The sequence below is a fragment of the Prorops nasuta genome, unplaced genomic scaffold (assembly GCF_024137725.1).
Source record: "Prorops nasuta isolate Cenicafe-Biocafe unplaced genomic scaffold, Cenicafe_Pnas_1.2 PNAS00032, whole genome shotgun sequence".
In the NCBI taxonomy this organism is placed as follows: Eukaryota; Metazoa; Arthropoda; class Insecta; order Hymenoptera; family Bethylidae; genus Prorops; species Prorops nasuta.
Genome location: NW_027116829.1, coordinates 63,436 through 120,390, shown reverse-complemented (window position 1 = coordinate 120,390; position 56,955 = coordinate 63,436). Strand labels below are relative to the sequence as shown.

Genomic DNA, 56,955 nt, shown 5'->3' with positions numbered 1-56,955 from the left:
CTCTCTCTCTCTCTCTCTCTCTCTCTCTCTCTCTCTTGAGATTAGGAGAGCCAAGCTCTCTTGCCCAACAATTGACCAAACAACTATTCTTGCCTCGTAAAACTCTCCATAAACGCCTATATAAATACCTGTTTGTCAGTTTCAGCTATTCATTAATTGTGGAAAATTGCAATAGTTTGTATGGTTCAACATCGATTACTGTTAACGCGTCTCTTTTATTGTGTGTACATTATTCCAATACACTACTTGGTTATTCAAACTGCAGAGTTTTGCTGCTGACTGGATCAATTTTACACATTTTTTCTATTTATACTTGCTCCATAGATTATATACCCAACAGATATATATATATATATATATATATATATATATATATATATATATATAAGAAACGATTATGCTTTGTTTGACGTTAATCTTATATTTAAACTCGTGGATTATGGAAGCATTACACGAGCTGCCATTTTTAAAAGAAAGGATTTCCTTCCGAAACCTGTTATGTAGGAAAAAAAAAATAAGACAAGAGAGACTATGGTGTAGGAGCAGTCCTTTGTTTCACCGTCCAATCATAATTGTAGTATTTCTCAAGTACGTGACAATGATCGATCAGCCAAAATATTCTTCCGCTTTTCCTGCATGATGGATCGTGACTCGTGTGCAGGTCGCATGCAATAAAACGATCGCACACCTCGGACGAGAATTATGATAATCTAACCATAAATTGCCACACGCGAAAGGAAAATATGGCCGAAATTATCGTTATCGAGCAGGAAGAGCAGAATCGTTTATGGCTCAATCATCGTCAACTTATGATAATATTTCACCAATCATCTTATAAATATTCCATCACATAAATTCAACATTTTCTTATAATTATCTTCGTACGTGCTATTAACAAATATCGATAATTAGAGTTTCTTTAATTGCATGCAAGTATCTGCGATGCAATCGATCGATACAACATACAACGATAAAATTGATTATACTTGATTGTGTGCAAGAAATGATTGAGAGATCTGTGCATGCATGCGGTTGTGCTCGAAGAGAAAATGCTTGCAGGACTCTGATTAGCTTTAGCCAAAGTTTCTAGGAGGAGCCGAGTCTTCGTAAATTGGGCCTGATGTAACATGCAACGATGGATCGGTATAATTTTATACGATATTGGCAACACTTGGTTAAGTATAAATACGTAGATTATATACAGTAGAGAGGGAGAGACAGAGACGTCTTGTTTCTTCTCGCTCCAACTGCAGCTAAAAATAAAATTATTATCCATTTATAATTCACATGTTTGTACGCGTATACACGCATGATAAAGGATTAAAACTTTGTATCAAGTGAAATTATTATCTTGCACTGCAGTTTTTCAGTTTGGCCCACGACGTTACTACTCTCTCGTTTTAATTCTTCTCTATACTCGCTATCATATACCTACTATTACTTTAAAATCTCGAAGCTCTTATCGAGTACCTATATGTATAAACTCTGAAGCATCAGTTGGATGAGATATCTCGAGGAAGAACTTTTTTTCTACAGTCTTCAAAGGCTTTTTTTTTCACGATGCTGTAAACACACGACGAGCTCGATCCCCACAGTCCTCACGTGGCTAATCGACGCGGGTCTGCAATATTAATGGGCAGATAATAAAGTAAAGAAGCCTATTGAAAAGCACAATATTGGCCAGTTTCTTGACGTCAGTTTGAACCTTCCAGATCGAAATTTCCATATAACACATATTAGGTCATTCTCGATAAACAAGCTCGGAAATAGATCTAGTTCAAAGCTCATGTTTTTTTTTGTCTTTTTTCTCTCACATCCAGCTTACACGCTTATACATTGCACAAACAAATTAGGAAAACAACCATGAGCCTAATTAGAAGGGTTTTAATCAGCATTAATCCATTGGGAATACAAATTTTACATGGAATCGTTATTATCAATGTTTTCTATATAGTTACACCTTTCTTTCTAATATTTACAAATATAATTCTCTCCATCTCTCTACTTATAAGAATACTTTTTGCTCTTTATAGATAATAGAGCACTATTTTTATTCCTTCTTTCCATCATCTCCACGTATCGGTGGCTTTCGTTGAAATCTTAATTTTTTAAAAAGGTATTAATATAGGTTATCTATAACATTCCTTTTAATTACAATTATTTCAATCAAATTTGAATTTTAATTATTCCAAATGTCGTTTCCCTTCAAACTTTTTTCATCTCTGTATTTCATCATTTAACTATCGTGTGTATATTTTTGATCGTATGTAGTAAGCGTAAGTAGAAGACTCCTCTTGAGCGGTACTCCTCGAGAAAAAAATTCACGAATAATCTCAATTTAATTATTTGATGCAGATGCAGATAATTTGACAGGATTTAGCATTAAATTGTACGCGCACGCACACACGCACACACTCTCTCTCTCTCTCTCTCTCTCTGTGAACATTTCTTTCGGGAATTGGCCGTTTTGTGTGCACCCCCTCTTTAGTCATTTATTCAATGAGAATTGATTTCTTAAGAACGTTGTTTTCAGGCTTTTTAACTCTTACCATTTGTGCAGAAAATGCACTACAATTTTGCTCTAAAACTATACAAGTATCTTTTTGTTTGAGATATAATTCAAGGCTGCATGAAGGATAAATTTATTTAATTTAAATATAAATCACGCCTTAAATCTTATATATATATATATATATATATATATATATATATATTCCAAAGGGGATTATTTACTTGACATAAAGGCCTTTGATTTAAATATATTAAATTTGGGATTATTAAAAGTTTGATTTATTCGAGTGAAATAATTATTCCTTCCTCGATCGGTGGAGAATTAGAACCTTTCCTGCACTATTGTATATTAATTTTAAGAGTGGCCGGGCTATAATCGCTCTTCGCGTCTCTTCTCGATTTTCGAAGGCCCAAGAGGCACAAGTTCTCTTATATTTATTTCTTTTGCAATATTATTCAATGATGTCATGCTCGGTGTACCGTGGCACCTGTCACACGCCCGTCTATGCACCGTACGCGAAATCTGACAAATTATAGGGATAATCTGTCACTCTTCGTTCTCTCTCTTTCTCTCTCTCTCTCTCTTTAATTATCTTTTCCTTATACTTACATATACTCCTTCCTCGCGTTTTATCACCTATAACATGAATCCTGCAAAAATGAGACATTGAAAGAAATTTTGGAAAACTCTTCAACCTTACAAAAATCACCAATCACACAAAACGCCTTAAAAGATGTAGATGAGAAAATATTTATTTATTTATTAAATAAATGTGATGACAAATGTGAAAAATTAGCAAAGAATATATGTCTTATTAAGGCACGTATATCAAGAAATGTCGAAAAAGAGTATTGCAAGGAAAAATGTATTATTAAAGTTCTATTCTGACAAATATAATAATAAAAGTTTCTCTCTCGCGAATTTTCCTCTGGATATTTTGCATGTACATACATATATAAATTAAGTATGGATGATTATATTGAAAAGGCGTATTCGCTACACATATAAGGAAAAAAAATCTGTTTCTCTTCTAGCAGTCAAATGTTTCGAATTGGTGAAATATCTGCATGTGTGTATACATATAGCACGCGTGTAAAATGGAGAATAATTATTATTGAGAGGTGTATAGAGAAGGTATATAGTGACAGAGCGGTAGAAGGAAAAAATTGAGTAAAAAGTTGAGGCTTAATCGCAAGGCGCGCGCAGCGTCGAACGGCCGTAAATATATATGAGTACGTGTGATCTTGCAAATGATATATTTTTTGTTTCGGGCCAGAAAATCTCCACTGCAGCTTCGAAGACCAATACAAGGAGCGATCGAGTGCATCGCTCGTCTACGGTCATGAAACGCGCGCGAGAAGGAAAAAACTACCGAGTCCCTCCAATAATGCAAATCAAACAAGAGCTAGGGCTGTGACAAAAGCTCGGCAAAATCCATCCGTGTGTCCGAGGCTATATATGTAAAAATCACGCGAGTAATTCGTTGGAATTTCATTGAAATTCCAACAAGTTGTGACGTGGTTGCGGTGCATCCTGCATCTCGTTGATGTGCAAAAACCAGTAGAGTTTACATTCTCGTTAACTTTATCCTCAAATCGTTTAAACGATGCTTAAAAACGTGTTAATGAATACTAAGACTGTGTATATTATTGCAGCTACTAATAATGTTAATGCGATATAAACGAACGATTAGATTTTTCTCTCCAATAATCGTGCTTTTATTAAATTAACATTTACAAATATTATTCCTTCTTCGCGCGACTACATGTATACCTATTATCTATATGCTAATTACGTGCAGAAATGTATTAGCTTTTTCCACCTACGCTTTTCTCTTGCATTTGTCAATCTGACGTTATCAATGTAATTCATCCTACGCGCGATTGCGTTATCTTATATATATATATATAGGTATCAAAGAAACGCACGCGATCAGGCATGAAAGAAACATGGCAGAAAATTATGATTACCGAAAACTTGTTATAACCAAGTTATACTATACATATATCGTTCCATTGATAGGATAACTGTAATACAAACGACCACCGTGCACACATTCGATTGTCCGACTAGAGTAGTGCGAAGCAAATGATTCATACAAAAGACAAACGATTACTTCATGCTTACATTTGAAGAAAATATCTGTCAACACATTCATACAGAATGATCACGTTTTACAATGTATGAGAAAATCTCTTGGAGAATTATTTTACATTGAAAAATAATAATATTCTACATGGCAGAGGGTAAAAACTAAGAAAACATTTTTACAAGATGAACGATACTAAAATTATATACAAAATTTCCAACGTTATTCGAGAGTATTTTGCAAATGTCGTAAGATATCGATTTTCGTTAACAGCCTCCAGTCGAATTAATATTGAATTTCTCGAGTGCATTCCAATATATTTATATGTATATGTAAAGCTTTGAGAATAATTTGTATTCTGTAAATTGTAACTATATATAGCGTGCCTCGCGCGTGTTATACTATATACGTTTTACGTGGTGATCAATGGACTTTGAACTATTTATGAGTTGAGTTTTAATGCTAACATTGGCAATTTTAATTCGATTAACGTATGTGTGCAGCATGGTTTTAAGGAAGCTTGGACAAAAATACGTGTGTGTAATAAGGTTCGTTTACATGGGCTGGCTGAAATAACAGCGTAAGGTGTCAGGGTCACATGGACGCGCGCGCCGCTTCGAGTGTCAATAATATAAAAATATGTACATATAATAAGCAAAGAGAGTTTACGCCGTCGCGCGCGTCGATCTAATTCTCAGCTCACGCTTCACAGGGGAAGGGAGTCGAATTTTGATCCGCGCGTGTGGCGTGGCGCCAGCCGGTAGTAAGTAGTCCTGCGGCATGTATAGAGGATAAAGAAAGCCGGGGTCGTCGCGTACGGCAATTAGCGCGTTGCGCAGGCTACGCTACGCCATATTCAGGACGGAATGACATGGCCAAGGTCAGCCGCCCCTACCCTACCTACACCCTAGTATGTACATACGTATAAACCAAGAAAATTCACAACTGCCACTGCCTTTGTCCATGCTCCCCCTTCCTTCCAACTCCGCGATATCTCTCGGCGCCCACCGTGCTACGAAAACGCAACATTCTGATTCGTGTACGTCTCCCCCGCCCTATTATATATACTATATATACACCACACTTGGCATTATTTTTATTATAAAAGAGACAATGGAAATTATTCCACGCGAAACTGTGTGACTTTATTTTATAAAGCTGCTGCATATAGAGATAGTGTATAGAGATGAGATGTAAAGTTTCAAATAAGTAACTTAAAATTGGAAGAAATAGCCCGGAGGAAGACGAGGAATTCGCAATGTTTTACTTGAAACACTTGCTTAACTATGTGGTTCTGCATAGCGCTTTTCTTGTCAGGCGCTAGAGTAGGCCAGCCGGTGCCTACAAGCATGTACACGTTTACAAACAATCTTCGCTGCAGTAGTTTAAATGTTAAAAAAAGAAAAGATATATCGAATGGTTAATTTCTTCTCCCCGGTGTAAAATATATGGTTTGTGCGAAGGGATCGATTGACGTTGATCGCGAGAGAGCAGCAGCTGCGCTGTGCGTGGGGCTTGCGGAAGTAAGGTGCAGGGAGGCAGGAGGGAGAGGGAGAGTTTTACCTTTTTTCTTCGCGTGTCTCTCTTCTTTAGACTGCAGTTTATAATGGAGATGAGAAAATGTTATTTGGCGACGCCATGCAAGTGATTGTATCATTATGCGAGAATCGTACGCGCGCTTCACCGAGCACTATACTCGATCGAGGCAAGCGCCCCATTAGCTATTTATATGACTTTTGTATTCTTCTGCGGCTGCATGTGTATATACATAGATATAGAGTGATGGGTGGTCCGTAATTGAGGGGGATGCTTGGCAAAACAAAATTCTGTCAGGTACGCGCTACGCGCATGAGAATTAGCGTACGAGCTCTGTCCGATGAAGTATGTGCTCCCAACTCCCAAGCAACTTACCGGCCAAATGTGTTTTGCCAGTGCAAGAGCCTGCGAGAAGGTCATCATTGGCTACTTATAAATAGCCATGCCATGCGCAGCTGCCGTGCTTGTAAACTACCTCCACCCCCTAACACGTTCTACTACACTTATGCATACGAGGAATATCTTCCCGTATATATGTTATTCTCTTGCAGGTTAATTTTTAGAGAATCGACAAATATTAATCATTTTTCCTTCAACGCACTCGTTTTATTATCACTCGAACCTGTCATCTCAAGTATTTATTGGAATGTGGAAGGTCAGTATATTGCGGAAGAAATAACAAAGTGCATCATCGTGAAATATTGACATTGCATATATGGTCTTCATTAATTTGCATGCGATCGTGTTGCTGAATTGTATATATACATTAGAGGACAAATTCAATCTCTTTTCTTTAGTCGAGCATCGTCACCTTTAAATTATTATCTTATTGTATTCCTTCCAACTTTTAGACGATTATGCAGGTCAAAATGTGTTGCGCGCGTTGGCACGCCTATATAATTCCTATAATATACATGCATGTATTAGCTATATTGAATTTATTTTTAACCAAATTAATTCCTTTTTTCTCGCTCGAGCTTCTCACTTTATATTCCATCGTGAACGAGCACTCTCCCACCCCACCCCCCCCCCCCCTCATTTTATATAGATTATGCCTTTTTGAATTAAATTGCGCAGCAAACATTTTGGAAAAGTATTCGTGACTGAAATCTATGAATTTGTCAACGTCTCTCTCGTGCGCATTATTGCGTTACATTAGTACCACGCAGAAGGCTATATACTAGACTTATCAACATAATAGGCATTGCATGGCTTCGATATGTTTGAAGAATGTTTAATCCTCCTATATAGGAAACAGGTGTGTGGCTGGCACAGTCACCCTGAATAAAAACATATAGCTGCTCACCTCTACCGAATTCGTGATTGCATGCTCAAAGAGGGGGAAGCTGCATCAATTTTTCCATTCTGGAGCTTCTACTTTCTTTAAAGCAATCGCGCGAGAGCCATGCAAACATTCTTTTTTCCCTCATTTCTTACGAGAGAGATTGATCTTTCTTAAGGATCATTGACCTTTCAGAGGTATATAAGAAACACCGGTTTAATCAACATAACAGGAACATCTTCAAATAGAATATGAATTTCGTTACAACTATTTTTAAACTCTACCTTTTCAATTAAATGGAACAAAGTTGTTCTTCTCCCCATTACTATTTATATATACATGTGTAACAGATGCAGAAAAATTGTTCGTTCATACGTAACCTGTGTCTGATAAACAGTGTAGAGCTACATGATTTTGCAGGTACGCGTCAGGTTTCGATATAATAGCGCGAACCATGTAATGATGATGTATATTTTGGTATCGCACACGTGAATAAAATTTTCGTACAAAACTAAAGAATTCATAGTTTTCTTCCACCTTCCCTGCCAGACTTGCATTATATAGAAATGACGTGAGAATCAATGTTATGCGTAGAGCCCTGTAAAACCTTGATAAATAAGTTTTCGCATAGTTTTCAGTCGAAAGAGAGAATGACGCGTAAAAGGGACTGATATGCATTTGGTTTCACGTAAGGGAGAGAGAGAGAGAGAGAGAGAGAGAGAGAGAGAGAGAGAGAGAGCAGAAATATATAAATAAAAGATTGACTAGAGCTGATATATACGCCAATGAGTGGTCTGCGGAACCTTGGAGGCTTCCGTCTCCACTTGATAGTCCTTGATTTAGGAAAAAAAAATCAAGTCACTGACGCATCTCGCGTTGTAACGGAGGCTACAATTTATTTTGCATATCCTAAAATTGGTCTATGTCATAGACTCTTCCGATTTATGCTTAAAATAATCTCAATATACATGGGTAAGAGATTATGTCGTGCGCGCGAGCATGCATGGACGGCACGCGGAGTGACCGTTAGAAAAGATTCATGGGCATAGTAAAAGGTTTTCAATGAGGGAATTCTTATATAATTTTAATATCTACACTGTACACGGAAAGTTTGCGCGCTTCAATGCTATTTTATATCACACAAAATACGCGACTGTATGTGTGTCGTTTAAAATATCAATTTTTTTGTGCTTATATATAGATACCTTTGGCACAAAGTAATTGTAGTGTAAATGAGAAATTAAATGGTCAGTTGTGTGTGCATGGGACAGGTATACATATATCTATGTATGTGAAAGAGAGAGAGAGAGAGAGAGAATCGCCACAACTCATTCTTCTGAATCATTATAAATAATTCATTGGGGTAAGTTTATGACGGAAAGAGAGAAAAAATGCCGAGCGTGATGAGTCCTTCGACCACAAGTACTGATATTTTACAATCTTGGTCAATAGGCTAATAAGATAAACGTGATCAGCACTTTTTAATATGACAATTTATATTAAAACAACTGTGTCACCTACGCATGATATTTTAAAGGATATTTCCTCGCAAATAAATTAATATATATATATATATATATATATATATATGCTAATTCTCAAACTTCCGGATAGCTTTGAATAATTTATGTCCCGATAGTTGTGAAATACACATGCATACATCTCTCTCTCTCTCTCTCTCTCTCAATAATATATTCTTATAGTCTTACGAAAATCTGTGAAAAAAATTCTTATCGATATTATAGAGAGATGGTATATAAATTAGAATATGTGTGTATGTGTGTGTGATTTGTCTAAATTATAAAATAAAGGATGACGTAGGTGTAGTAATTTCTGTAAGATTTTACGAGATGCGCAATGACATAGCTTTCCTTGATAGCTATATAATAAGCCGATTAAAACTTAAGATGAGGCCGACTCAAATGGGACGTAGCATTAATGATATACCCATGGAACTTTCCAGTATGAGTGTAAATAGATTCTCCCACGCGTGCTTCGCGAGTAACAACATGAATTAATTCACTTTTTGAGTGGAAGATGCAAATTACAATTGGATCTAGTTTTTACGTCAATGATTGTGCACGCGTATGTATATACATATGTAAGATACTGGACGAATCTGAGCCAACGCGGCTCCAATAACACTGAAAACTTTCCACAGTCGCAAAAAACAGACAGCCTTCGAACTTTCTTGGGAACCAGAAATTAACTTGAACCTCCTATGTATAAATACATATACCGTTTGTTCACGGTTCAACATTGAGGCAAAAAATGGTACCTATATCTATATGAAATATATCGATCCCAATCTAAGCGAAGAGAAATAATATATCTTGGAGGATTTTTCAATTTGGTAGCCTATTATATTTAAATTTACAGAGGAATAAATATTGCAAATCTCTCTGGCGTTCCAACTAAATAGAAATAATGATGTAATATTATCACTCGCGGTCTAACAGCTTATTGGTTCAATTTTTATTTCCAATGAAACAATCGACACACCGATCATTCCTCCACCTTAATCGCGTTCGATCCAAAAGATTTTCCTAGTGCATGCATGGATATACGTATAGTGCATATAATTATTAATGGGCGCGCCGCGACTTTTAACAATATTTGTTCATAAACGAAAAGCATTGTTTAACAAATAACAATGAAAGCTGTTCCATAAAAAGTAGAGTAATTTGTGTGTCTCTCGTTCATGCTCGACCAAAGTGGCCCACTTGTTGCAACCGGAAATGCAATTTGGCCGCTCGGCCACTTGGACACTATTGCACCAAGTTTCCAAATATTATTCTCTCGGTTATTCTCACACCCCCCCCCTTCCCCCTCACTGCAGCCTCTCAATCTTTCGTCTCTTTTCAGTATAACAAATTACGGTCCCTGTCTGGCTGGCTGGCATTCCTTGGCTCGTTTATCACTGAAATCGAAGAATCGAGAGGATCGTTAAATCTGAAACCGGTTGAGGGCACTTGGTAGAGTTTTTGCTCATAGCCACCACATTCGTCCTAGCAATATCAGCTCTCGGGTACCTTCGGATAAAAGCCAAAGTCGATCGAGTCACCGATGACAAATCAAGAGAATCAGAGCCTGGACAATTTCTCTAATCCGCGAACATCACGAAATTTCTATTTTTTCAAGGAAACACGATTATTATTCGTTTTCAACATTTTAACTTCTCGCACACATTAAGCTCAATCGACTCTTCGTCTTATATAAATATATATCTATGCATCTCTCTATATTTAGCGCGTCAACTTTTTTTTTTCTTCCTTCAATCTTATACCAAAGTTCAGTTACCCCGACTGTAATATTTATTCTAGAAGCTCTAACTTCTCTTATATACATTCTAGTATTGACACACATCATCAGTCATTGTTACAATGTGCCGTAACTCTCATTTCATTCATCGATTCTAAATTATAATCGCTCAACTTTTTTCATCTACAATGCGTCAACTTAATCCCCCCTTAATCTTCAGCAAACTCCTGCATTTACATGCCGAATAATGTTTAATCCTGAAAAACTTGTTCCACTTTAATTCTCTGGGTCATCATTGGCCATCGTACTATCATGCTACATTATTTTATTAGTTAACTCTAAAAAATCCTAGCTTTATGAAGAATAAACTGCCCGCGCGATCGTCAATTTTACAGTCCTTGACATTTTTAAATTTGCAAAATTCTCAAAAAATGTCCTTATACGAGAGGAGATGTAAATTGTGACAATAAAATTGGCTGATAAAACGTAATCGCTGAGAGAAAATGAAAAAATATCGCCATTAGTATATATAGGCAGTAAAAATCAACAATCTCGTTAACTTGGCAACAAATATTCCACTACAACTCTTATGTAAGGTGCAATGCGTTGTTCACAATAACGCGTTGATAGATTTATCCATTTATTATTCCATTTTTATTTTAGATGTAATGGATACATTTCCCACCATTATTAGAGTAATTAACACGCTGCAATCACACTGCAGGATGGATATATATATATATATATATATATATATATATGTATATAGGGAATCCCCGGGAGAAGAGATTTGGCACGGCGAATTATAGTATAGTAATTTCTACGAGCTCCTAGCAATTGAGATTAAAAAGTAGGGAATTATAAATACAAAAGAGGAGAAAATTACTTAAAATAAGTACAATCAAAATAGTGTTTATTCGAGCCGAGCAACAATATTAAATTATGCATGCATTTATTGGCAAAATCTCGATATTAATGTACATTCGAGATATTTTTGCAAATAATTGTATTCGCATATATTGCAATTCATTTATAAACTACATTTATACATATATATATATATATATATATATATATATACATACATATAGTATTACAGGGACTCGAGGCATTTTTCCATGAGTTTTGTATATTGGCATAAACAAAATCTGTAGGCCGTTCGATAAGAAAGTCTAGGTGTAGCAGTTGACTCACTATTATTAGCGCAGAACGTCGCGTTTAAATTTATACAATCGCCGACAAAAGCACGTGCCAACAATATTTATAAGAATGAAACACGTACGTGCTTGAAATACCAAACGTGTTCGATTCAAAGCTGCGTGAAGTGACGAAAAATATTCAATTGTATGAAATTCATCATTCGTATATAGATCTGATTTTTGACACGAGCGAAATTCAGTGCTTGAGAAGATAAGGTGTACGTGTAGGTACGGTATAGTCTCAAGGAGAGACCGTTCGAAGCAATACGTTATTTCCAAACTCTGCATGCAGATATAAATTTTAACACACTCAACGAATAAACATTAGAAACACAATTTACACTCTCTAGGTATATATATACTATCGCTAAAAATTATATCAATAAATAATTATTATATATAATAACTAAGAGAGATTATTGGTAGAGAAAAATGTGCAGCACATCTCAGTGGGCGAATAGTTGGCGAAATAAAAAAGTTACTATATAGATATATTTAAGTGGACGAAAGTAGTAAATACTGCTCAGACTCGACCCGATGAAATGGGTGAGTCGAAAGGAGAAGTGCAAGCTTTTTTACATATAGTCATGCAATTATATAGGTACCTCGTTGATTTTTGCCATTTTGCAAGGGCACAAAGTTTTTTGTTTCACAAACCTCCTTAAATATCGATGATAATTGTGCGAGAGTATAGGGGTACCGAGTTGCAAGAATTATATTCCACTTTTCTTGGCGCACACACATGCACAAGATACTGCACCTATTATATACATACATACGCGAGTGAAAATAAATATACATGAAATACACAATGTGCGATCCTTGGACCCTCTGGAATGATCACGAGGAGGCTCAAGTAGGGGGTAGAGCAATTTTCTTACCCTATCTGTCATGTAACTTTTTTCTCAAGTTACTGTAACTTATTGGAGGAAATGGTTCATTAAAATATTCCTCAATAGATGATTCAATTAACTGATAAACTACTTGCTTCAGAACCTTATTGTATAATTGTTGTATATTTGTTTGTTTATTTAAAAGAAATGTTCTATTAATATGAGAAAAGATTTAAGGAATGTCATGATGCAGATATACATGGAGTAATCGAAGCAACGAAGAGTCTATTGTTTGTTTGAGTAAACTTTGAGTTGTAGTCGCGTGCACGAACACATGCATCTGTTGCGCAAATGGGGAGGCGAAAAATAATAATTAGGAAGTGCATAGGGGGTGGATGAGTCGTATATATATATATATATATATGTTGCAGGGCTTGCAAGCGTTCCACCGATTAGTATACATATAGTGCACGAGAGTAAGTTTCGAGTGTGAAAATGAATAGGAATTGCATGGTGTGCGCGCGCGCGACCCTTGGACACTCCAGAATGATCTAGAGAGAGAGAGGGAGAGAGAGAGAGAGAGAGGGAGAGACTCGAGTGGCGCGTCGGAGGAAGGAACGGATGGAACCAAAAACGCGCGCGTTGATTGATATACACACAGACACACGCACACTACGACGGTGGCCGGCACTCGGAGGGATCGAGACACGCATCGTGCACGCTCACGCGCACGTGGTTTATAGGTTTGCTTGACAGCGCGTCGCGACGCGCCTTCCTCTTGCATCGCTCGAAGAGGGTGGGGGCTTCTTTCAGCGTTCCGCCACCGCCACTACGCGATTCTTTTGCTGGTTGGTCTTTGAGGGGGGAGGGTCAGATGCAAGGAATCGCACAGACAGGTGTCGTGTCTCGCGTCTCACGGGCTTAAGACGATATAAGAAACCGTGTCTGGCTCCTGGACACCTCAGTGATAGAGCTGCAAGGTGTTCGAGACAGTTCGAGTACAGCGGTGCTGCCTATATAATATACCTAGGCTTCGACGCGAACATTTTTTTACGTCTTCTCTCCTCCCTTCTCGCGAACGCTTAGTTTTCTCCAACTCTTTTCCACACACACATATACTCCTACAGAGAGGAATTTTTCTTCTACCGCAGCATTAACAGTGAGTTGGCCAGTTTGGTCGTTCGTTCAGTGCAAAATATATATCGGTTCGCATTTTAATCATTCATTTAGTTTTAGCTCTCTTTCCATATGCTTATATTCTATTTATATTATTTCCATCTTATTCCCAGAGCGACCTGAATAAGGATTTGGATAAAAACTTTGATTGGTCCTGCAGTTGCCCGTTGTTACAAACACCTATTGGTTCCATTGATTATATTTTTCCAAGAAATTTCTTTGGTGACTCTATATAGTGGAAATCTGTGCTCTTCTGTGATTTTTTCTTCTCGTTGCATATATATTCTTGTAATTGATCTCTTATTCTGCGGTAATTTAATACCGATGAGATTAGAATTTTCGTTTGGAGCAAATTTTACTTTCTTTATTGAAGAAAATGTCCAAATGATACGTGTAAAATCTTGTGCGAGTGTGGATTGTGCTAAATTAATAGGCAGGTTATACATAAACAATTATCGTGGCTTTGAGAGAGCTAATCACAATCGGTCGGGCATTTCGATGGAAAGACAAGGCGCGAGTCTGAAAAAGAACACAACATCTCTCTCTCTCTCTCTCTCTCTCTCTCCCTCAGTTTCTCTCTTTGCCAATAAAATCTGATAAATCATGTACAATTTAATTTAACGCGAAACTCTCTAAATAGTTTATAATCTTACTATTATTTACCATATATTCTTTTTCTCTCAATTATTGTACAGGCTGCCGAGCTTCTATCGATATAGCTGCAGATACTCTAGCCTGAGATATATCTTGTCTTTGCATGCATGTCAGTCGTTGTGTATATTATTATATTCCCATGTTTTAAACAGGTTCTCTTTGATTGTTAAAAAGCTGAAGATAATTCATCGTAACGAGTACTGTAAAAGCTTAAAGAGCAAACCACACAATTGAATTATTATGATAAAATATAAGCAGTCTTGGCCTTTGGGGTAAGACCGATTTTACGCAAAACCGTTAGTTGACTCGGCAGAATCGCATCGTTCGATCTACCTAGAATATAACAGTTTTCTGAAATCTCAATTATAATCTAGCTCTCTCATATACATGTATATATGAAATCTGTCGAGTGGCATGTTGAAGCACTTGATGCGAATAAAAGTATCAAATATTAGCTTATAAAAAAGAAAAGTAATTATAACAATAAGAGTCTCTCTCGATTGGGTGGTATAATAAAACTTGATGGCGTGCAGTTATTATTAGCAATCATTTGTTCAACACAGGCGAATATACATAATGTGCATGTATAGTTAAATGAAAGATTTGTTTGGTGCCAACTGCCAAGTTGCACGCGCGATTAGCGTCAATTTTTAATCTTTCTTGGACAATTATTATTCCGTAGATCAGATTTTATTTGATCGAGCACTGCATGACTCGGAGCAGAGGAATTCTCGGAATAGGAATTCGAACTTGCATCATACTGCAAACATACTAATTTCCTCCATGTTGTTTTTTCCACTTGTATTAATCATAAATTATCGCAGGACAATTAATTGTTACAATGACTTGTCACAGCGGATAGCTAATTAACAGTATAGGCCAGATTTATCGTGCATTAGGATTGATTCAGAGTGACAAATATATTCTATGGCATTTAGCTTTGATTCAGCTGCAAGGATATATTGTTAAGAAATTCGAGTGTGTGTGTGTGTAAAGAGATAAGGGGGGTGGGTGAAGAGAGGCAGCCATAGGCATGCATAGCGCATTCAGCAAAGGATAGTTATTTGAAATAAGTGGAGTAACTAGTTGTGGGGGTCTGAGGAGCAAACTGGATTACAAGAGGCAATGACTACGCGTGGCTGCATGCGCAGACGGTATATAGGGACTGCATTTTTTGCGGTGTAAACAAGTTTTCAGTGAGTTGCAGTGTTTGGTGAAGTTACTTTTCCTTTCAGCGCCAACGTGCAATTGCAAAATCCCTTTTAGCCGCCTCGAGATTCTCTCTCTCTCTCTCTCTCTCTCTCTCGAACGAATTATAAATCGTGCTCCTTTTTTCGTTAAACGTGTCGGCTGCTGCTGCAGCGCGAGGAGGCCGAAGCTTCCATCAACCGCATATAGCAATTGCTTGCGCAGACAATCGTAAGGAACAATAAGATTGTTTAGTTTATTGGCTATCGGGCCGTTATTGCTCGCCTTGGATTTTCCCCATAATTTTGCAACGTCTTTCGCCAATTTTTTCTCGGCGCACTGCGCAGCGATTGCTCGCGACCAATCTAAAACGCCCGGGCCTCGTGCTTCAATATTTTTTCTTTTGCAATGTCTCTTTCGTCCTATCGTCTCTCTTTTTCTAAACTATACTATATATATATAGCGACGACGACCCACTTTTGACCATTGTTCCGCTGCAGGATATGGGGGGGGGGGGGGGGGGCTTTTCTTTTCAATTGTCAAATTGAGGCGCGATAAACATGCGGTGCGCATGGCTATGATCTTTCGATTAAACTCGTGCAGTCGGCCTGCAATAGTCCAGAGCGGGCTGCGCGATATAAACTTATTGTTGTATTTTTCCTTCCCTAAAATAGCTTCCCCCACACTTTAATTATATATAAATATGTGTGCACATACTTATACGCGCATGTGCCTCGAACGGAGGAGATTTTTATTTCCTTCTTTGTTTTTTTCAATTAATTTTTCTCGATATACACCGCAGCGCGGTGTACAATGTGTTATCCGATTATAAGCGCGAGAAGAGAAGAGTACTATATATATCCTCCCCCCCCCCCCCCCTCCCATAACGCGAGGCACGCGCCTATACGTCATCGCTGTCTCTTTCCAACGAAACATCCACATTTTGATCATTAAACAGCTGCAGCTGCCTATCGATTATTTAGGACGAGAGTTACACATTGGCTGGTCTCGAAATGTGTGTCCAAAAGAGAATTAGCGAAAAGCCGCTAGACCGGTTTACTTGCCGGACGTATCTATAGCGAGTAGTGCGCAAGGTGGTCCAAATTACTGGGGCAAAAAATCCGCGGCGTAATTTCTAATAGTCAAGAAGCATGCACTATAGGCAAGCACCTAGAACCTGGCAAATCCCAACAGGTTCTGCGTCTCTTTTTTATATATATCTCAGCTCGATGGATTCGGCAAGTGATCGAGGAATTTTCTCGAATTAAAGCGCGCGGTATACGAAACGTACGCCGAATGATCCTGCACTGCAGCGCATATCATCGAGTTTAACGCACGCCGCGGCAATTAACTTGAATCTCCCGCGTACTACGTCAAAAGTCTAATCGCAACTCGACTCTGTATACAGATACGTATATTTCAAAAGGAACTTTCAATACCACGAGAATCAACGTGGGAAAAATTCATCCAGGACATGTATCTATCGTAAAAAATGTCTAATCGACCGCGGCCCGTGTCTAGCTTGGGAACGAGATATATTTTTAAACGAACAATCATTTTTCTCCTCCGCTCAGACCTGCACATTTAATATAATACTGGGCCAATGTGATATTTTATACTCGATAGACACTAATATATTGTGCAGAAAATAATGTGGAGGTAAAACTAGTGCTTAGGAATATAACGAAAAGGTGATGCATGGTCACTTGTGCAAAATTACACTCTTCATTTATTATAGGCACATCTATCTAATTATAGCTGTAGAATTTTTGTGTGATAGATGAAAGTGTAAGGTAGGAGTAAGATTTTTATATAATAATTGAAGGATAGGAAGGTTCGATAAGATGTTGACAAGGTCGGAAATGGAGTTGGTGCATGGCATTGCTATAATCGATCCTTCCTCAAGAGAGTCTGCATTAAACAGCTCTATCGCGAGATAATGCTGGAAGCTATAGCCTTTTTCTTTGTTTTTTTTTTTTTTTTTTTTTTTTTTTTTTTTTGACATCCACACACTGGCAAAACTGGTGCATATTTCCGACTTTTTTCTGGCACATTCGAGAAAATCTTTGTCGGTGAAAGGACAGCAATGTAACCTTTCCTATATAGCCTGAATAAGCAGGAGAACGTTGATCCATAAAGCTAGCCCCAACCCAACACGATCGAGCAGAAACTCGTCGATCGGGTTTATCGGCCAGTTTATCCTGTGTAACGCGCGCAGCTGATCTCGACCGGAAAGAGATCGCTTATTGCTAGTCGTCTTTCATTACAGCTGCAAAAAATCTCTCTTCTACTCTATCCCTAGCTGTGCCCCATTGCGTCACTGAAGCTCCAATAAAGCAACGCTCCAATAATTTTTCAAGCACGCGCGCGCGCGCAGGCAGATATATCCAGCCCTAGGCCCCCTAGACCTCGCGCTCTCTCATCCATTTCCCTACACATGCATATATACATATATCCTATAACCGTGGCCTTTCCACTTTTTCCTCCCAATATATCATCGATATTATATCATCATGCACACTCGGCAAGGATCTCTCAATATGCTGCTATAATTTTCAGATGGCGACCATAGTGAGGAAGATCTACGATGGTTACCGAGACATCATGGATAATAAAAGTGATCCAAGAGTGAACGATTGGGCCATGATGAGCGGTCCGTTCCCAACGCTGGCCATTTGCCTTTTTTACGCTTACTTTGTCAAGGTCCTGGGACCCAAGCTGATGGAGAACAGGAAGCCTTTCGATCTCAGAAGAGTCATGATATTTTACAATTTATTCCAAGTGATATTCTCCAGCTGGCTGTTCTACGAGGTAACAAGCTATAATCATGCAAATATCCCATTTCGCCCATACGCATTAGATTCTCTCTGTACATATAGAGTAGTTTTTTCAAGAGTGTGCAACTTTTGCCCCCACCCTATCAAGTTTGAAGAAATCTTGAAAAGGACAATAATCCAACGTTCGAGTTGAATGACCTTCGCTATATTCGTCGCAAGTACCATATTTTCCTTCAATCGCAGATCACTCTTACACGATTGTTTGATCAACGTTAAATTAAAGTACATATACACATGCATGCACGCACAAAATAATATGGTAAATTTACGTATATGTATACACACATATATATATATATAGTGAATCGAGTGCGCGGCACTTGATGAGCCATTTGTTTCTTCGCTTTCAGAAGACAAAAGAGAAAAATCAAGAGAGAATAAGTTGCCGCGCATGTGTATTATATCGCATCGTGAAAAAATGATTAGTTTATTTGTACCATTTGGTTATTATTATAAGGACGGTGTAATAAAATTGCTATATTGATTTTGCACAGTGCCTGGCATCCGGTTGGTGGGGACAATATTCTTTCAGGTGTCAACCGGTTGATTACTCGACCAACCCAACGGCAATGAGAATGGCACGAGGTTGCTGGTGGTACTACTTTTCCAAGTTCACCGAGCTCATGGACACGGTCTTCTTTGTGTTGAGAAAGAAGAACAATCACATCTCGACTCTCCACGTGATCCATCACGGTTGCATGCCACTATCCGTTTGGTTCGGAGTGAAATTTACGCCAGGTAAGAGAGTCGGGGCAGAAAATTCCTATCGGCACACCGGGTGGCCACGATAACAAGTTTCTAATCTAAAAAAAAGAATCGTGATTTTCACGAGGCAACAATTATTTTATCTCCCGCGCTACACGACGCGAGTCGTGCAGCATACCGCACATGCGCGCGCGAGTATATTGGGAGAGTATATATGCATGTGTATAGAATATCTCGCGCTGTCAGTATGGGAACGCGTGTTATTTTTTCTTTACATGCAAAAACTATAGAGTGCAGCAAGATGAGAATGATGCTGCATGCGCGCGCGCGCGTGTTTGTACATATAACTATTGGAGGAGACTAAAGACCTTAATTGCTGCTGACATGGTGATTGTTGTTATCAGGTGGCCACAGCTCCTTCTTTGGATTACTAAACACGTTCGTCCACATTGTCATGTATTCCTACTACTTGCTGGCAGCTCTGGGTCCAAAAATACAGCCCTACCTGTGGTGGAAGAAATACCTGACGAGTCTGCAAATGATCCAATTCGTTCTGGTGATGATCCATGCCTTCCAGCTGCTCTTCGTCGACTGCAACTACCCAAAAGCCTTCGTTTGGTGGATCGGACTCCACGCTGTCATGTTCTACTTCCTCTTCAGGGACTTTTACGTCGAGGCTTACAAGAAGAGGAAGATGTCCATTGCCCAGAAGAAGGAACAGTACAGACAGGAGCAATCGAGGCTCGATCAGCTGAAACAGCAGACCCAGCTAAACGGATCCAAGGACAATTCTGTGATTTATGCCAATCAGTACAAAATGGCGACTGGATACATTTCTGACAAGGGCTTGAGGAACCGCGTGTTCATCGACAATCGTGCATTTCAAGATTGAGGGAGGCTGCTGTGCGCTTTCTCCTCCTCGTCGCGCGTGCTCGATGAGATCGATCTCTTCGTCCTGACAAAAATCCTTATGCGATTTATTAGTCCGTTCTGACACTCGCATCAGACAAACTCGCCCAAAATCCACGTTGATTTTCGCGATTCGGTTTCGATTCCTTCGAATTTTTTTCGCCTCCTCCTATATATGTATATCGTAGAAAGAGAGAGAGAGAGAGAGCTTATTCATCGTCTCGACATGAATAGCATTTTGCAACATTTTTAACGAATGCTTGCGTGTATATGTGTGCGTGCATGTGTGCGTGTGTGCGTGCGTGCTCGCGCGAAAGAATGCTGGAGGACTGAGTAACGTTATTTAGGTTAAGGAGAATTTTTTATTGGCCTGCCAAATCTTATCCAATTACCAAAATAAGCCAATTGAGATGCCTTGCTATATTCGTCTCGTTTATAGATTAAAGCGTTTTTGTATATATATACACATATATAAAGATAATACATGTAAAGTATATAGTTTATGAATTTTTCGTGAAATTCAGATTAATTAGATTTTTCTGATCCTCTTGACGCGATCGGCAATTCAAACTGAAATGACCATTTCCTTCCGCGTACATCGACAAACCGAAATAATATAAGCTACTTGATATTCGTCTGAGAATCAAATTCGCCTAGCTCGACATACCTATATATGTATATCATTTATTGGCACTAAATGTATTAGGACACGATCGATTTATTGCTCAAAGAATCAGTGAAATATATCACTTTGTACAGGCTGTGCAATAATTATCCATCGTACAATAGGGCTAATTTGCCCCTCGAGAGAATATTATTACTTTTTTTAGTCAACAATTAATATATACGTTCTAACTCTTTATATAATTCCCATATATTCATCACGATTCTTTTATTGTTATATATATTACATTGCTCGATCTCTGTTGTTTCTGTTAAACTAATTTTCTAATAAATTTTAGAATGTTTATACAAACCAGGTCCTCCCGTTTAGGTAAGCACTTTTGTCCATTTTTCAAAATAAACTGAAAGAGCAATAATTTTCTCTTGAAAGAAAAAAGGAAAGAGGAAAAAGGCAAATTTGTGTGCGATTATTATTGCTCGGCCTTTGCCAAAGGTATTTTCCTTGGAATATTAATCTGGATTTTGACTTTGATTCTTCGCCTATTCCCGCACGAGGCAGCTAGTTGCGAGAGACGCGGACAATTTATTGAGCGCTGGAGAAAAATAAAATTGTTCATCCGCATGGTCGCGATCACGCGCACGGGCGATATTTGCGAAATAGAAGTGCATCTGGAAATCTTGCCATGCATCCATCCGTTAAAGGAATCCTCGCGCGTTTACCTTCAATATCCAAAGACTCGATCTTCGAGTAGCATTATTCATTACGAAATCTCGACGAATACTGTACCCAAGTGTTAAAAGTAATCGCAAGCAAAAAATAGAAACTCGAGAAATGCACGTAGTATAACGTTAAGTAACTTTGTATAGAGCGAGTTCACTCAAGTAGTTGTATATTTATTTTATACGACAAATAAATTGTATACTCTTTTTAAGCGATTGTTTGTATCAACCGACGACCTTCTCCCCTCGATCCTCCAACGCAGTCATCCATCCTCTCATGTTGCAGCAATTTTAATCGCGCGAAAACAAATAAGATTTCTTTTCGCGCGATTAAAAGGACAGCTAGTGCGCATGCGTTCTTCTATATATACGTACAATATTCATAGAGGCAATCGAGTCAATGACATTTGTCAAATAATAAAGAGAAATTTAACATTGGGTGTGTCATATTTATCAAGTTGAACGTACATCATTGCTTAAAACCGAGTGTGCAGAATAGGTACAAACTAAACATGCTGTTTCCCCCAAGTTATTCTCCGTTGTAATCGAGCGAGGGTAAAATAGAAATACAACGAGCGCGCGTGCGGCAACGACGACACGACACACACACGCGCGTATGATATATAGATACGGAAAAAGTGCCGCTCGCAACATTATCGACCACTGGTATGGGAGAGTATCCGGTACGTGCGTGGCTGCTGCTGCTGCTGTGCTGCTGCTTACTTTTTACCATGCTAGATAAATCAGTGCACCGCGGTCTAATTTATCTTTTCCAACAGTTAGAGTCGATCGCTCCATCGTCCCATCATCTTATCCGGCTTTAAACATGCAACTATTTAACTCGTTTAAAATTAATTCATTATAAGATATCACAATGATACAGCTTGTATATGTATATTAGGGTGGTCGTTGAAAACAAATTTTTTGACGGATCCCCATGCAAAAACCACTAGTATTTGATGAGAAACTACAGTGGTTGAAACCTGTGGCCTCACACAAATGATAGAAACACGTGCCTCGATGCGAGATCAAATACAATTTTCGAAGAATTTTACAGTTTTTCGCAGATAACTCATTAAATATTCGATTCTATGAAAAGATGCATATAACCTTTTCTCCGAAGAATTAAATTCTACATAATAAAGGTTCTATACATTTTTCTTCTAGAATGCATACTAATCGAGATATTCTTGAAAAATCGATCCTCTTTTTCGTTTATACACATTATATTGATATATGTTTATATGAATAATTATATTCAGTTTACCGTACAATTAACATATTTTATTAAATTAAGAGAAATAAAATGTGTAACTACAGCGAAATAAGAATAACTACTCATATGAGCATATGTCAATATATAATATGTGTATAAACGAAAAAGAGGATCGATTTTTCAGCAATATCTCGATTAGTATGCATTCTAGAAGAAAAATGTATAGAATCTTTATTATGTAGAATTTAATTCTTCAGAGAAAAGGTTATATGCATCTTTTCATAGAATCGAATATTTAATGAGTTATCTGCGAAAAACTGTAAAATTCTTCGAAAATTATATTTGATCGTATCGAGGCACGTGTTTCTATCATTTGTGTCAGGCCACAGGTTTCAACCACTGTAGTTTCTCATCAAATACTAGTGTTTTTTAAGGATCCGCCAAAAAATATTTTTTTAATCACCACCCTAATGTATATAGGTATAATATTGTAAAAATTTATAATTGTGCGTGTATGTGCGATTAATGTTAATTTTGTACAAGTGTAGAAAAGCCAAGTGGGGAATGCCTTTAATCGCACTTGCACGAATCATGATTAGCTTCAATTATAGTAATTGACATGATTGTGCTTTCTTATTTTAAATTAATAACTCGATAATTAAAGCATAAAAGTTGAAAGGGGTAATTTCGGTTGGCAATTGAATATCTATACATATAATTCTCCAGAGCGCGCGCGCGCGGCTAGAACAATATACAAAGCAACGACTGCTAATGGTAAGCGAGTTATTGCCACTTGAGAGATAAATTGACTTATGTGACATTGATGGCTGTGCGATAATTGTTTCTCGTAATAAGCGCAAGCTCTTAATCGATGGATTTAAATAGAGTGCTGCTGCAGGCAGTGGAGCGAATTACGAGGCGTTTTTACATATATGTTAAAGCGAGGAGGAATTAAGAGATGCTCCCCCTCCCCCTCTGAAACGCATGCATGCATGCAAGTACATACGCGGCTAAGCGCAGTAGGTCGTCGTATTAGCACGGATTGGACGGTAGGAGCTAGAGGGACGGTGCTAATTTTCAATGGTGAAAGTGTCCGCGCCGCTTGGTGAAAGTGCAAGCCATATATGCGCGACAGAATAAAAGAGGCCGATATACATACACATATATGCCAGCGAGGCCCAACATTCGAGATTATTCAATTTCTATATATATATATATATATACATATATGTGCGCATGGCACTTGACGATCCATGTAATACAGAGCTATCGGTGCAATTACGATTTTCAACCTTCTCCGCGATGTAACTCGACTCGATGTAATTTCGCGAGTGCTGCATGGCGAGTGGCGACTATGTACCCTGCCTGCAACCCTCGATCTCGCTTCTCAATTTATATTCGCCCGCGCGTTCATGTAGCTGGCGGTCAACGAGAAATACATGAGAAATATTCAATGGCTGCGTACATGTATTATATACGCGTAAACATTGCAGAGGGTACATTATATATACATATATATATATATATATATATATCTGCAGCAATAATGGATGCGAGCGTTATAAATATTCAATGATTTCTTTCACCTGGAAGAAAGTGTTACGATGCAAATTGATTCCAACTCTATGTACATTGCATTTCAATTAGGCTCGTATATTGTATTTTTGTATATACATATTTGTATGGGAATAACGAACGCGCGAACATATCCTGCTGAGTAAAGAAAAAAAAAATAAAGAAAAAAAAAAGCATTCCTGGTCAAAGCAGCAAACGCAAGGGCGCATTGCAGCAAACAGCTTAAACCATGCACGTACTCCATTTATGCAAAAGCATTTAGATGTGGCGAATCAAAGATCGATTCGCGCTCTCTGTGACCCCTATTGCGTCATTGTTTGCATGAATCGCGACACTCGCAAGAATCATTTGATGTGTCAATTATTCAAATAAATAAATCCTACAGAAGAGTCTTGACGTCATTGTCAACCCCCCATCTACTTTACTTTCATTTTCTTATTCCTTGTGCCGATCGACCTTGCGTGTGTACTACCTGCGATGCCTGCAGTGCGCGCGTGTGTGTATACAAAGAGAAAAAACTTGTACAACTACTTTAAAATTGCTCATTTTTTATATAGTAAAATTCTCAACATTTCAGCATTAGTATAGCACGTGTGTATATATATTGCATGATTATAGGTTGAAAATGGCTCGATATAAGGGCCGTTTATCGCGCATTTCATATCGCACGCCCGGTATGTATAGATTTTTGAAAGTGTAACCTTCTCCCCCTCCCCCCGCGCGAGAAAAGAATTTCATGCCAGACTTTCCAAATGATTTTCAATGAAATTCCAAAACACAGAGAGATGCCGGCTCTTCCTCTTCGTTACAACACTATACGTATATATATATATATGTATAAGAATTATGTAAGCGCGCGTCCTTGATAAAATTCTGCTAATTAAATAATGTGTACGGCTTTTATAATCGCGCGATCGTCGTTATATTTCTTTCTTCTCTCCATTCTCACTTTTATTCATCAACCCTGTATTTTACGCCGCAGAAATGGCCACTTATTGTTTGGGTAAGAATTAAAATGAGGAAAATGACAAAAGTGAGGAAAATTTGTTGAGAAATTGCTTCTCGGCGGATTTTGCGCGGTGAATTTCTATTAATGGAAATTTCGTCTTACAAGAGCAGGAAGCAGCAAGTAAATCGGTATAGGTGCATGATATTACTTGCGTCAATATAGGCTAGGCGCGCAACTATATAGTATACGTTATTATGCATACGAGTCTTACGACGTTACGACGAAAAGATATGTAATATACATGTAGGTATATGTATATATATATATATACGCGTGTGTGTGTGTGTTGTGCGCGCGGGTATAAGGGGCGCGACTCCGAGTGGAAATTAAATGACCGCCACCGCGCGCCGGTAACATTAACATTTTATTTACCATTCAAGCAATCATTACAATAATAACACACACTCGAATCGCGATTATTGAATTATAAATAATTAATGAAAGAAATATGGTGCAAAAATTGGATACTCGAAATAAAATTGCATGGCTATATATAAGAAAAGGAAGGAAACTGCATGTGCATAAATATCGATTGTGTTTGTAATATAGAGGCGCGCGCGCATGTGCAGCGAGTCTCCGATGTGTGTTATTACGCAGATATAAGAGAGCTGCGAGAGGTAAATAACGTGGAGCATTGGGACGTTATGGGAGGAAGTGTTGTGATGATCCTAGGAATGTCGAGTGCTAACAGGATCGAAGGCTGCATGCCCACCCCCCCCCCCCCCCAACACTCTCCACGCTTCTCGTGCGCGCGATACTCTCCGACTTTTATATGTATTCTACAAACACATCAGCAGGGCCATGTCAAACAAATAACACACGCATGCACACACGGGGCCGAGCTATATATATATATATATATATTTACCGACAGAGCAATACTTTTCTGCATATATCCGATAAACCTTACCGCCTTCTCCTCGAAATAATCTATGGAAAAATCATTTGGCGGATCGAGTCTCCAATACGCGCGTGCATTATTCATATACATACGACTCGTCGTGTCCTATCCTTCACCGTGAAAAAGCGTTCCTGAACTTGGATGTCCGAGAACGAAAGCGCACATACGCGCACATCAATATATGAGTAATGTTCGCCACCCCCCCCCCCCCCCCCCTAATGCGTCATCGCGCGTAGAGTGCTATACGAGGCGAGATTTCAGTCAATATGCTTTGCGCTCTCGTCAAACAGTTCCACGTAAATTTCTTAACGACTCTTCCATTTAATCAGCTGTCAATCTTCCTTAAACTTCCTCGATCTTTCCTACACGTAATACTTTTGCACAAATCATTTGAGCAAGCAAACTCCCCCCAAACGACAAATTAACTTGGAGATTCGTTCGCGTCGATGAGAGCTAGTCTGACAAATTTATTTACCAATGCAGCAAAATTTTTGCAATAAAAACTTTGAATCTCATTTCGAAATCTTATCGCGTATTTAAACGTTTCAAACAACGCGCGTCAATGCGCTTATTATGGTAATTTTCAATATGTATATGTACTCGCGTAATAACGCGATGGGGATTTCTAAAAAAAAAAAAAAGGAATCAAATGAATCGTATTATTGTCGCGGCGAGTAAGAAAAGGAAATTGTATGCATTCCAAAAGGTTTGACGTCATCTGATGGAGTATATACGTATATCTCATTGAAATCTGTATACACCGGCATTGAGGACACCGCGATATGTAACGCTTTTGTACCCCGGCCAACATTTCGTTTAATCGCCACGATAATCATAATACATTTCTATAATTTGTGTGACTCGCTCTATACCAAGTCTTATTTGTATTGTATCTATATATACGTATATATATATATATATAGAGAGAGAGAGAGAGTTGTTACAATTCTTCAAAAGTTGTCAGTAGAATTCTTATGAAAAAATCCTGACCATGTACGCATGCAATTATCGAGAGGAATTCGCTTCCTCCTCTTTCAAGGTTACTCGTCAATTTGGATATTAGCTATACTTGGGGGGTGGGAGATTTTCCATATTTATACTGCATAGAATATAATACAACTATGATTATTCAAGTGATCTAATATATGGTACGAGTAGCTCGATCGTTGATTTAAAGAAAAACTCTTTGATCGCAGCGCGATCGAGTATTGTTAAATATATAATATAATGTTTCGAATAGTGATATTTATTGGATTATATACTTTAATCGAATGGAAATATATCATTTCTATGCGGTCAATTAATAGAGAATCTGCATAATGCTAAACAATTAAATCCAAAAGGAGCACGTCGAATGAGCGCCGTGTGTTCCACGAGGTAGATTCTGTGGAGGATGCGCGCATATATGTATATATAAAAATCGTCAGAAGGATTTTAAGAAATTAAGAAATGCATCGCCCGCGAGATCAATGTGGATGGAAAAATTAATATATTTCAAGCTTGGATATATATACATGTGCAGGAATTGCGATAAATGTTTTGCAGAATTTCAGTTGTGCGTTGCATCCGAACGAAGAAGCGTAAACAATTGCTTTGGAATTGATACTCTGGTCGATTTCAACACACTTGCACCTCTCGACTCGGCAGAATTCTGGAGAAATTCAACAGAGCTGCCGCGATCGAGAGAGGGTTCGATAATGCAATAAAGCAACGTATACTGCAACACGCAGGCTGGCGGGACGGGGACGGACCTTATTAGCGCGATAGCAGCGATTAGCTGTAGCACTGCATGCGCTCTTCCAGCTCGAATTCTTCTCCGACGCGACGCGAGACACGCACATGTTCGCGCGTATACATGTTATACTTATTGTATATCGTTATATACTCGCTCATATGCTGCAGCTGGCTCTGAAATGACGAGAGCCCGCCCGCGCCTCCAGCAATTGTCACTGAAATAGTTTGGACGTTTCCAGAATAAGCCATCTATATACATGCACACACTACGCGCTGCATTCATTCGATAACAAGTTCAAAGCAAAGTGAAATTCTCCGCAGCTCACACTCAACGATCGAGCTATTGTATCAAGGTCATCTCGCCGCGCATAAACTCGGTGAGTCTCGCGAGGGTAGTCTATAATTTGCTTTCTATTTTTCTCTCTTTTACATATATATATATATATATATATACCGCACAGTACGTGTTATAATTTTTCAAGTTGAGAAGGAAAACATTCGTATATCTATATTATATTCGTTGGTCGCCGCGCGCGCCACATTGGTTGGATTAAAAATCTAACGGGGTCCAGCATTTTACGAAGAGTCATCCCTTTTGAGACTGACGAATTTCTGATCGATGAAACTTTTAATTTGCAATAAAGGATCGTAATATGCGCGAATCAGCTCTCTGCAGCTTCCATTGAAATTTGTAGCATTGATCGAGATCGCGATGCATATGAGAAACGTTTGAGAAAACATTAGGACTGCTGGTTTGTATCGACACGTGTTCGATAGATAGGTAAGAAATTTGTATCGGTGTTCGGCACGAGCAGACGAGCAGCATCCGTGCGCGTGCGTCCATTGAAAACAGGTAAAGATCACTTTCGCTGACCGCCGCGAGCGCGCTCTCTCTCTCCCTATCTATACTATATGTATATCCCCCCGCGTGCATGCCGCCCCGCGCGAGTCGATCGTGACTTGCATAACCTCTGTGTGGCAAGTCTTATGTATATACATATATATATACTTGGGTGCGTATACGCACGCGACGCGACATTAAATTCTTTCTACTCTTTTCTTCGCGCAGCCTCGCCAGCCCGGAATCATTCTCATTCCGGTCCCCACTCGCTCACTTTCATCTATACGCTCGACTTATTGCGCTTAGCTATCAGCCGACCGACCCGGCCCGGGCGATCTCTATCTCACTCCCACGACGTATAACAACAACATGTGAATATTTCGCTGAAAATCTTATGCAGTATATTATGCAAGACAATGCCTGGACTTTGATCTCGCTTCGTTTCGCTTTACCCAAACTCGACCTTCTTAATTAGATGCTCGTGTTAAACGATTCTTAATTCTCCATACGTTTACGGCTCCACTCCATTTCGCAACTCGCCAATTCTTTCTTTCATTAATATTAATTTACCGTTGGATGCAAATATTTTAAATATGATTATTAAAATTGTGTTTTTCTATATAAGCAAACAGATAATAGTTTATCAAGAATTTGTCTCTCTCTCTCTCTGCAATTATAATTCTTATAGAATATATATTACTCCTTAAAAGTGTGTCTCATGCATTTATATATGCGTATGAAAGAAACAATTAGTTTTCACAGTAAAAGTATATATACATATGGACTTGCAAGAATTCTATTGAACAAATAAATTCAGAGCTCGCAGCTATCGAAGGACATACCTATATACCTGTACGAATCTGCAGACTGCGCGCGCGCGGGCGACAAGACGATCAAAGTTTTAGATTCGCTCCGTGCACCGTGGATCCTACAGAAATCGCGATAAATCAGGCTCAAAGATAACAAGATGCAGCTACGCATATATACATACGTTTTAAATGTCAAAGACAAACGAGCAAATAAACGAGACATTTTACCCAGCAGAGATATCGCACGTTGCATCAAGATTATCGCGATTAAGGACAAAAGCTGGGCAGCCTGCACTTTTTATCTGCCGAGCAAGCCGTGTGCGCGCCCAAATTTACGTAAAAATAAACAAAGATTTTTTTTTTTATCGAAACAAAGCATGCCTTATGGTAGAAAATTGTTTATTTCGTAAGAGAGCAAAAGGAAAAACACACGTACGTCTCGTTGGCTGATTACAAACGCGCCTATATCTCTCTATATTATTGGCTAATCTGACAATTTTTCTTATGTATATGCAGCCTGTATATATACATGTATATAAATTTGGAAAAGTTATTTCTGCCAATTTTAGCGATAAGATGGGAATTCCTGGGGTCCGGTTGTGCCGCCAGTTGCTCGTAAACGTGATTATTGTGCGACGCGTCGTATGTACGTGCAGTTGAGTGTTTTCTCGTAAGAGCTGAAGACAGAGCTAGCGAAGCACGCATAACGCATGACGTAATGATCGAGCGAAAGACCGATTTCACTCGGTTCAATAGCTGCTGCATGTATGCGTTACTTTAGCACTGCTCTCTTTTACTCAAAACGACCATTTTTCTTCGCGCGATCCATGCATCAGTCTCTCCTCCCTATATACTTTATTATTTTAATGTTTGACACACAATCCTTTGGTACTCCCACTCAGCCGCCGTTTTTATAATATTTCATTCCTTTTTTCGCTTTTATCGATCGCAAACATATCTTATATCACACCCTGCAATCTCTTCAAATCAGACATTTCTTTAAAGGATTAGGATGCCATTCAGTCTATTCGTGACATTCGGAAACTTTTCTCTTTCTTGCGTATCAAGAAACAAGGCTATAAAAGTTACGTGGAATCTTTTCTGAGAGTGCTCTTTCAATTTCACGTTTAAACTGGCGCGCTTTTCGCGGAGCTTCGTAAATTTAATTTTCCCGCCATGAAATGGCGGGATCGGCTCGTGTGCGCGCGCAGCGTTAAAATGGCCCATTACTTCTTTATTCGCGTTTCTTTTACGATGAAACCTCGAAGAATAATTAGTTCCTCGCGGCATGGGGAAAGGATGGGGGCATTTAAGTAATGGATAACGCAAAAGAAGAGTTTGTGCGGTTAAATGATGAGTGATTTCGACGTTAAAAAGAGTGGGGGTCGAGAAGAGGGAGTATAGCCCGTTGAGTAAGACCAGTTGGAATCTGGTTGGCCGGTTGACCGCTGGATGACGCTAGTTTCAAGTGTCGAGTGGCGTCTGCAGCGGAGCGTCCTTGTACTGCCTCGTAGTTTGCCGTTCGTTCCGGCGTGATGTTCAGAGTTTCGGAACGTGAGATTTCCTTGCGACTTGCGTCCGCGTTGAGGACTGAGGAGTGAGGAGTGCGAGGACCGAGGACGGCAGAGCAGAGCGCAATTTTGGAAGACGCGGAAGAACAGGAGGGGACAACCAGCACTAGGAATACCAGAGGTAGAAGAGGAGAGGAGGTGGAGGAGTATATGCATGGAACATTTTGAGGAAGAGGGAACGGAGAGTGTCGGTAGCGACAGCAGCCAACGAGCTGAGGCAGACAAGCAGACAGGTTAGGAAAGTGGAAGGAGAGACGAAAGCCGGTGGTAGGAGAGAGAGAGAGAGAGAGAGAGAGAGAGAGAGAAGGATAGAAAATGGAATTGTGCGGGGTAGGGCGGTACTGAGAACCGCGTCAACGAAAATCCGCCGGCTGAATAGACCGTACTAAAAGGCGGAGACCGCCAGTCGAGCGCGACCGCGTGCACGGGGAACTAGTGTGCGTAAACCCAACGACCGAATTCTGTGCCTTCTTCCGCGAATCAAGCGATAAACTTCGAGAGAGAGAGAGAGAGAGAGAGAGAGAGAGAATTGACGCCCGAGGGGCCAAACGTCAAGCGCGACCGGCTCGACGGAGCAAAAGAGCCAAGTCAAGTTTGGAGGGAAGACCGGGAACTGGGAAGTGAGCCAAGTCAACGATTTTCAGCTTACGGATAGACAAGCCCGAGGCAAGAGAAGCGACTTTGCATCGTACTAGACGGTCCGAGAGCTTTATGTGCGCGAGCAGGTGACAGGAACAGGTGGTGTTAACGCGGTGAGAGCTGTTCCCGAGGGAAGGCTGAGTTCCAAGCGGGTAAAAAGCAGGAAAAGCAGGTGGGTGTAGTCATCCCCTCTCCCATAGGTTTTTCTGCATGTTTGCGCACGGAAGCCTTCCGCTCGTTCTCACTTATCATATAGTATAGCAGTGCTCAGTACCGGCTTTTGAGGTTAGGAAATAACCGATCGATTACCTTAACGACCTCGCGGCGTCTACAGCTCTCTAGCTATCCTTTATCGCCTCGCGTGATTACCATCGTTCTTTCTCGACTGAGTTTTTGACACGTGGAAGGATCAAACTATTCGTATAGGAAATGGGCGAGACACGAGCAAAAGACGTGGCAGAGAGGGCGTATTTTTACCGATAGAGAGAGAGAGAGAGGGTGGCTGGCTGGCTGGCTGGCTCATTGGTTGCTCGCTAACCTAACCTCAAATGCGTCCAGCTTTTAACCAAAAGAGAGTACATATCTTGTTACTCTCTCTCTCTCTCACTCTCCCTTTTCTCGGTCCGTGCCTTGGTGGTTATTCAGCTGCAATAAGCCGAAACCCAGTGACCGACCCTAACCTCCAATTCTGTGAAAAAGGCTTTTCTCTTCTGCCATGTTTTTCTTGAAATGTCAGCTCGACAGAGCAAGTGTATAGGTAGTCGAAAAATAAAGTAAAGCCTCGCTCAACGGTTTATCTTCCCACAGATATCGCAGCTAAAGAAGTATTTCGGATTTGCTGGATTCCAGAGAAACTGTGATACTCGCTAGTTACAGAAATAACAGCTAGTAACGAGAAACGAGAAGTTGTGTCCTATAACACGGCTATAGCGTTTGCTTTCAAGGTTTTCGCGGCCGCCAACCGTTTCTCGGAGATATTGAGTCAAGGGCATGGCGAACAGCTTGAAAACCGTTATTAAACCTGTTTTCCTACAGATATTCATCATTGTTCTACTCTGTTTGTATATAAGAATTCGGGAAGTTTATAAACGGAAGGAAAGCAAACGTTTGAAATTGTTTCTCGCTCTAGAGAAGACGGTGTTTTTCGTCAACGAAATCTACACTCGCGCTTTAGCTTGGACCAAACCGTTTGTTTACCATGCTGCCGCGGAATCCACGAAATTCTACCGAAACTCGGTTATGCCCGTAATCAGTATTTTCTTTCGCAGCGTCCTCGTGTCTTATCGTGTGATCCTAAATATACTCGTTCCCCCTCTCTTTCTCGCGTGTGTATCGTTTCCACCCTATCCTTTCAACCCGCGCGCCTCTAATAAAATATTCCAAACTCGTTCTCAATCCGTAAGCAATACACATGCAACACAGTTTTCTAATATTTATTTACATCCGGGTAAGAAAATAAATGCCTCTTAATGAATTATCCGCGGTTCTGATTTTTCTCTCGGAGCAAGATTCGCGCTGTTACGGCTCCTTTCGTATATCTAGCATAGTATACATATATCTCTCAATTAATTTGACCAAAGTCGGTCTATTATATTTGTATTCAGTTCCGCCATGTCTCGCGCTTCCGGCAAATGCTGTACTGCACTTTCTCTCCGCTCGTCTTGGGTTCATTGACGCTTTTTATTTCATTATTTGCCTGACCGATCTTTCCAAATCATGGCCGGACAAATCTTTGATCGCGCGCCATTATCACGAGCAATGACTTTTTCAACCTCTATCAACAGTCTATTATCCCCCGTAATTAAAGAAAATAATTAACGAAACGATTGCACGTAATTGGAAACTGTTTGTAGGAATCATGGGGCGAAAGTTATTTATACGCGGGAAAAATTGCAGAGAAAGAGATTTTTCGCATTTCTGCTCCCTTCTTCCTTTTTCGCTTTTCCGTCCCTCTCTCTCTCTCTCTCTCTCTCTCTTTACAGGTTAAAACGATAAGACGGTCGATAAGTCTTTCTTCACTGACGAAACGACACACACTTTTGGACAAAGCTTATCGCGATGGATACACATGCAGCAATCGTGTTAATCCCGCGTCCAACGTTATTACTATTACGCGTCTCGCACGATTTATAAGCGCAATAACAACTGGTCCGCAACTTTCATTCTTCGTAATTTCCTGATTAAGTGTACTTTTATTATGCAAATGCAAAGTCTTCCGCGTAAAATATTAATGGAAAATGAATAATTTCTCTCTCTCTCTCTCTCTCTCTCTCTCTCTACTCTGTCTTAATTATGTCATGTCTGCCGGCTCGGCGCGTCGATGGTGACGAGGCTGAATTCCCGCTAATGATTTCTCAGCTGCTCTTTCCCCACCCCTCTCTCCCATGAATCAATGAAAATAATTCATCTTTGGAATTTGTTTCTCGTCGAGCCTCCGATTCAGCGCTCTACAACGAGAAACATTTGTCGCGAAAAGGCGTCAGCGAGGGGAGGGAATGAAAAAAACAAGAAGAAAAAGAAAGAAAGATCGATACGAAAGGGACCTCGCTCGGTCACGATAGCCGATTATAAATAATACACGCAATGTGAGAAACCAAGCGAGTGCGTGCAGCATTATGTGCCTAACCTTGCTGAAACACGTGCTTTCCAAGAAATATTCCCTATTTACCTAATTCGTGCCGTGATATCGAGAGAGAGAGAGACCCTTTAATCAACGCTCCGAACTCGTCTCTTTTTGGCATGGAAGCTCAATCATCGTTTGTATTGCTCAATGATTGTTGCTGTAATTAAAAAGAACGTATGCTCCATGCAGTATTAAAGTTTTAACTCTTTCTCATGAGCAGACGAGCGAGAGCTTGACACATTCGATTCCGCAAAGATTTAATTTTTCCCTTTTTTATCACTGGGGGGCATGATTCAACAAATATTACCCGGTAAATTAGTCTCTTAATTTACATGATTATTCCAGCCTACGACAACCGCACACACATAAAGCACTAGTTTTCTTTTCTTTTCGAGTATATATATATATATATATATATAGTGAATTACGAAAGGCAAAGTTTTTCGCGGACAACGAGTCCTTTTCGATGGGATTTGAAAGAATGTTTAGAAAGTAATTGATCGACTGTACTTTAATATATACCGCGAAGCATTATTCATAGATGAAATATTGCACACAAGTTACTTTTTTTCTTCTTCGTTTTTTGGGACACTTGATTCAGAGAACATTGGATGGAGGTGCATATATGGCACGGCGCAGGTAAGTATATGTAGAGTCGATCTACATATATATCCAGTCATATACGATATAACTCTTAATAAGCGAAGCGAAATTCTTTAACTTTATCGCCGCGGACGGACGCATATATATATAGATAGGAACTCTCTCTCTCTCTCTCTCTCTCTCGTAGCAAAAACGAGAAAGTATATATTCTCCGCCGCATGTAACAACGTACGTACCGCAGTGTTCGAGGATGGTGCTGCTTACCACCCACGAGAGAATCTGTTGAGAGTGAGTTAAAAATAAGTGGATGGGATGATGATGATGTGTATGAAATAATCGATCGGTCGATTACGCATCTCGCCTGAGGAGCAAAGAAACGCTTGAATATTTTTTACATGGACGGTGAGAGAGAGAGAGAGAAATTTGTGTCTCGGTGCAGAAATTGTGTGCAAGAAGCGGTTGGAAAATCTTATAGCGAGGAAACATAGTGTCCATATATGTATAATGATAGAATACGTTTGATGATGGTGCTGCTTGCACGAAATTTCGTGAAAAGTGAGTCGAGGATAATACGAATGGAGATGGGACGGGTAAGGCGGAATAATCGATGGATCATCACATCGATCCGCGGATTACGTTAACCGCTGGTGTAATCGATCCCAGCTACGTAAGCGCAGCGGCTATTTGGTAACTTTCTCGCAGCATTGCTGCTCCCTGATAGAATCCAGCGGCCAGCGTCAGCAAGCAAAAGGCCCCCTTTGCACCATATCTTCTCTCTATTCCCAGCTCCTCCTCCTCGAGAGTCTTCACCTTTCTTTCGCCGAAGCACAGGCCTATAGGGCACCTTACGCAATCCCTGTAATCGACCCGATGTGCCACGGTGAAATTCGTGTCTCGATCATTCCGGCTCCATGACCGAAATACCTTCTCGAAAAATCAACCAATCGCGCAATTGAATAAAATCTAACATTCTTTTCCTTGCTTGCTCTCTTCCTGCTTTTCTCAAAATCACTCCTCATTCCTTCAACACTTTTCCTCCTTTTCCTTTTTAGTGCACCCACTGGATCATCGGATTAGAAAACGTATATATACTGCACGCGCGCGCACGCTCGCTCGCTCGCTCGCATCTTCGTCCTCGGCGTGAAGCGTACACATTGCACGATATTATTGAGAGGCGCATACATAGCCGAAAGCATCGGGAACACAAGCCTACTTTTTTTTACTATTTCTCTTGGCGAATTACGAGCAATCAAGACCACTTTGTTATGTGACTGTATATATAAATGTGATTATTGCACGAGAACTTGATCTCGGCATGGAGATTCAGGAAAGTCTGGCGCGTCCAGTTCTTTTTTCTTCTACTTGTACATGTATATGTATAATCTTTTATACGCGTTGCGATATTAAAGGTTTTTTGCTTCTTCGACAAGTGTTTACTATTTTATACGCATATATTTCTACAGAGATTTATACTAGTTTATTGCGCGTCGCTTGATTTTCTCTATAATGGAAAATTATATGTTATCGTAGGAAGGTTGTCGAAGAAGAGGATAGTTGACGGGTCTATAGTTTGAGCAAACTTGTTTGTAAACTGTCGTGTCTTATGGTCTCGTCAATACAGTATATCGGGCCACTTTTTAGCGCACCACCTCTCAATATCATCGAAGATTGTTGGTTAAACCGGCATATATACGCATATAGAGCGACGCGTGACAAGGAAACAGTTTGGTTGCAGGATATGAGGCTGTGCGCTCGTATGTACGTACCGTGGTGTACTCGCACAATTGGTTATAGCCGCGTACGGCGCGGCGCTACGACGCGAGGCGACGCGACGCGAGGCGACGCGAGGCGTTCTCAATGAAGCTGGTCGAGAAACTTTAGGTGTCGGCCGTCAAAGCTAGAGGGAACCGTTAACTTGGCGTGACAGTGTCCTCGAGAGCGCGTCTATACTTTACACATGTGCACAGAGACAGACAAACAGCCTAGTGCACGCAGAAATGTGTTTTACATGGAATATCTCATTGTAGCAAGCTTCCAGCCGTAAATGTAAAATCTCGTATGTTTCAGCTATTGCATGCGCATCGAGAGACCAATTGGCAGGCACTGTATCAATCGGTACTTTTCTCCACCATTGCGTGGAAGGTACCTTTGCCTGAATTTCTATATCGCATATAGCGCTTTTCTTGCGTATCCGGTCAGCGGTAACCGGTCTCGCGAGCGCTCGCGTCTCTCGAGCCTCCCTCCGACTCTCCAAGAGAATTACCAATGAAATTCGTCGCGATGACTTCATTTTTAATTTAATGTATGTTATTAACATTATTCAATGTTTACTGCGTCTTTTTACTCTCCATTTTTTATGGTAATAATAAATCAATATTGTTGGAGCAGTCGCGATTACGTCAAGAATCGCGTTATGCAAAAATTGTGCATTGAAAATGAGTTTTTCTCACCTTTACTTTTTCTCTCTCCACTTTTTTTCTTAACTCTGACAGTATGGGAGCTCCTTCTATTTGTCAATCCATTAAATTTGCACATAATATATTCGCAATAGACCAGCAATTTTCTCCTCGCTGGTAGCACTGCGAAATGTTAAACCATACATATATATATATATATGTTAGTTCCCAGAACACCGTGTCTTTATTATTCGATATAATTGCTAATTGTTTGCTCAGTGAATTTTCTTGTAGCCAATCGAAGAATCGTTGCGACGTGCGACGTGTAAAATTGATGCTTGGTAAAGGTCGGTCTTCCGTGCGTGCGTGCATGCGTGTGTGTAAAAGGAATAAGCTCCAATTTTAATGTAACGTTTGTATGAAAACTGAATAATTTCTTTCTGTTGCAGAAATCAGTCAAGATGACAAGTATAGTGGCGGATTTGGTGCACAGTTACAGGGACCTTATGGATAATCGATCCGGTAAGCATCTACTTTCTAAAGCTTCTTCAAAACGTTCAATACTAATATGCTTACAAACGTTTCTCTCCTGTGGCCAACCAATGCCTATGTGTATACACTAAACATTACTCTGGTAGAAAAGACACCTTCTTTCAAACGTTTATACTCCATTTTTTTCATATATACATACATAATCTGATATATCCCCATCACTCGTTCGTCCAAGTATTATACAACACCCAAAAGACTCTGGAATAGCTGGTAAAAAAAAAACGGAAACGTAATATGTATCTAAGAGTATCTTGGAGGACGAGAAGAAGAAGTATTTATTAAGCGTTTTTCTTATAAGCAAATTAAAGATCATTTTATTAATTTTCCTTACATGTTTTATCGACTGCTCTCTCTCTCTCTCTCTCTCTCTCTCTCTCTCTCTCTCTCTCTTAATTATACTTTCATAGGTGAAAAACTGAATAAAAACGTAGTACATCGATGGGGCCATTTTTGAAACATATGGAGGATCAATTGAGTTTTCATTGCAGCGAGTCAAGTCATTGCAATATTAAATATATGCTGCTTATCGCCCGACGAAATGATCAAGTGACAGCGTGGCGGAGAGTATCGTGGGCTGTATAAATTTCACGAAACCAATTGGGAATATCGAGAGGAAGGATTGGAAAGTGATCGGTCACACAGGAAATATCTTCAAGAATGGAAATCACATTCCTTTTGCTGGATTTCGTAAATATTTCTGTGGTCCAGCCAGCTTCTCCTTCTGTGTTTGTTTATACAATTGTCAGAGGCCCGAGACACTTTTGGCTTTATAACGGCATGCGTGTGTGTGTGTGTAACTCGGACGTCCATAAAGCGTGTTGCACAAGCCAAAGAGTTGGTTTGTCCCCTTTGGGCAAGATTTGTTCACCATTGATATTTTTCGGTCGGAGCGTCATTGGTACTCGTAGCGCGCTCGCTCACCGTCGAGTCGAAAGTATTATACGTGCTGGTATTCTCTCGTCTAACTCCAAGTCCTTGACCCTCGGAGCTCTAACGGCGTCTGGGAATCCCAGTTTTTTCTTTGACAAATAAATGGTGCTGCAATCGAATTCATTGGAATCGTAGAAAGAAAGATTCATCGAGCATGTGTATATGTATATATATATAGCAGTGCGGTATATGGCAATCGGGCAATTAAGAGTAAAATTTCATTTGGGACGACGGAAGGCGCTAGGCTGTGTGCGTGGAAAAACAAGCGTTTCAATCGTCTCGAAGAATGTCGCTCCGATAATAAAGATGCAGCATCATCATAAGGCCGACTTTAATGGTCGAGCGAGCCGACCGACCCATCGTCCTTTCATGCTCGCACATGCCGCGCTCTCTGCCAGCCCTAGAATCTTATTAGATTTCCGAAAAACTTGTGCCGCGCGTGCAACTCCACTTTCCTTTCCATCATGAATGATTTAGCACCGAGTCCACTTGAAAACTTTATCCTGGCCCGGGCTGGCTCCTCCGAATCCTCATATTATTTACAATTAAAATGATTTTTCCTCTCTCGGCGAATACATGTATATGTACGCAGAGTCTGAGCAGTGATCAATGTCTCGGGTGGGGGGAGAGAATAAGGATTACTGCAGAAATTCTGATGGTCGTTGAATATAGTTGAGTGATTGGGAGGAAGGCTGAAACTCTCGAGGAGTATGTGGTAAAGAGTGAAAAATGGAAGGGGTGGTGGCGTTTGTTTAATCGATGCTGGATTGGTCGGCGAGGAAATAATCGATGATACGAAAGGAGGTTGTTGCTGTTGCTTCGTTCGGATATGGGGGCGTGAAAGTGTTACGGGCCAAAAAAGCAAGGCGCATGCCAAATTAGAAAGGTGTTACTGTCAGCATTGTGCGTGCGTGCGTGCGTGCGTGCGTGTTGCGACAGGCAGGGCCGCGCCGGACACAAGCGCGCGCGCGCGCGCGCCATCCTCTTTCCCTCTCTGTGTATATACATATATCATGTATGTAGACGCCTGTGCAGACCGCAAAACTATATATTCATCCGACACTTGATCACGGATCCGAGAGATTATCATCGCGAGTATACGCTACCGATGTGCATGCGTATTATTGCAACAAATTATCCTTCGTCCATTCCGACAACTCGAATTTAAATCCTCCCGTGCGTACGAAATTCCACTGCGCATTCTTCTCTCGGAATCAAATTTACTCCACTTTGCACAGACCAATCGTCGTACAGACATCAGAGTTTCTGGCGATTGCGACATCAACCGACTGTTTCAAATTATTATTTTTTCTTTCATTGTGCTTGTACAAGAGTATATATATATACAGAGTATAGCAATGGTATATCGCTGCTATTCGAGGCTGCTTTTACAATTAATTTCTTGCGAGATGCATGAATTTGTCAATTGTCCACGATTGAGAATGATCGTTGTTTCGAATCCCTTTTTATAACAATTATATACCTATATCGATCGATTCGGGTCCGTCGCGGGAATAAAATGATATAGAATTGTATATAGAGTTGGCGCGCGTCGATTGCGATTCATCGGTTGTTTGAAAGGACGCGATCGAGAGGTGGCCAGCAGTCAATGGAATATAATTTAGTGTACTCGCGGGGGAGCATGGTCGTTTATGTATAGCACGCGTTAGGATATACATATGTGTGTGTGTGTGTGTGTGTGTTCGGGGCCAAACTACCACTATTATACACTTCGTCATTAGCAATCGGGGGGCATCTTGAAGGCTGCACGCGCAACTATTTGCGAAAAGAAGAAATTTGTTGCTCGGAAAAAGCTGTATAGTGGCTCCGCTCTATAGTAAACAGTCTCTGTGTGCTCTCTTTTATCGTACTACAGGTACTATTGAATCAGGGAGAGTGAGAGAGAGGGAAGAGCCACTCGATTCTCTCGACTCTCCTCGCTCGTACGCGGTGCATGCCATTCGTATATACAATTGTTACTTGTTTTTCACGTGCTATGCGAAACGTGCGATTAGTTTCGTCGCTTGTAGCAATTTAGCAGAGCAGCTTAAGAACCATTTGGCTGCAATTCGAGCGATAAATCAAGCTAAACGGCTCTTTGGCTAATCAAGCGGGACTTTAAATGGGAAATCGCGCGAGCTATTGGAATATTCGCGAGACTTTTGGAAGAAATTTATTTGTTGCACCAGTGAGCAATAGACAGACATTGCATTAATGTTCTTTTACTGCTTCTTGCGCAAGTTTCATAAGAGCCGAGGAGGGAGAGGCATTTCGCGAAGGATTCCGTGCGGGATTTTTCACTTTCGTGCGTGCAACACGTGAGGAGGATTATCGATTTAATAGCGGCTCGCGGCATGTGTGTGCCGGACCGTATATATACTTTCGTTAATCGTATATATAGGCAATAGATACACGTTGAGACGGCCCATTTTAAACCGTCCCTCGCGCGATCCCCTTTATATACCTATACCTATCCTTTCCTTCTTCCGCTCTACGATATATTCCTAGGGGGGGGGGGGGGGGGGGTGTGGTACCTTCACCCCGAAATAATTCCTCAGCAGCTCGAGCGTCTCTCCAAAGACTTGACTCGACTCGGATCCCGCGTCACCCGTAAATCACATCTCGAGAGAATCGCTGCTCGTTATTAATGCAAATCGGTCGTCGTTGGACAAACGTCACGTTTCTTTACCCAATTGTGGAACAACCGATGCTTATCCTGCAATTACCTTCGAAATGGACGACTATAATGTCATCGCTTGTATTTTACAGTGGAATAAATCAATTGGAAACATGAACTTTTTATTCTTTCAGGATGATGATTGCATTAAAATTTAAGAGTGCAATAATAAGGAGGGAAGGTATGGTTTAGAGAGAGAGAGAGAGAGAGAGAGAGAGAGAGAGTCGGGCAAAGCCAATAGGCAAGAGGAAGAGGGGGCACACGTACGTTCGCTCTACCCGCACCTTTACAGCTTTTCCCATAAAACCTTGCCATAAGGTAGCTTTTCTCTGTCCCGAGGAGGAGGATCGCCAATGAATATTTCATGGCTTTGCTATATAGATTTCGCACGAGAGGCAACACGGATCGAGCGACACTTGGACGGACGAACGGACGGACAATATCTGTATATGTGTACCGTATCGGCAGCACGCGTATTCCTTCAAAAGCCTTTTTACACAATGACACGTTGGGCGAACAGATCGCTTTATTGAAACATTGATGTTTGGATGGAGCAAGCACCAAATTGCTCCATCGATTGGATAATTCGTGCGCGGGCTTTTGGTGCAAACTTTTTCCTACTTTTCTTCCCCGCTGAAATTCATCGTAGACGCGATGACAGGGGAAAAAATGGTCGAGTTGGTAATGGAAAATCAATCGTGTGACATTTCTCCATCATGTATGTATGCATCGTCAAGTTTGTACTATATTACCTTGCGTCCAGGTGGTTTTTCGTCTTACCTATATATATATATATATATATATATATATGGTATAATAACTCGGTGGGGAGGGTTTCCCCCATGTGCACGGAGGGCTGGTCGGCCACCAACTTGCGCGCATGTACGCGCTCGTCTGCCAGTAGACCGTGTAGACTGCGTAAAAGGGGTCGGAAGAGGGCAATTTAGCGGAAGGACTGCTCTCTCTCTCTCTCCCTCTCTGTCGCTCCTTCATAACCAACCTGCTTGCCCCCCCCCCCCCCCCTGAGTTTTCCCACTGGGGCAAAAACGCATGCATGCACGCGTACCTACCTTGAAAAGTAATATATTACCTATATATCCTGGCGCCTCTCTCTCTCCCTCTCAACCTCCCCCCCCCCCCCAACGCAAGCTCAACACCAGATGAGATCCTCACGCGTTATCCTTCGAGACTCATTTTCAACTAATTATCATGTTTTAGGCACGTTGAGAATTGAACGGCGGCGTCTTCCCTCCTTCTGCAGCCAAGTCAGTTGAATGGAGAAAAATATACAAGCGACCTTTTGACAAAGCTGCAGTCTTTTCGATTTTAACGAATTTTCCAGTATTTTCTCTCTCTCTCTCTCTCTCTCCTATTCTTGGCAATTGCTACCTACTTTCTTACGTTCACCAAGTTTTTCGATATAGAAAGTACAATTTTGCGAATAGATGAAACTACCAGCCAGTCATGCAGCCGCACGAGAGCGCTCGCTCTGTGTATTCGATTCCTCGCCAATGCATCTGACCCAATTAAGCCAAACTTTGAAAGCTCCTTCTTCTTTATAGAAGCTCATCTTTCTTCTGCTGCTTCCTCTATCAATCTGCTACTTTTCTGTTTATCAATCAAACTGACTCCACAAACTTTATTTCTTCTCTTTTTCTTTTCATATATATATATATATATATATATCTTTCACTGAAATTTTCACCACTCTTCTCTCTATTTTTATAGCAATTTCTTTCGTTGCTTTATTCAACAATAACAGCAACGACACACACACACACACACAAGGGAATATCGTCCAATAGGTGCGCAGATTATATCCTTCTTAGCTCCGGTGTTTCTCCCCTTCGATCGACTCTCATTGTTTCAACGAGGGGGATGTGAAAGGAGTAGGGCAGTAAGGCGAATATTGCTAGATGGTTGATTTGTTCTTTACGGCGCGGGGCGCGACTGGTGCGTCCGGGATTGATTTGCATCACGTCACGAATACTCGCAATGTCGTCATTTGGGAGGTTTGACGCGCCGCGGGCGGTCGCGAATCCCTCGAGTACACACCGGCGAGAGGTGGGCGGGCGGGCTGCAAGCTTGCACAACTCGAGGATCACTCGAGCACAGTGCATGCGGCGCTCGTATGTATATATATATACGTATGTACTCGCCGCTCGGCCCACATTCTCTCTCCCTCTCTCGAAATTGCAAAATGCGCCAATTGAGATTCGTCCAAGAGCAAGTAGCGAGCTTGATGCTCTTTTTCAAGCCCGACTGCCATCAATCTCAAGTGTTAATTTCAATGAGAAAACTATACATGTATTTCAACAAACAATCGCTTCCTTCCTTGTCATATTTCGTATTGCCCCCGTACGAATCTTTAAATTGTTTATTATATTTTTTTACTTGTGCATGCATGTGTGTGGAGACAAATGCTGGGTATATTCGAAGGATCATTTGACATCCTTCTCTTACAAAAGTCAAAGTCTCTCTTTTGAATTGTTAATTGAAAATGGTGCATTCCCTCAGCAGATTTCTCGACGCAGCATGTAGCAGCGGCAAAATATATGGAAGAGGAAGGAATGGAGATTTATATAGGGTCGGGCAGTTTTCCACTCTTAATTTTCACACTGACGAGATCCGATGGACGCGTCTTCTTGCTTTTTATAGAATTTCCGCATGATTATTCGCCCGTGGCATCATCCTCTTTTGTTCGTCGACGGCGCTGCATGCAGGATATATCGGATCGGGGACACGCCAGCCAACTCGCCGGCGCTAGATCCGTTCTTCGAAAGACTCGAGTCACCGAGCGCATTTCGCGAGCCTCCCTCCTCCTCCTCTTCTTCTTACCTCTAGTTTCGTCTTGGTCGATTGGCAAAAAATGCAAGTTTGACCCGAGGAAGCAGTATACGAGATAAAGAAATGTTGAATACATTGGACACTGACGATACTTTTGCCCGCACTTTAATATATTGTTTCTTGCTTTCAGATCCCAGGGTAAACGATTGGGCGATGATGAGCAGCCCTTTTCCCACCCTGGCGATATGTTTGTCGTACGCGTACTTCAGCAAGGTTCTGGGGCCAAGGCTGATGGAAAACAGAAAGCCCTTCGACCTTAGGAGGATCTTAATCTTTTATAACCTTATACAGACCCTCTTTTCCACGTGGATCTTTTACGAGGTTGGTCTCACTCACTTACTTAGCATTCTACCACATTTCATCCTTTCCTCTCACACCCTCCATGCACATATACATTGCATTTTATTCCTCTGTCATCGTAGCCTCCCCCCTCTTACACTCAAGCCCCTCTCTATTATTCTAACATTTCTATAACGTGCTGCGTAGCGCCAGGACTAAACGACAGACTTGCAACTTTTAACGAGGATCGGCAAAATAGTGTTTCGAGCTGTAGCGATTGTTTTCTCAAAGAAAGAAGAAATTATACCACCTGTTCCAGATGAATCTGCGAAAAAGCAATTCTTGCCGGTCGTTCGGTCGAAGCTTCATTAATAATGCCACGAAGCTAAAGCGAGATCGATGCTTTCCATCCACAAGCTCTGCGTGGATAAACCATGAGGATTTCGGCATTGTAAATTTATGCGTGCTTTTGCGGGACTTTGGCAGTGAAAAATTCACACGAGTCCTCGCGATGGACCATTCCTTCATAACGTTCCTCTCTTCCTTCCTTATCCCACGTGTCTCCAAATGAATTAACCGAAAACATTTGGTACACACGGGACTATAATTTACTCTCAACTTCTTTCAACCAACGTAATTTTTTTTCATTAATTTTTCCTATACTCTACCCTCACCTACCCTACTCCCTGTGAATTTTCCACACTCGCCGCATGCCTCATCGCGGTACAATACTAAAGAGTAACACGCGCATGTATATGGCAAATGATCAGTTTTACATGGCGCGTAGGGATTGTGTAGCACTCGTAAAATTAAAGTCTTATGAAATTGATGAAATAATTTGGGATGAAAATTCTGTCAAGATTTCGCTCTACGGGGGTGGGTGGATGAACGTATACGTTAATGAGGGGGTGTGCGCAGTTGTGCGTTTCACTTTCGGGTGGAAGGTCGTGAAACGCACAAACAGTGAAGCATATATAAAAATGAATAAACTCGAGAGAGCTTAGTATGATACTTGGACGCAACGTTTCCACGATGCACGGCTGAGAATGAGCGTGCGTGTGCGATCATGAGATATGCTGCATGGCTCTCATATCGAATTCCGATTATATTTCGTGCTGCTTGCTTGGTATGGCTCGTGGCTTTTGCTGCAATACAGTTATAAAGCGAGTCTCCTCCATGCATCTGCATGACATCCTGTCCACGTCTACCCCGGCTCCTACTTAACATTCGATAAGAAATTTCATTGAGAAAAATAGTTGCTTAGTTACTCGACTACGACACACACACACACTCGTCTTTGCTCTCTTCCTCCTATTTACTTAACATTTATTTACACTGCACGAGACACACTCTCTCCCCTCGCGCATACTCTCTCTCTCTCTCTCTCTCTCTCTCTCTCTCTCTCTCTCTCTCTAGATGTACATATAACAACGCATTATTTAAATCAATTAAATTTTAGTAAAATAATGAAGGTACTGTTTTAAACAGCAATACACGGATGACGATGATAATAGCTTACTATAATAATCTTTTAGACGGTGATGAAAAATTGCTTCTCTTTAGATAGGCTTCTTATCGAAATCTTGTAATCGATCTTACGTAAAAACCAGTTGGGAAAAATGATGCCCTGTAAAGATTAAAACCAGGTAGAATCTTCACGAATAAAAGTCAGACGGTTTTAGATTCGGTGAATCTCGATAAAAAGTCTACCAGCACTTTACCAACAACGCACAAGATTACGTAAATTTTCACATTTAAAGATAAATGCCATATTACCGGTGTTATATGGTTGAGAAACGATCGAGTAAAGTCGATACAGTCAGGTATATCACATGTGGGAGCCGCCGGGGGTCTCGAGGTGTGCATGCGTTTTATAAAATAAATAAATTGAATTTCTTATTACTTTTAGAGCCAAGGAGAAGAATGATATACGTGTAGCATTACCCAAGTCGTTAAAAATAAGGAGTCTAAACAGTACAGAGTGTATGTACAATGTGTATATGAATGGAGGGCCGAGTTTACTGGAGAAAAGTTCCAAGTGGGACGTCGTATGTACAAGTGCTTCTGTTATATCGGGCCTGCCTCTCGTGTCTTATCAAGCAGCAAAAAGTCAGCAGATTTCGTGCCAAGATAATCATTATTAAATTGTATACATATATATATATATATACGAGAGAGGCTTATACAAAACCCTATTTCTAATAAAATTCCTTTATTTGGTACAGGCAATCGATAAAAATGCGGAAATATCGTTATAAACGATTACAATATAAAAGGCCATTATTTTCTTATCCATATCGAAAAGATTAAGAATAAGTCGATGTAGCCTGACTTTGAAACTATATATGTATAATCATTAAAGGACATACGGTGTTATGTATATACATATATTAGAGGGAATCACATATCTCAACACCTTTCCTCCGACAATTGTCTCACCGCACAATCTCTATTCCATTCTATAATAATTTTATCGATGGCAAAGTTTAATGAAATATTTCTATATAGTATTTTTAACGATTATCCGTATATCGATCGTTACACATGCATGTACGCCGTTGATTCAATCTTACGATTAAAAGAAGCCGATGTGTGAAAAGTTTTGGGAGTATCGCTGAAATTGCCTGTGCGGCAATTCCGGTGCGCATCCTGATGTTCGAGCAAGAGATTTCGAGCTTTTTTCCGAAAGTAACAAGTTGATCGCGCGAAACGATCGTGCGTTGATGGAACTGGAAATTTAATCAGGAACGAGACGATACCACATCCGTTCTGTCAACCCTCCATCAAAATGCCTTTAATTAAATTTTCACGAAACGCAGCGTCATGTGCTTCCGTCATATAAGTTTATTACAATTCCCCTCTCCGCGGTTAAACTTTCTTTCCCAATTCCTCCTCCCCCTCCTATAATAGATATATATATATATATATATATATACTTTTAAAAATCATCACTCTGCACGCGTAATAGGAAAGATGTATATTCCACTAAAATTAACAGGGGGAAAAGCTCTTATTTTACAGCCATTTTTTTCTTTCTTTTTTCTTTGTAACAACGCGAGAGAGTTGAACCGATTAATTACAAGAGCCCCCAATAATGCCCCCGGCTGGCTCCCACATTGCTGGTGCAGTAGAGGTTGTGTGTGTGTGTGTGTGTAGGAAAGAAAAACACAATTAACCGTTATCATATTTCTAAACGAAAATAAGCTCATCTTTACGTATACCGGGTGCAGCTCCCATTAACTCTGTTGTACCAACTTTATAAATTTACCGTGCAACGTACACGTTATGTAAAAGAAGCTGACGCGGATATCCGGAAGTGGTATATACTTGACATTTTAATTGGACGATAGCGTATCGTTTAGAAATTGTTCTTGTGCTCGCTCGCGCGCGCTACAATGAGGAGTGGAGAGAGGAGCAGCTGATACGCGAGGCGGGGGCGACACTGTTTGCTGCAGGAGGGACTCTAGATTTTTTATTATATGCATATATATACATATATACACACGATTGCGAGAGGCTTTTAAAAGTTGAGCCGAGACGACGAAAGAAAAGCGGATGGTTAAAAAAACTGATGGGACAAGTGTATTAGCATGCGCAGACATGTGGGTTTTTGTCTATATCTTGTTGGCGAGATTATTAATGATTTGTGTCGCAGCGCAGAGCAGCACGGCTCCTCTGGATCCGTGGACGACGCGACGCGGCTACAGAGAAGGAGAGAGCGCGAGAAACACACACACGCAACAGAGCTATATACCTACGTGTATATACTACGTAGCTCTAGCTCCGCTCTACCTCCTTTCTCACTTTGCCATCTTTTATATTATCCGCACATAAATGTTTCAACACGATAAAACTATATACTACCATGCAAATAGACACATCGGCAAGCTTGAGCATTCTTCAATACCGATTATTTCACCAATTGGCGCTCCTCTTCTTCTGGAAAAGCTGACACTGCTCTCTGACGCGAGGACTACATTTCAATCATACGATCGCAATGAAAAAGAGTTTCTTCATAGACACAAGGGAATTGGAATAAAAAATAGCTATATGTACACATATATTCGCGCGCCGCGACTCTCTCGACTTGTTTGTCCCGTATATGGAAAAGGAAAATACTGCACACAGACACCGGAAGCATTTCTTTCAAACGAATTCAGCCTTTTCCCAAATAGAAGCGCAGTTTCGTAATAAATATTATCGCATTGTTTTTATACTTGAAGAGCGCGGCCGCGCGTGCGGGGTCAAAGCTCGTTTACCCCGCTCGCCTCGTCGCGTCATAATATACAAAGTGGCGACGTGCGCATATATAACAATTCTTTGCCACCGTCTTACCGATTGAGATTATCATCGTATACGTATAGCGTCTGAAAAAGCTGACTTAATCAATCGTCTGTGTTTATAAACAAATCATTAACGAGCATGCTTAAAACCGGCGCACACAATACTCAGTTTATTATGTAACAGTACGTAGTTTAATTATGTATACAACGCTTAATTTTATTTGCTGATCAGGTCATTCCCCAACTGGCCCTGATCGCTGCGCGCGCGCACTCGTGTAAAATGAAAAAACTGCCACTTGATCTATTTTTTCTCTCTCTCTCTCTCTTCTCTTTCATAATTATATATGCATATTATTAAATCTGCGAGAACGATCGAGGTTTTTACGTCTCTCAAAGGTATGCATATAATAGCTACATGTATATATTGGTTTAATTCAAGAGAGAGATGAAAGTTTAATCGCACACGCACACGAGAGTTTGATCGTCGAACGATCGGTTTGAATGAAAGAATTGGATTTGTGTGAATTTGTTGCGGGGACGAGCGTAAGAGATGATGAGTCGCGTGCACATGGAGGATGAACCTGATTAGAAACTATGTGCATATGCGTATGTATATGTAGATAAACGCATGTAATGCGAGCACTGGAAGAATATGCTGCTTTGGTAAAAATATGTGACCTTGACATGCACGACTCGTTCGATCATAGCCAAGCTGCTAATATGCTCTCCTATATATATGTAACCAGACGGCCCACGTACGTAACTCGGGCAAAATAGCATATTTAAGGGTATTTAAGAATACCAACTTTATCTCTCAGGGTCGCTCTTATCGCAACTCCTATTTCGCTCGAGACAAATCGAGGATCAATTTTTGTCCAATGAACTTGACACTGCTCCACAACCTGTACCTTATCTTTCCCATCACAGCTACTTTTACCTACACTATTTTATTTATATTTATATATTCTCCTAAAACTTTCGCCTATATAGCTATAATTCTGTCAAAGTATAATCATCTCTCGATATGGATATTTCTTTTATTAAACTCTTTCACGAATATTTTTCTCTTATCGCTACTCGCGGTGACTGTCGCATAGATGTAAAAAAAACGGGAGGGGGGGGGGGGGGGGAGTGGGGAGAAGAAGAAGAAGAAAGGATGGAAAAAAGTGAGATTGTGGCGGGAAAGTTGCGCGTATAGAACTACAAAGTAATTGGAGCACGTTGATGTAAGAGGGATAAAAACGTGTTGTGGATTTTTTCATAAAGAGCAACGACTACGACGGTAGTTTGCCTTTTAGAATTTCATTGGAGGGGGAGGGAGGGCCTTTTCTCGAGCGACGACTTTCAGCGAGCAATCGTGTAATTTAATTGTTATTCTCAATCTACGTCCCAGCTCTCGTCGGATTCCGCGCGATATCGCGTTATGTCAATATTGAATTGCTCGAGGCTAGCTCTCATCTGGGGTGCAGCTTCTTGTCGCAACGCGCTCTCTCGCATCACGTGGACAAACCAAAGGGTAGGTATACATTTGGTCGCGTGACAGGGCTCATTTTTCCTGCACATGCAGCCAGCAGCTCTGTGATCCTTTTACCTTTCTCTATTAATTTCTTCAACGATAAAACATATCTTATTATGGCGCCGCTATATGGTCCGAAAACTCTCTCTCTCTCTCTCTCTCTCTCTCTCTCTCTCTCTCTCTCTCTCTCTCTGTCTCTCTGCTGTCCACTCTCTCGAGAGATCCTCCGCAGGATTTTCTACACGATTAATTTCTTTATCCAAATACTTGTAAAAGACGTCAATTTTTTCGCAGACAGTGGGTACCTTTTAAAAAAGGACTTTATAGCTTCACGCGTTGGAGGGAAATGAAGATATAACGTCGTAGGCTACGTGTACAGTGTTAATTATTGATCTACATATGAAATTCGAGATTGAATCGAGTGGATGGTTGAAAAAGTGACACCGTTTGTGCGTTTTTCATGCGCACGGTAGCTCAATAGTCGTAACCGTTCTACCTTGGACGAGCTGTGCTGTGACCTGGTGCGGTAGTAGCTTCGTGCGGTGCACACGACACAAGTCTACGTCGCGTCGCGTCGCGTCGCGTCGCCTCCATCACGTTTTCGCAAAACACACGCCATTCTATTTGCGAGAGAGCCACTCGTAAAATTTCTCAAACCGGACACACACACGCCGCAACTTGGTTTCACGAACCTCCGCTCGTCACGCCAGGTTCCACAGAATTTCGTTAGCACACTCACCCCCTTATGTCGTTGCTGCTCCCCCCCCCCCCCCCCCCCCCCACTTCCATACTCTCCCCTCACTCTACCTGTGCATTATTTAACCCATTGCTGACCAAGCGCATATTATAGGTAGTATATACCTGTAACGTACGAGACGCTACTGGCACTGCCAATACACAAGTTTACAGATAAATTCGAGGAGTGGGAAAATTATATAGATATATTCACACATATATGTATACTATGTATAAGAACGACACGCGACTTTCCACAATTCTTAATAATCAGTTGTATAGCACAGAGTAATCTCAATCTTTCTTCATCCATTTCATTGTTCCTGCCGATATCTTCATCGAACGAACCTTCGACTCGTATCTAACTTGATTTTTCTTCTTCACAGTACTTGATGAGTGGATGGGCGAGAGGATACAGTTTCCGGTGTCAACCGGTCGACTACTCTACCAGTCCGATGGCCCTCAGAATGGCTAACACGTGTTGGTGGTACTACTTCAGCAAGTTCACCGAATTCTTCGATACAGTAAGTATACACGCGACGCGTACAAGAAAATTATGCAACAAATTTTGTGTCGCGCGCATCACTCATTCCTGCTGGATTTCCTATTTGAACATGCATCGGGGAACGCGTATTTATACCTACAGAGAATTCTTATTATTGTCAGCTTTGGTCACTTTTATTAATTTTATTCCGCAGTCGTAACCCATTAATATTGGCTATTAATTTATTTTTACGTTTTAGGTGTAATTAAGCACACAAACGTTGTTAAAGATTCAGCACTGCGAACGATAAGCACTTTCTCTCCTATGATGAATATTCATAGTTGTTAGTACAGTATTTGAGTAGAATTGGATAATCCGAGGCTTTCTTCTGATAGTTTCTACAATATATATACGTGTGGGTTGAGAGGGCTGAGAGGCTTGAGAGAGAGAGAGAGAGAGAGAGAGAGACGCTCTTTTCCAGCTGCAAAAATAGCTAATCGAGTCAAAGACGTATACTCTTGGGATGGAAACACACAGATAGACAGACAGACCAGTCGAGAGCGTAGACGCGATGCTCGAATTTTTGCTGAAATTTTGCGACCGTTGGTGCTGCTGGTGATTTTGACCCTGCAAAGATTCAACGTTGAATCGAAATTTTAGCCGTACACAAATTAACGCTGTAACTGTAGTCTGACCCACTTCCTCGCCAGCATACTGACTCGCCCGCGACGTCGAAATCAACTGAGCAGAATCACTTACAACATTCTCTCCTGTATTTTACAGCTCTTTTTCATCCTGAGGAAGAAAAATCAGCATGTCTCCACGCTGCACGTGATTCACCATGGCGTGATGCCCTTTTCTGTCTGGATGGGAATGAAATTTGCACCTGGAGGCCACAGCACGTTCTTCGCACTGCTCAACACCTTCGTTCACATCATTATGTATTTTTATTACATGGTCGCGGCCATGGGACCAAAGTACCAAAAGTACATTTGGTGGAAAAAGTATTTGACCACTTTCCAAATGGTAAGGATGATTTTTAACGTTTCGTCCTTTTGATCAGTCATACTTAATCCGTGGATTCAACAGTACAGTAAAATTGTTTCCATCGGTTCGAGATTATTGTAAAATTCATTCTCAAGCTTTATCTATCAATAATATCGCTCTGGTACACTGTCCTCGAAAAGTTTATTCGCTTTATTGCTCTTCGGCATTCTCTCGAGCCAGAGTTTGACATATAGCGCGTTAAAAATTACTTTATTACATGAGATTTTATATTAGCAACTGTTGGCTAAAGCGTACCTCTCGTGCGTTCGACGACGAGAGCGATTTTAAATGTTTATCAGGCTTTTATCGAGGGTCTCTCTCTCTCTGTCTCTCTCTCACACCCTAGCCTTACCGCTGACCCCACAAGCATTGACGCGACATCTACGTGCGTGTCGCGTCAGCTTCTCTACACACGTTTGATAAAACAAGAAACTGTATTTTTAGGTCCAGTTTGTTATGATCATGACCCACCAGTTCCAATTGCTGTTCACGGAATGCGATTACCCTCGCAGCTTCATGATATGGATTGGATTGCACGGCGTTCTCTTCTTGGGTCTCTTCTCCGACTTTTACAAAACCAAATATACCTCCAAGTGTGGAAAGCCTGGCAGAAAGAGCGAGAAGAATGGGAAAAATGGATTCTGCATGGCGGTTTTGGATGATACGCAGCCGAAACAGAATGGAATTTCGTCGTACGCCACCATCTACAATAAGGAATATAACAGCTGCTACAGCAACGGCACGAATAACGGCTACGTGGCGAATAACAATACGGAGAAGAAGTTGGCTTAGACTGGGGCGAGAAGCCTCTGCGAGGCTGAGACTCTTGGACTCGCGTGTTATGTCTCTCATTTCGTCTCTCGCGTATATTCACAGCTCTCCTGGTCTCGCGGGCCCCTCCGCGTCTCTCCTCTATTCCGGTCAATGTGTCAAGCTGGCCTGTGCTTTCCACAATTAATCTTTCTTACTACATAATATATCGATCCTTATAGCTGTGTCTGGATCGCGTCCGGAGCGTTCGATCATTGTATCCAGCCAATGGAAATGCCATACAGGCCTTGAGAACAGATCATCGGGACATCACGGTCTATCAGGCTGGTGCCTGATAACAATTATTTCCCCGTGTCTTTCGTTTCAAGCTTCGAAGCTGGGCTGGTCTCTACGATTCGTCATGATAGATTTATCGATCCACACCTTTTAACATGGATCATCGAGCACAGAGCTTGTGGATTAGTTTGACCGTTTAACGTGGGGCTGATCGAAATCCTCTCCGACTGGTTCGAACATTTTATCAGGTCGAACAAGGGCATGTATTAGGCCGGTACCAGTACTCTCATCCTAGTTATTCAAGATGGACCGAGCTAGATTTCTCTACGAGCGCGCGCCCCCATCCGAGTCATCGAAATAGGATTGCCCTTTCTTTACACGACAGATCTTTAACTAGGGAATTAGGGGCTGGCACCTGCGTGCCACCTTTCTCCTGATATATGCCGATCAGGCTCTGCTCTATAATACGCAAGATGACGGCATAATGAGATAGCTTGTAAGATAGTCAGTAAGATCTGTTTTATTCTGTACAAAGAGTCGTCGGCGAGACGAACTCAATGGTCAGTTTGACCGAGCTATGTGTTGCATAAGGATGCTAGGGTAGCATCGAGATTCGACGAGGCTCGTTAATCGTTGCCTCGCTTCGAACCGAATAGCTCGTCGACGACTTTGACGGATCTTAAGGATTTCGGGAAGGAATTTACGCACAATGAAACAAGAGGTAGGGGCAGAAACAGAAGTAGGAGAACGTCGCGCGTTGTCGAGTCTTTCTAGTAAGCTTTACCGAGGAAACCGTATAGAAAGCTATTATTGTATGCCTTCAATCGACGTGCGTGTATTCCTGAAAGTATGTCTGTTGCGTATAGTTGCGTATGCCGCTTGTGTGTACGATTGTATAAAAAGGTAGCGTGTGTTTTGAAAGTGGATTAGCGATTGTTGCACGCGATTACGTGGCATTTCTAGGCCCGGGGCACGTTTGAACTTTTCCGATCGTCATATGGCGCTGTCTGTCTCTTTTTTGCCCAAATTGTGTTCAAAAGCTTTGGTGTTCGTAGACCTTTAAGCGTTTCTTCATTTTTCCAAATTATCATGCAAATACAGCGACATGGATAGGAAAGTGATACGGGAGCTTTTGATCGCACTTCTCGAGAAACGAGACCGACTACTGACAGTCTCTTGAGCCCAGTCAAGATCTATCGTATCTATCGTGTCTCTCTCTCTCTCTCTTTCTTTCCATGAATTTGTAAAAATCACCGAAAAGCAAAAAGTCGAATGTAAATTACTCCATTTGTGTAGGCACGCAGTGAAAGGGAAAATGTGTCGGGATGATAGAATAACGCAAATATTTGTACGCTTCCTATTTTGATTAACGTTTTATTTATGACTCGAAGGTAATAAAATTTTCATGACAAAGTATCCCATTGTATAAACTGAACTGAACCTAATCTATTTTTACAACGGGAATGGGTCTATACTTTAGAGAAATAAAAAAGCTGCTATAAATTTATACCACATTTTACAAGTCTTTATTATTAGGGAGGTACGAATATGTCGAAATGACACACCAAGTTTTCGTAACATTATGCGAGATAGTGCACGTTGTGTGGAATATATAATTCTCTACGGGAGAAGGCAATTGTTGTTGAGCCTCAAATCATTTATCGATATTAATTTAGGGCCATGCGTATTCATTAATCGAGTACGCTATCGAAGATTTTCAATTGTTTTTGGCTATACTTAAAGATGGATTAAACATTAGCTCCGAAAATTCGTCGAACAATGAAATGAAATAAGTAATGCGATCTCCTGTTTGATATGTTTTTAAGCCATGTAAATTTATTATAATGATTTTGATAATATACACAAGAAATTGATTAAATTATTTAAATTATTAAATTTACTTTGTGCTTTATCCAAGTAAATTATCCACTCATACATATATATATATATACGCATGTGTCATACAAATTGCGAATACGATTCGATTCATTTGTTCAAATAGCAATCACATGTTTGATATATCTTTAAGGTGCTGAATTGAATATATATATATATATATATATATATATATATATATATATATAAGATCACCGTCGATGTTAATGAATTTTTGTAAAAGCGCAGCTATACCTTATACATTGTAATCATTTCACCTGATCTCAGTGTTGAAGCCAGGAATTGAATTTTACACTGATTCGCGCGCGCGTCCAACGTTATTCTTATTTTTTCTTTTATACGAAGGAAAAACGTGAACAATTCCTTAATTCGAACTTTCCGCTCAGTGGATAAGACTTATTACACTATTCCTCCCTTCACGAATATATGTATATTTCTCTCGCACGCACAATTACTTGGCTATTTAAGACTGTTCGTTTTATCATGTTTCTACTATGTGTACATAGTAGCAGAAAGTTCGAAGTTCGAGTGCAAGACTGCAATCGAAGAAAAACAATATCGATCTACAGTACGCCTCTTGTTGAATGCGATATTGTGTAGACTGTGCAGAAATAAGAATATTGTTTTCATTCGATGAGGTCTATTGTATTGTTTTGTCCCTCTCGATACAATTACGGTGCACGTTATGTGTGTTAAATGTTATTCGAGAGATACTTTGAGTGTAGCACGAAAGTGATGTCACACTTGTTAAAGCCTGAAAACTTTTACTCTGTGTGTGTGTGTGTGTGTGTGTGTGTGCTGCGTATTTTTTTTTTCTTCATTTTTCTTTAATTCATCGTTATTTATTCATCTCATCACGACTGGTTTGTCTAGTTCTTCCGAGCCCCCTCGAGGCTCGGCCGGATCGAAGGATGCCATTTTTTTTATAATTACACTCGACGAATGAGCCCGTGCAGTTTCGTGTAACATCATTAAGCATTCGACGCATTGCATTAAGATTTTTCTCAGTATTTAATCGAGAGCCACTGCTTGCTGATCACAAAACTAACATTTTGCGCAGTCTGACAGTCGGATGTGAACTGGCTTTTTTAAATACTTCCTGTTATTCTTACAATTTGAGAAGTTTTTATGCTACCTATATACCTCTACCTTTACAATACACAATGGCAGAATATAATTACTTTTTACGTTAAAATAAAGAGACTTTTACATCTATTATA

At 40.5% G+C, this 56,955-nt stretch overlaps 2 protein-coding genes across 6 annotated transcripts; both read left to right on the top strand.

Annotated features, from left to right (window-relative positions):
* Positions 1-13,627: 13,627 nt before the first annotated feature.
* On the top strand, positions 13,628-21,737 carry LOC136783118 (very long chain fatty acid elongase AAEL008004-like). Of its 2 annotated transcripts, none has more exons than XM_066742979.1 (4): positions 13,628-13,871; positions 18,290-18,541; positions 19,062-19,305; positions 19,677-21,737. In XM_066742979.1, exons 2-4 carry the CDS (start codon positions 18,290-18,292, stop codon positions 20,162-20,164), a joined length of 984 nt encoding a protein of 327 aa, XP_066599076.1. In that variant the 5' UTR covers positions 13,628-13,871; the 3' UTR covers positions 20,165-21,737. The 2 variants fall into 2 exon arrangements, with proteins under 2 accessions (XP_066599076.1, XP_066599077.1); XM_066742980.1 differs by lacking the exon at positions 13,628-13,871 and adding an exon at positions 15,223-15,738.
* A 6,527-nt stretch (positions 21,738-28,264) lies between these two features.
* Positions 28,265-55,739, top strand: LOC136783132 (very long chain fatty acid elongase 7-like). 4 transcript variants are annotated; one of them, XM_066742997.1, is made up of 6 exons: positions 28,265-28,337; positions 37,892-37,964; positions 44,579-44,769; positions 51,648-51,785; positions 52,529-52,771; positions 53,237-55,739. In XM_066742997.1, the coding sequence occupies exons 2-6, from the start codon at positions 37,904-37,906 to the stop codon at positions 53,582-53,584; spliced, it is 981 nt and encodes a 326-aa protein (XP_066599094.1). In that variant the 5' UTR covers positions 28,265-28,337; positions 37,892-37,903; the 3' UTR covers positions 53,585-55,739. The 4 variants fall into 4 exon arrangements, with proteins under 4 accessions (XP_066599094.1, XP_066599096.1, XP_066599093.1 ...); XM_066742999.1 differs by lacking the exon at positions 28,265-28,337 and adding an exon at positions 31,151-31,302; XM_066742996.1 differs by lacking the exon at positions 28,265-28,337 and adding an exon at positions 31,332-31,414.
* The last annotated feature ends 1,216 nt before the right edge of the window (positions 55,740-56,955 follow it).

Coding starts and splice junctions, on each gene's coding strand:
- LOC136783118 (XM_066742979.1), top strand. CDS start 18,290: ATGGCGACCATAGTGAGGAAGATCTACGATGGTTACCGAGACATCATG. Junction 18,542..19,061: donor CCAGCTGGCTGTTCTACGAG/GTAACAAGCTAT, acceptor GATTTTGCACAG/TGCCTGGCATCCGGTTGGTG. Junction 19,306..19,676: donor CGGAGTGAAATTTACGCCAG/GTAAGAGAGTCG, acceptor TGTTGTTATCAG/GTGGCCACAGCTCCTTCTTT.
- LOC136783132 (XM_066742997.1), top strand. CDS start 37,904: ATGACAAGTATAGTGGCGGATTTGGTGCACAGTTACAGGGACCTTATG. Junction 44,770..51,647: donor CCACGTGGATCTTTTACGAG/GTTGGTCTCACT, acceptor TCTTCTTCACAG/TACTTGATGAGTGGATGGGC. Junction 51,786..52,528: donor TCACCGAATTCTTCGATACA/GTAAGTATACAC, acceptor TGTATTTTACAG/CTCTTTTTCATCCTGAGGAA.